This window comes from Eurytemora carolleeae, unplaced genomic scaffold (genome assembly GCF_000591075.1).
Source record: "Eurytemora carolleeae unplaced genomic scaffold, Eaff_2.0 scaffold4, whole genome shotgun sequence".
NCBI lineage: Eukaryota > Metazoa > Arthropoda > Copepoda > Calanoida > Temoridae > Eurytemora > Eurytemora carolleeae.
In genome coordinates, this window is record NW_019396191.1 from 81,596 (window position 1) to 153,684 (window position 72,089).

Here is a 72,089-nt window from a genome sequence, read left to right on the forward strand (position 1 = left end):
TTTTCAAAATTTTACAAAAATAAAAAACTTTTAAACACAAGTTTTTAAAATTTGATCATTCATAAACCTTCCCTGGGGTTAAACGGCGGGTCGATGTTTAAAAAAAAATCAGAAATGGTTAATAACTTTTTTATTAATTAAGCAACAGGGCTAAAATTTACATGATTATATATTTGAAAAGCCCTTGAAATATGGATTAAATAATAATAAGCATTAAGCATTCAATATATAGGTCTAATGTGTTTAATGAGGAGGCCTTGAAAAGTTGAAATAGGAACATGTATCACACTCCCCTATCTCAACTCTAAGGACAAAATCATGGGGGGAGGGACGGAAAACACGCCCCCCCCCCCCCCAGCTTTATTGGACAAAAATAGCCCAATCGAGACAGGGTTAACCAATCCAACCAACCCAACCTAGTCCTACCTACTCCTTGCCTTTATTTGCCTAGAGAAGAAATATAATCCTGTTCAATCCAACCTAGTGTTTGTACAACCTTGAAGAACCATTCCAAGTCCTCTAGTCTTGTTTACAAACATGGAATGCAGTACGAATACAATCGGAAAGTAAACATATAAATAATTTCAATGGTTTAAATTTTACATTTTCGTTTAACTCTCTAGGAGGGGCCGGGTGCTTCTTTAGGTGTACTGTCCAGTTTCTCCAACTGAGCCCGAAAGGAATTGAGTTTTTGCCACAAACTCTGGTTTTTAAATCCCTATATATTAACAACCCAATGTTGTAGACCAAAGATATTTCAAACTATAACTTCTGTTAAATCAAACAATTAAAGATTGAAATATCAAAGGTTTACATAATTTGGTTGTAGATATATAGGTATTAGAAAATTTGGATTTGTTGCAAAGACTCAATTCCTTTAAAAGAGTTTTCAGTGATCTTACCAAACCATATACATTTCCAAGACATGATTGTTTGTTTCTTGATATCAGAAATAAAACAAATGAAATTTGAAACGATTGGATTTTCAAGAATTTCTTTTCCTGTATTTAATCTACTTTAGTCTGCAATAACAAGAGTTTTATTCATTCAGTAAATATATCCCCCCTCCCCCCCTTCCCACCTACTCCCTCCCCTCCCCCCTCACCCTCCAGCACAAGCAGTTAAGGGATAAATATTTTTCTGTGTATTTTAACTCATTCAAAATGTACAAATGGTAAAAAATATAATTGTTTATTTGTTTGAAATAAACTTTTGAAAAAAATGGCGAAGCTATTTGCATAGTTTTTTACAGAGGTGGGGGGGTTATAGTGAAAAATGTAGACCCCTGTAAACAATTTAGGTAATTTCAACTTAACCAACAAACATTTTGTAAAATAAAACTTTAAAATATTATATTTTGTAGTTAATTGAAATCAATAATGGTTGAATAGGTTCGGAGTTTACTCAAGAAATATGATACAGAATAGACAACAAACATTGAGGGAAAATAGACTTTATCTATCTATCTATCTATCTCCCCTGCATAAAGGCACTGATACTACATCATTATATATAATGGGTCTACATATGTATCACAACTTACTTAAAAGGAATTAGAGCTAGAGCTGACTGCCCAATGATTGATAAACCACTCATACCATATATTTTTTCTTATAATTAATAGAAAAAAAAATCTTTTTTATCCGTCGGCATTTTTTCTCGTCATAACATCGAAACTTTTTTTTTTAATTTTCGGAAAAAAGATATTTTAAAACTTCATTTTATCCTTTTCTTAAAAGATATACTTATTAAAAGAAATAAGTTGAATTTTTTATTTGAATTTTTGGGCTTTTTTTGGTATATCAACGAAAGATTTTCTAAATTTCGATAATAACGATAAATTGAACAAATTAATTTGATCTTTTTTTAAAAGATATAATAGAATAATAATAACATACCAATCATACCATATATATTTTTCTTCAAATTAATAGAAATGTTTTTAAAAACTTTTTCGGAGCAAAAATTTGAAAACTTACATTTAATCTTTCTTAAGATTTGATAGTTAATAACATACCACTATTATCACATATTTAAATACACTTGTAATTGAAGCAACAAGAAAAAAATTATGTCCTATGACAATTTTTGTCATCTTACAAAATCAGAATCTACGCTCAATTAATATTTTTTTGAGATCTAACCCAAGACAATATAGAAAAATTAAAATTTATACAAATGTTTTCTTTGGAAATTTAAAAATGTAAAAAAAATATTTAATGTTTAATCTATGGCCATTGAGATTAAACAATTGAAAAAGGGAAAAAAACATATTTGATTTTTGGAACGTAAATTAAATAATGCCAGATTTATTAGAATTCACCCAATTAGGGATATTTTGATATCTAAAATAATTCAAGAGAAGAACTAAATATGATAAAGTGTTCATAGTTTAATATTGTTTATGAGAAGGCATCAATTACTTATCTATCTATCAAACAATTATATATCTTAAACTGTTAATAGATCATATTTTCTTTATATATATATATATATATCAAATAAGCATCTTTAAACTGATGCCTTATACATGTATCTATCTATCTCTCGAACTATATAAATCGAACTATCTATCGAACTATCTATCGAACTATCTATCGAACTATCTATTGAACTATCTATCGAACTATCTATCGAACTATTTATTGAACTATCTATTGAACTATCTATAGAACTATCTATCGAACTATCTATCGAACTATCTATCGAANTAAACACCTGAAAGGAACTGTCACCTATAATATCATCATATAGAGAACACTGTAAACACCTGAAAGGAACTGTCACCTATAATATCATCATATAGAGAACACTGTAAACACCTGAAAGGAACTGTCACCTATAATATCATCATATAGAGAACACTGTAAACACCTGAAAGGAACTGTCACCTATAATATCATCATATAGAGAACACTGTAAACACCTGAAAGGAACTGTCACCTATAATATCATCATATAGAGAACACTGTAAACACCTGAAAGGAACTGTCACCTATAATATCATCATATAGAGAACACTGTAAACACCTGAAAGGAACTGTCACCTATAATATCATCATATAGAGAACACTGTAAACACCTGAAAGGAACTGTCACCTATAATATCATCATATAGAGAACACTGTAAACACCTGAAAGGAACTGTCACCTATAATATCATCATATAGAGAACACTGTAAACACCTGAAAGGAACTGTCACCTATAATATCATCATATAGAGAACACTGTAAACACCTGAAAGGAACTGTCACCTATAATATCATCATATAGAGAACACTGTAAACACCTGAAAGGAACTGTCACCTATAATATCATCATATAGAGAACACTGTAAACACCTGAAAGGAACTGTCACCTATAATATCATCATATAGAGAACACTGTAAACACCTGAAAGGAACTGTCACCTATAATATCATCATATAGAGAACACTGTAAACACCTGAAAGGAACTGTCACCTATAATATCATCATATAGAGAACACTGTAAACACCTGAAAGGAACTGTCACCTATAATATCATCATATAGAGAACACTGTAAACACCTGAAAGGAACTGTCACCTATAATATCATCATATAGAGAACACTGTAAACACCTGAAAGGAACTGTCACCTATAATATCATCATATAGAGAACACTGTAAACACCTGAAAGGAACTGTCACCTATAATATCATCATATAGAGAACACTGTAAACACCTGAAAGGAACTGTCACCTATAATATCATCATATAGAGAACACTGTAAACACCTGAAAGGAACTGTCACCTATAATATCATCATATAGAGAACACTGTAAACACCTGAAAGGAACTGTCACCTATAATATCATCATATAGAGAACACTGTAAACACCTGAAAGGAACTGTCACCTATAATATCATCATATAGAGAACACTGTAAACACCTGAACGAGACTGCCACCGTAATTTCAATTTAAAGGATAACCTCAACTCAGAACCTCTTAGGCGCTTTATTGTATTCTGATTAACTATGAGAAGATATTTTCGTTTTTCTGTCTTAAATGATTTAATATTCTAAATCGCCTTTTTAATACAGTTGTATTTTTAGGGTTTCCTGCGAACGAAAACTTTCCGCGAAAAATGCAAAAAATGTTCTCGAAAATTAATAAAGAGAAAAATTGCGACAACGATGCTAAAAAATACTTTTCGCGATAAGAGTTTTAATTTCGCGGGAAAAAATTCCACATAAACCATAGCTGCAACAATTGATTGCGCAAAATAACTTTGCTCTGAGAGATTAGCATTAGAAATTTTATTTTATTATAATTAATCATTTATCTTCCGTATTTCTTTTCAAAATTTTCTCATTTTTCCCTCCGAAATTTTTACATTAATTCTTGCGAAATTTTGCGAGAGAAGGACAAGGTGATATTTGTTTGACATTATTGGTGGGACTTTGTGACCTTGTAGCTCCTCAACTTATATGAGAAAGCAAATTGGTCACATACTTTGGTTATAAATCATTTTATACTTCTCAAAGCTCTTTTTATTACAGGATATCTGCTTTCTCTAATTTACTTCGATTTGAATTATTAAATGTATTATTTTCCGCTTGACAAAAAAATAATAATGTCGATCTAAAGATAATTATATTTTATTTAAAAACAATTAAACTGCATACCTTCGTTTGTATTACGGCAGCTGTGAATCCTGCAATTTATTTCAATTATTACAAATAAACAATAGTCATTACACAACCAATCATAAAACCTGTGGTTATAGAGAAATCATACATAGATAGATAAATAGATAGATAGATAGGGTGGTTCAGAATCAAGTCAACATTTTTTATTATTACTAGAGTGTTGTTTCATAAATAAATAATATAAATTTTTTTTTCGATAATGTCTAAAAGGGTTGCACTTAAAGTTTTTTTGTCAGTTTTTTGCGAATGTTATCCCCACACATGGTCCACCCTTTAACTTAAACTCAAGTTTGTAATGACCAGACCAAAAGAAAAGATAAGGAAGGCACTATAACATTTTTATTTTAAGATTGCAAAAATCTCTCGGAAAGATTTTAATAGATTACAAAATGACAGATATTTCCTTCTTCAGGTTTAAATAAGGTTTGAATCAAATTTACGTCCTAATTTATCGCTTAAAATAACAATATGCATTTACAAAATTTTTATTCATTCACAGGGAAAAAACTGGAGGGAGGCGACAGTCGTAAAAATGTAATTGATTTCTACAAGTCTAAAAAAGAAAGATAAATTACAAATCTACTTGTTAAAGTCTTAGGCCTTTTTCTGTTCTTACTCTGTTCTGTATTCATGTTTTTCTGGAACTTTGCTATTTTACAATTTTATTTATTTGATTTATATGCCGGCCAAAACTTGGAAAAGATAGAAATGAATTATATTCTTGTAAAAATTGGATTTAATTCAATATATATAAAAGGAGATTTTAACTTGCTGTGTGAAAGTGAATTCGAAGATGTAGATTTAGTGTTGTTAAAAAAAATTTTGATTAAAGGATTTTATTTTGATTCCAAGATTTATATACTGGATAGAATTTCACCAAACAAAACTAAATAAATGATTCACAGAAAGAAGTGATTGTGTCAGACGACTGAAATCCAAATAAATTATCAAGGTCATCGCAAAGCACTGGCTCATTTATAACTTAATTTGTTTTGGTTATTATTTTTTGCTATTTAATATTTAATATTTTGTATTTTGGTTTTTCTCTGATTATATATTCCATATGAAGTACGAGACACGTAAAACCTAGGCAATGGAGTCTTTTTTTAGTATACTGGGTAAAGGGGTTGATGAGCCAGTTGTGAGCCATGAAGATCAAGGAGCTTCCGACATAATGGGATGTGGTGTTCGATCGGATCCTGTCCGCTATTAGGACTGAGTCCTAGAGTCTATGTAATTTTTAGTCATAGTTTTTATTTTACACTAGGTGGCATCAGAGGAAATGGACCAATTATACACGACATCACAGTGTCAAATATAACAAGGAAAACGAAATTTTCTCACTTCAATTGACATGTTTCCCAAGATTGAATAAAAAGTGTAAACAGAAAATAAAGAACACATAAAATTGCAATTATTTTACTGTATAAGATAAGCACTTTATTCTAAAATTATCGTAATTATCACTATTATTAATAATTTTGTCGGACACAAAAACTAAGTTGACACTTGTGACGACAGAATACAGCTGTACTAGAGTGTACAAATTACTATTTGAATGCATCTAATGAAAAATGTGAAAGATAAAGTCGGTTTTAAGTTTAGAAAGTGTTTAAAATCTGTTAATTTCTCCTTTGCTTTTGACACAAGTCACTGAAATAATAAGTTTTCAAATCTAAAACCATGAATATTTAATAAAAAGTGATCAGCAAGAACTTTTAAACGTTGTGAATCAGACATATCAGTTGAATGTCACAGTACCCCCCCCCCCCAAATCTGATTTAAAACTTCGGTTTTTGTCCTGCGACCTGTGACTTTGAATCCCAAATTGACCTATTAAACGGGCTCGTTGCGTTAACAGACTTTAAAAAAAAGAAGTTTTAAATTCTCGTTTTCAAATTAATGGTCAAGAAAAAGCGGTTTGATGGTTTCGTAGTTCAGATACATTTATATGCATGAATGCAATCTAGGGTTATATTGTGGCAATAAAATAAGTTTAATAGTAATACTTAAATTGGCTTTGTAAAAACATATTTGCAAACATTTTCTTGTGGTTCTACAATGTTAAAATGTTTTTAGTACAATTTTAGTATTAAGATTTGTAAGATCTATTACAATCTGGTTTCATATTAAATTTAATTAAGAAAGAGGTTGCGTGATTTCAAACGTATTTATATGAAGTAGAGAACTTATTATTCATTTCTACTAGTCCCAGCACGGCTGTTTTTTTTGCCCGGCCCGCTCTCAGCTTTTGGCATGAGGGTATCGTTTGGTTTCGGCTTGTTTCTTGCTAAACAGCAGTTTATTGTCCTAATAAACATTGGTTTTTAAAACAAGGAGGGTATCAAGGAGAACACTATTTCTTATTGTTTCTGTACGTGGTCGGCCATAAATCTTGACAAATAATATAAAATGGAGTACGTTGAAATTGAAAGTTTAATTCATACACATAGATCCCATACTGCTATTTGTAAGACTAGAATTGACTTTAAAGCGTCGCAATGCCTTTTTATTTGGGTTTATCTCGCTAACTCACTTCATGTTTTTCTAGTCATAGAGATGTCTTTAAAGCTTTTGCTTTTCATATTTCATAATCATATTTTTTATTCAACTACAAAGCACGAGATAATACAAATAAAAAATCACAATTTACTATGTAGTTTGGACCCGCCTAACCAGAGTAGGTTGTTTAAATTGGTTGGCCCACTATAAACGCATGAGAATTGCAGATAAAAACAATGTACATTGTACATTTTAAACATAAGAATGATGATAAATCAGGAAAATGGTAAGGAGGAGGTGAGGGAGTATAAGGGAAAGGGAGGATACTCAGCGTAAGGGTTGGAACAGAGGGTAACATAAGTTATTAGAATCATGTTTATGAACTACAGGGTGAAGAAGATAGTAAAGACTAAGTTTATCCACATGATACACAGTTTTTTTTACAGATTATTTTAGTATTAAATTTTAAAAAATAATTTGCAAAATTCTGAACCATTTTTGGGTTAGAGCTTGCAACCTTTGAAAGGATACTCTGTAGTAAATTTGAATAAAAAATTCGCAAATATTAATGAACAAATATGTTGCATGCTTTTAAGGTGTTTGTTTGGTGGATTATTTTGCACAACTGTTTATAATTAAGATTGCGGATTTTTTTCAACTTTGCTTTCTCCACAAAAGTGACTTGCGCATTTCTACTTCTGGATAAAATATTAGAAATCTCAATATTAAAATATATGAACCTAGAATAACGCCAATATCTTCCACATCATTAATAGAAGAAATGTTTAAGGGTATCAATGGTGCAGACTAAATATATGAATTCTCATAATTAAACCCATTGAAACCTAGAAAACGACAATATCATCCACATTATTATTATGATAAAAGATTTCAAGGGTACCATTATGAATCTAGCGTTACCATCTTTGCATGGACTATGAAGGGTCACTAATCCTATTACGCTTACAGATTAATAATCTATGCTCAGAAATGGATCTTTGATTTATCTCTGTTCTTTTATCTCAAAAGTATAATATTATAAAACGGCAGTACAAAGTGCAAAAAAAAAGATGGTTTTATATAATTTGCAAGAAAAACCGGTTCTTAGCTTTTCCTTGAAACAAGATGGAGTTTCCCGGATTTCTGCAATTTCATCATTTCATAAACCTTGTCATGCATTAGACATGCTCTCGTAACTTCTTAGAAAGAGAATTAATTTTCAAGTTTTCCTTTTAAGATTTCAAATTGAATTTAGATTTTTTTATATAACAGAAAATTGTTTTTGATTATTTTTCTTTTCTCCGTTTCAAAAAATAAAATATAATTTTTTTAAGCTTCATCAGATCTAAAATTTATTTATTTGAAAGGCCTTGAAAATTGGGTGTCATAGCATCGGTCATATGTTAATATGTCTCGAAAGTAAACATTGATATTTTTTGAACTTTTTTAAAACCTTTCTTGTACCGTAACCATTATTAAAGCTAGAGGTATATTTTTTTAATGAGCTGGATTTGCAAGGTTAGTCTAGACTTTACCACACTCCATTAACTCAACTCTAAGTACAAAACCAAAGGATATTTTAGGGGGTCATGGGGGGGGGGTTAACTATTTTTGTCACAATACTCCTCTAAAAATGCATTAGTCTTGTGTTTCATGGTGAGAATGGACAAAATGAAATGAATATATTCTTATAATCTTTTTATTTACAAACATTGTATCAACTGTAGCTAGCATTGATTTATAATGATTTCAATTTATAATTACTTTTCCCGTTCATATATTTATCCTTGAATGGATCCTGTAATCCCGCAATATATTTAGATGTCGTCTTTGTTACCGCGAGTATTTCGGAAGAAAAACATATATTTTAGAGCAAAAGCACAAGAAAGCACAGGGGTTTCGGGATAATCCAAATAAATAAATAGATTCTAACAGCCATATAGAAAAGATTTAGTGGCTCCAGCAGCACCCCAAAACCTTAATGTAGTCAGAGTAGAGTGTTGAAAAATCCTATTTTATGAGATTTGAATGAATTAGCGGGTTTTCGGTCTAAATTCTTAACTAAAACATTACATTTAAACAACTTAGAAACTCCTTTTAAAAATAAATGCTTAAGCGGCCAAGCTTTATTTGACAAAAATAAGAGTGTTATGTAATAAAATCATTTTGGCTGACCCCTCCCTAATACCCCACTGTAGGGGGGGGGGACACAAGAAATCTATATTAGACAAAAAATAGCCCAATCTGGATAGGGCCGGTTAGAAATTCAGTTATTTATTTGTACCTGAAGGAATTGAGTCTTTGCCACAAACTCTGATTTTCTAATTTCTCTATCTTTGGAACCCAATGTGGTGAACCTTTGATATTTCAAATTTATATTATTTGACCTAATAGAGGTTATAGTTTGAAATGTCAAAGGTCTACGACATTGGGTTGCAAAAATATAGGGAAGAGAAAATCAGAGTTTGTGACAAAAACTCAATTCTTAAGTTTTCTAATAATTCAGATTTTATCTTTTTTAGACTTTGTTATTATTGGCTTTATTTTTTTCAGTTTGTTCTTTAAACCAAATCCTAAATTTTTTTGACATCTTATGATTTTATTCGTAGTTTTGTTCTTATGCTGTCTCTGACTTGAAATACGAGTCTAGGGTTTATACTTTAGGGTTTCAAGTTATCGGATATATTTGTTCAAACTCATAGAAAAAAAGGGGGGAGGTATCCGGGACAGGGGGGTGGGTAAGGGCAGGGGGGTAAAGGGGGCTGAGGGATTGGGGTAAAAGGGAGCCAATAGGAGGTTGTAAATTTGAAAGGGGGCAAGAGGTTAGGGTTAATTAAATAAGTGTACAAGTGAGTTAAGAAGATAGTAAATAAGCGAGTTATTAAAAAGTGTGTAAGTGAGAAAAAAAATATATTAGTTAGTTGATTGTAATATTTAAATTAGTGAATAAAAACAGGGAAAAAATAAGTGAATAAGACAGTTAGTAAAAATCAAGATCAAAAGTGAGTGAATAAGAGAGTTGGAGTACGTAATTAAGTGAACAAGAGAGAAAGTAAGTAAATAAGAAAGCTAGTAAGTAAATAAGCGAGCTGGTGAGTGAATAAAAATATTTGTAAGTAAGTGAATACGAGAGAAAGAAAGTAAATAAGAGAGAAAGTACGTAAATATGGGAGAAAGTACGTAAATAAAAGAGAAAATACGTAAATAAGGGATAAATTAAGTATATAAAAGAGAAAGTACGTAAATAAGGGAGAAAGTAAGTAAATAAAAGAGAAAGTAAGTAAATAAAAGAGAAAGTACGTAAACAAGAGAGAAAGTAAGTAAATAAGAGAGAAATTACGTAAATATGGGAGAAAGTAAGTAAATAAGAAAGAAACTAAGTAAATAAGAGAGAAAGTAAGTATATAAAAGAGAAAGTACGTAAATAAAAGAGAAAGTACGTAAATAAGGGAGAAAGTAAGTGAATAAGAAAGAAACTAAGTAAATAAGAGAGAAAGTAAGTAAATAAGAGAGAAATTAAGTAAATAAAGGAGAAAGTACGTAAATAAGGGAGAAAGTAAGTAAATAAGAAAGAAAGTAAGTAAATAAGAGAGAAATTAAGTAACTATGGGAGAAAGTAAGTAAATAAAAGAGAAAGTAAGTAAATAAGAGAGAAAGTAAGTAAATAAGAGCTAAACTAAGTAAATAAAAGAAAAAGTACGTAAATAAGGGAGAAAGTAAGTAAATAAGAAAGAAAGTAAGTAAATAAAAGAGAAAGTAAGTAAATAAGAGAGAAAGAAAGTAGATAACAGAGAAAAGTAGGAAAAAAGAAAGAAATTAAGTAACTAAGAGAGAAATTAAGTAAATTAGAGAGAAAGTAAGTAAACAAGAGAGAAAGTAAGTAAATAAGAGAGAAAGTAAGTAAACAAGAGAGAAAGTATGTAAATAAGAGAGAAAGTAAGTAAATAAGAGAGAAAGTAAGTAAATAAGAGAGAAAGTAAGTAAATAAGAGAGAAATTAAGTAAATAAGAGAGAAATTAAGTGAATAAGAGAGAAATTAAGTAAATAAGAGAGAAATTAAGTAAATAAGAGAGATTGAAGAAGTCTTTAAATATCAATTGCGCACTTTAAGTAGCTTTGAGAACACAAATTATCTGTAAAATCAATTTTATTTGGAAGAATAGAATTTTTAAAATTAAAATTAAAAAAGCAGGTTTTTTTCTTCAACTTATTTATTTATCAACGGATTGTTTTGATTTTAACGTTTTTGAATTTTGTGTTTCAAGACAAAACTTTTTTTTCGTCATTTTGTAATATCTTGCATATTTCAAATTAAACTGCCAAATTTACTGAATTGCCTGAATTGCTCTTCACATGACTTAAATACTAATTATAAATTGACTTACTTAATATTATTAATTGGATATGAATTATTGACTGATTTTTTCTTCATTTTTGTAAGCTAAAGAATAGTTTAAAACGTCCTAGGTTCTTTTCTTTGACACGTGAATGCTCTAAATCTAGATTATAACGTCCTAGCTGCTTTTCAATGGCCATTGTAATATTGTCTTGTTAAAAATGTCCTAAATTCTATGCTCTTGAACGTGAGTGTGCTATTGTCTAGTTTAAAACGTCCAAGATTCTTTGCTCTGGCACGTGAGTTTGCAATTGTCTAGTTTAAAACGTCCTAGATTCTTTGCTCTGGCACGTGAGTGTGCTTGTGTCTAGTTTAAAACGTCCTAGATTCTTTTCTCTGGCACGTGAGTGTGCTATTGTCTAGTTTAAAACGTCCTAATTTCTCCAAAAATCTACATTTAAGGGTTTTTCATTATGATGTGTCTTGTCAGATCTTTTCCTTTCAAACAAACTTTAAATTAACCCTATACTATAATAGGATAGCTGATTATACATGGGGGGTTGGATTAACCCTATTGTAGGGTCAGAGGATGATAGGGGGGAGTAGTTTGTGGTTTGGTTTAGTAAGGGTATGGTATGGGGCGGGGTAGGGTGGTTTGGAAACTAGAGGGGGGGCAGGGGGGAAGGAAGAGTTAAATGAGAAAATGTATAATTATGAGTGTTGTGTATATGGATGCAGGGTACACTGTATAATTATCTATATTTATCTATCTATCATTATATAACTAGTTTCTATCTATATATCCATTTATATGGAGCTATCTATCTACATAAACATAATTATACATAACAAGGATCTGTATATATCCATGTGTACATATAGATACATACTAAATAATCATTCATTTTAGAAAAATAAATATAGAATACTATATTCAAGTAAATAATATACAAGAATGTACAAAGAATTAACAACATGTGTGGGCACTGTAAACTTCGGGTTCTATTCAACTACCGGGACGAATTTTAAGTTGCTGAAGCAAGCTGTACAGTATACATACAGAGCAAATAAGGCAAAACGGGACGGACAGATGAAATAATAAGAAATAAAATTTCATACTTTGAAAACACATTAATTTCACAAGATGGAGATTATTCATTTGGGGTACTGGCCCGTCTAGTCGGCTATGTTTTATACTGTACAACTTGCCCAAGCTTTCTTTACGTCAGTACTTAAATAACCGGAGTTTAAATGACATAGACATACCAAATATATCTAAGTAATAAAACAAAACATTCCTATATATATATATGTTGCGTATAGCCGGCCAAATGGCTGGACCGGTTGGGCTGAAATTTGTTGTGGACACTCAAGTATGAAGTTGTAACTATGAAAAGACTGTTATTCAAGTTTAAAGTGCAGATAGTGAAATATCGACTTCCAATATCAAGATCAGAGAGAAATATTATAATCTTAATATATCATGTCCATTCTTTTTAACAATAATTCAAGAAATTATCATTTTATTAATTCATTTTAATCTTTAGGAACATTTCTCTGTAATTAAACTAAGTAAATAATAAGGAAAAATATTTTCACCTAAAATCAAAAAGAATTTTTAATATGAAAAGTTAGAAGCTTGACATAATTTCATTTATAGAGATTGATATAATCCAGGGAACTGCAGACATAATTTCATTTATAGAGATGGATATAATCCAAGGAACTGTAGACATAATTTCATTTATAGAGATGGATATAATCCAGGGAACTATAAACATAATTTCATTTATAGAGATGGATATAATCCAAGGAACTGTAGCAATAATTTTATTTATTTAAAACGTTTTAAATCTTTCAAATGAATCCTAAACAATTTTTCTACAAAACTGCAATCTCAGTTCAACCATACATTGCCGGTCACTCTCCCTATAAGTGTATTTATTTATACACTTAATAATATATATATAATAATAAAACTTCAAACCATGTTTTAAAAACTTAATTTCTTATAATATATTTCTTTTTTAATTATATGTAAAGTTCAAAAACTGAAATATATATATATATATATAAAAAGTTGTAATCCATATTTGTCTGTCTGTTTGAAAGTCCGATCATAACTCAGGAACCCCTAACCGATTTGCCTCAAATGTTGATTGGGGAACTTGGGAAGGCCCCGGCCACTGGAATGTTCTTAGTTTGGTTTTGACTTTTAAGATTCTTAGTTGAGTGGAATGGACTTTAATAGAAAAATTTATAAATATATATGAAATGTATTGTATATATATAACTATTTACCGAGCTAACTATCTATCTATCTATCTTACTACAGAGCTATCTATCTATCTATCTATCTTACTACAGAGCTATCTATCTATCTGTCAAAAAGAGAAGATCACAATGATTTATTATTGGTTTTTTCAGAACATTGCTAACACTTTGCTACCATAGATATAATATCCATCTATCTTTACATCTATATATTTATCTATCTATCTATCTATACCTCTCATCTATCCATCTATCTGTCATTTATGTCTGTATTATTTAGATTGAACATGTAGAGATAAAAGTGTATATCTCCATATATCTATCTATATATTTACTTTGCTTGTCTGTCTGTCTGTTTGTGTCCAATAAACGTCAAAAACGGCTGAACCGATCAGGCCCAAATTTTGTGTGGGACCTCACATGACCCAAAAATTTTGAAAAACTATAAGAATGTTGAACAAATATGAAATCCGAGGACTTTTCTTCCTTGCTTAGTTGTCTTTTAAAGGGAGTGTATACTTTGTTTAAAGGGAGTGTATACTTTGTTTAAAGGGACTGTATACGCTGTTTAAAGGGAGTGTAAACTTTGTTTAAAGGGACTGTATACGCTGTTTAAAGGGAGTGTATACTTTGTTTAAAGGGACTGTATACGCTGTTTAAAGGGAGTGTAAACTTTGTTTAAAGGGACTGTATACGCTGTTTAAAGGGAGTGTAAACTTTGTTTAAAGGGACTGTATACGCTGTTTAAAGGGAGTGTAAACTTTGTTTAAAGGGACTGTATACGCTGTTTAAAGGGAGTGTAAACTTTGTTTAAAGGGACTGTATACGCTGTTTAAAGGGAGTGTAAACTTTGTTTAAAGGGACTGTATACGCTGTTTAAAGGGAGTGTAAACTTTGTTTAAAGGGACTGTATACGCTGTTTAAAGGGAGTGTAAACTTTGTTTAAAGGGACTGTATACGCTGTTTAAAGGGAGTGTATACTTTGTTTAAAGGGACTGTATACGCTGTTTAAAGGGAGTGTATACTTTGTTTAAAGGGACTGTATACGCTGTTTAAAGGGAGTGTATACGTTGTTTAAAGGGAGAGTATACGTTGTTTAAAGGGACTGTATACATTGTGTAAAGGGGCTGTTTACGTTGTTTAAAGGGACTGTTTATGCTGTGTAAGAGACTGTATATGCTGTTTAAAGGGACTGTATACATTGTGTAAAGGGACTGAATATGCTGTTTAAAGGGTCTGTATACGTTGTTTAAAGGGACTGAATACGTTGTGTAAAGGGACTGTATATGCTATTTAAAGGGACTGTTTACGCTGTGTAAAGGGACTGTATATGCTGTGTAAAGAGACTGTATACGTTGTGTAAAGGGACTGTATATGCTGTTTAAAGGGACTGTATACGTTGTTTAAAGGGACTGAATACGTTGTGTAAAGGGACTGTATATGCTGTTTAAAGGGACTGTTTACGCTGTGTAAAGGGACTGTATATGCTCTATAAAGGGACTGTATACGTTGTGTAAAGGGACTGTTTACGTTGTGTAAAGGGACTGTATATGCTGTTTAAAGGGACTGTATACTTTGTTTAAAGGGACTGTTTACGCTGTGTAAAGGGACTGTATATGCTGTTTAAAGGGACTGTATACGTTGTTTAAATGAACTGTATACGTTGTTAAAAGGGAGTGTATACGTTGTTTAAAGGGACCGTATACCTTGTTTAAAGGGAGTGTATACGTTGTTTAAATGAGCTTTATACGGTGTGTAAAGGGACTGTATGCGTTGTTTAAAGGGACTGTTTACGTTGTGTAAAGGGACTGTATACGTTAATTAAAGGGACTGTATACGTTGATTAAAGGAACTGTATACGTTGATCAAAGGGAGTGTATACATTGTTTAAAGAGACTGTTTACGCTGCGTAAAGGGACTGTATACGTTGTTTAAAGGGAGTGTATACGTTGTTTAAAGTGAGTGTATACGCTGTTTAAAGAGACTGAATACGTTGTTAAAAGGGAGTGTACACGTTGTTTAAATGGAGTGTATACGTTCTTTAAAGGGACTGTATACGTTGTTTAAAGGGACTGAATACGTTGTTAAAAGGGAGTGTATGCGTTGTTTAAAGAGACTGAATACGTTGTTAAAAGGGAGTGTATACGTTGTTTAAAGGGCCTGTATACCTTGTTTAAAGGGATTGCATACAATGATAAAAGTAGAAAGTAGAATGTTCTATTCACAACCCAACTTTAACCTCCCCCCTCTCACCCTCCCCCCTTATTTCCCCCACCTTCCCCCCCCCCTCCCACCCTCCTAAAATATTTAAGTCCTCTGAACCCGGTAATTACTAAACCATCTGCACTTGTGGTGAATTAATTAATTAATTATAGAGTTAATTAATTAATTTCTTCTTCAATTAATTACAAAGATTAGAGTACTTGAACAGTTCTATGTCTTAAAATGATCTAAAAACCATTGAAAACGAACAAATTGTGTCTTTTTAATGCAATTAATCGTTATTTTTCAATAATTCTAGTTGAAAAATAGAAATTTGCTGCAGGCGCTGTCTAATTCAATTTTCTGAGGTTTTTCCCCACCTCCCACTCTCTATCCCTCCCTCCCTCCCTCCCTCCGACCCTCCCCTCGTTAATACAGAATATTGCACGTCATGTATATGTGTTGTGTTCACGGTAGGGTGAAGAGAAGTCCTATTTAAACCCCTGGGACCAATATAGATACTCCCGGGGATTTTTATTCCCTTCCTACTTTTCTAATTCCCCCCCCCCATTCTTCATAACTGCTGACCCTCCATGACTCAATTGTGTTGATGCAATGCTACATTTGGTAATTAGCTGTAGATTAATTTACCATCATACTTCGTACAGAAAATATTCTTGAATTCTATTACACGATGAGGATATTTTAGTTTTTATTAGAAGGGATAAATCTTAATTCTGGTTTCTCTCAAGTACGTAACAGAATATCATTTGTTCAGGTTTACTAAGATGCTCTTTTAGTAATAGAATATCATTGGTTCAGGTTTACTAAGATGCTCTAGAAATTGAATATCATTGGTTCAGGTTTACTAAGATGCTCTAATAGTAATAGAAAATCATTGGTTCAGGTTTACTAAGATGCTCTAGTAATAGAATATCATCGGTTCAGGTTTACTAAGCTGCTCTAGTAATAAAATATCATTGGTTAAGTTTTACTAAGATACTCTAGTAATAGAACATCATTGGTTCAGGTTTTCTAAGATGCTCCAGTAATAGAATATCATTGCTTCAGGTTTACTAAGATGCTCTTATAGTAATAGAATATCATTAGTTCAGGTTTACTAAGATGCTCTTTTAGTAANAAATTGGTTCAGGTTTCCTAAGATGCTCTAGTAATATAATATCATTGGTTCAGGTTTACTAAGATGCTCTAGAAATAGAATATCATTGGTTCAGGTTTACTGAGATGCTCTAGTAATAGAATATCAGTGGTTCAGGTTTACTAAGATGCTCTAGTAATAGTATATTATTGGTTCAGGTTTACTAAGATTTACTAGTAATAGAATATCTTTGGTTCAGGTTTACTAAGATACTCTAGTAATAGAACATCATTGGTTCAGGTTTTCTAAGATGCTCTAGTAATAGAATATCATTGGTTTAGGTTTACTAAGATGCTCTTGTAATAGAATATAATTTGTTCAGGTTTACTAAGATGCTCTTTTAGTAATAAAATATCATTGGTTCAGGTTTACTAAGATACTCTAGTAATAGAATATCATTGGTTCAGGTTTACTAAGATACTCCAGTATAATAGAATATCATTGGTTGAGGTTTACTAAGATACTCTAGCGGTATAATATCAGTAGTCAGGTTTACAAAGATGCTCTAGTAATAGAATATCATTGGTTCAGGTTTATTAAGATGCTCTAGTAATAGAATATCATTGGTTCAGGTTTACTAAGATTCTAGTAATAGAATATCAGTGGTTCAGGTTTACTAAGATGCTCTAGTAATAGTATATCATTGGTTCAGGTTTACTAAGATACTCTAGTAATAGAATATCATTGGTTCAGGTTTATTAAGATGCTCTAGTATTAGAATATCATTGGTTCAGGTTTACTAAAATACTCCAGTACAATAGAATATCATTGGTTCAGGTTTGCTAAGATACTTTAGTATAAGAATATCATTGGTTCAAGTTTAACTGTAAGATTTATCTGTGTTTAAGTAAAAAGAGTTCTGTGTGAGAGAGACATAATGTTTTACACACATTTTAGTAATTTATCTTGGGCAGGGAGTGGATTGCAGCATGTATACAGAAAACTCCTAAAATAAAGACAAAATAAATACTGAAAGGGATTGGTTTCGTTGTTTTGACTGTGTTAAGGAGAAAGGATGATGGATACTTTTATATCTTAGAATTGAGATAAGATATTCATGTGCATAACTTACATTGAAACACGGCATTATAGGTATTTATCTAGCTTTATTATGCCCTATTTGCAAAATGCAAGATTTTTGTGCCGAATTTCCTTACATCCAAAAACAACAACAAAAAATGTTTAAAAGTTGTCTAAGGAATTTATAAAGAAAATGAAAATAACTATTTGCTATTCTTATATCTTTCTATCTATTTATAAACATTGAACCCCCAGTGGAACAAAGTGTGGGAATTATAAAAGGTTTGTCTAAAGTAGCAATTCTACAAATTAGACTAATTTTCTCAAGCACACTTATCCTTTCTTCTCTTTTGTTCATTCTTATTTAAACATCTTTTATCCTTCAGAAGAGTTCACTAAAGGATTGTAAGCGTAATTTCAAGTTGCATTTCCAATTCACAGTGATACCCTTAATAGCTTTGTGAATGTAGAATCCAAGAACAAAATTGTTATCAGTTTTCGATAGAAGGATACAGTTAAAACTGCTTAGGATCCTCAAGATTTTGGCTTACTGGATCCGGATCCGCAAAAATATCCGGATCCAAGGGGTAAAATATCAACCAAAAACTGCAAAATAAAATTTTTACTCCTAAAACCCAAATCTGAATTTTTGAAAAAAAAATTTGAATGGTTCATTAAGTTTTAGGATAAAAATTAGCGAAATTTTTCAAATTTTTTGTTAACCAGATCAGTAAATCTTAAAGAAGTGACCTGAATCCGGATCCGGATCCATTTTTTTCCAGTGCGGATCCAGGATCCGGATCCGTATCAAAATTAAATGGATCCTAAGCACTGATTAAAAAAATAAAAAAGTATTTAAACAGTATTAAAAAGCTAACAGAAGAGAAAATAAAATTAAGGTTGGAGCGTTTATTCATTAATACTTAAAACACAAAAAACAAGACAAAAAATATGAAAAATTGAGAGAATTGCGTAGACCTGAATTGCGTAGACCTGAATTGCGTAGACCTAAATTGCGTAGACCTGAATTGCGTAGACCTGAATTGCGTAGACCTGAATTGCGTAGACCTGAATTGCGTAGACCTGAATTGCGTAGACCTGAATTGCGTAGACCTTAATTGCATAGACCTGAATTGCGTAGACCTAAATTATTGATTAAAAATATTGGACCCTAATTTAGAACTCCACTTAATCTGTTAATTTCTGGATTTCCCCTTATTACCAATGTTTTAATTTGGACAAAATGTCCTGACGGGATAAAGGAATTCAGTCTTTCCCACAAACTCTAAATTTCTTATCCCTATAGTTTTACACCCCAATGTGGTAGAACTTAATCAAATAATCTTAGTTTGAAATATCAAAGCCCAAAGGTATAGGCTATCAGGCTGCAAATATATAGGGATTAGACAATTTGAGCTTGTGTTAAGTACTTAATTTTCAACACTCAGTGTTAGTGGTGTTAATTACTTGTTTAGAACTATTTCCCCCCTGTACTTGCAAATTGCAAATTGCATGCAAATTGCAAATCTCTATGATGACGTATTTTTTGTTTATTTGAATTTTTTCTTTGAATTTTAATTGCTATGTCTGGCTTATATACATCAATATAAACACAGATTAAAACTGTCAATGTTATCAACATATTAAACATAATTTAAGAATTTTTAAAAGTAAACATTAAAATCTGTTAAAACATGCAGAACAGGCATTATTTAAAGGGGTTGATCAGTTTTCATGAATTTTGATCAAAAAATATATCCAAATTGATATTTTACTTTTTTGTAGCCTTAGAAAGGTTCATTTTAGAACAATGCGTCACTTGTTTTCGTGATAGCTTTGAACCCTGTAAAACGAACTTTAGCTTGAATTGTCTTTGTAAATATATTTTTTGTACATTCCTTATCAGAAAGACCTTGAATTAATTTACAATTAATCAGACGACTTTACAATCTAACTTTACAAATATGATTCACAAAAGACGTCAGATTAACTGTCAAATAATTCCGGGTATGAATGATTATGACTGTATATGTATTGGTGGATTTCTAATTTTAAGAAGGTGTTCATAAAGCTAATAGACCCTTTAGTAGAAATTAAATTTAATATTTAATATTTTAAAGAACATAAAATGTGCGATATTTTTTTTATAAATAAAGTGTAACTGATATCTGTAAATAATCCAATTATACCGTATTAGATATCATCCGAAATTTAAATTATACTCATAGTCAATTCTGCTGCAAACTAGACAGATAGTCAATTCTGCTGCAAACTAGACAGATAGTCAATTCTGCTGCAAACTAGACAGATAGTCAATTATGCTGTAAACTAGACAGATAGTCAATTCTGCTGCAAACTAGACAGATAGTCAATTCTGCTGCAAACTAGATAGATAGTCAATTCTGCTGCAAACTAGACAGAAAGTAAATTCTGCTGCAAACTAGACAGATAGCCAATTCTGCTGCAAACTAGACAGATAGTCTATTCTGCTGCAAACTAGACAGATAGTCAGTTCTGCTGCGTACTAGACAGATAGTAAATTCTGCTGCAAACTAGACAGATAGTCAATTCTGCTGCAAACTTGACAGATAGTCTATTCTGCTACATACTAGACAGATAGTCAATTCTGCTGCAAACTAGACAGATAGTTAATTCTGCTGCAAGCTAGATAGATAGTCAGTTCTGCTACAAACTAGACAGATAGCCAATTCTGCTGGAAACTAGACAGATAGTCAATTCTGCTGCAAACTAGACAGATAGTCAATTCTGCTGCAAACTAGACAGATAGTCAATTCTGCAGCAAACTATACAGATAGTCAATTCTGCTGCAAACTAGACAGATTGTCAATTCTACTGCAAACTAGACAGATAGTCAGTTATGCTGCAAACTAGACAGGTAGTCAATTCTGCTGCATACTAGACAGATAGTCAATTCTGCTGCAAACTAGACAGATAGTCAATTCTGCTGCAAACTAGATAGATAGTCAGTTCTGCTGCAAACTAGACAGATAGCCAATTCTGCTGGAAACTAGACAGATAGTCAATTCTGCTGCAAACTAGACAGATAGTCAATTCTGCTGCAAACTAGATAGATAGTCAGTTCTGCTGCAGGAGAAGCTGTTAAATATTTTCAACCCAACATCGTGAACCTTATTTCAAATTATGCATTCTGTTTGCTCAAATAATCCAAGTTTGATGAGGTTGCAAAGATATAGAGATTACAATGTTCTAGTTATGTGGCAAAGTCTTAATACCTTTAATACTTAATACTTAATACCAGCACTGACAAGAAGGTTAAGTCGGGTGCAAACCCGTGCTAATGGTAGATGTTAAAGTCTACTACAGTCAAGGAGAATACGTACACATTGCTACCTTTGCTGAATTAATATTAATTTATAAGTTCAATAAATCCATTCCTGAAAATGTTTTGATTATTTGATTATTTGAGTGCTAATTAAGTATCATACTTGTAAATGCACAAGGGATATATATTCAGTTGGGATTTTAACATGAATAGTTTCAAAACAAATACCGATCAAATAATTTTATTGAACATAATATTTTTAATTGGCTCATATTAAATTTTCTTTTCTAATTCATTTTTACCAAAACCATTATACAGTATTATTTTCTATTTTGTGTTTAAAAATAAAGACTATAACTATAACTACATATAGATTTCTACATATTGAATAAAATTACTTGTGACTTTGTGACCTCATGGCTCGTCTAGCTTTGATTTTACTCTAAACTATAAAAGAAGTATCCGGTTACAAAATTTAGGATCCAAATTTATCCAGTTACAAAATCTAGGATCAAAATGTATCCAGTTACAAAATCTAAAATCAAAATTTATCCGGTTACAAAAACTAGGATCAAAATTTATCCGGTTACTAAATCTAGGATCAAAATTTATCTGGTTACAAAAACTAGGATCAAAATTTATCCGGTTGAAAAATCTAGGAAAAAAATTTATCAGGTTACAAATCTAGGATCAAAATTTTTCAGGTTACAAAATCTAGGATCAAAATTTATCTGGTTACAAATCTAGGATCAATATTTATCCGGTTACAAAAACTAGGATCAAATTTATCCGGTTACAATATCTAGGATCAAAATTTATCCGGTTACAAAACCTAGGATTAAAATTTATCCGGTTACAAAATCTAGGATCAAAATTTATCCGGTTACAAAAACTAGGATCAAATTTATCCGGTTACAAAACCTAGGATCAAAATTCATCCGGTCACAAAATCTAGGATCAAAATTTGTTTATTCTTCTCAATAAATGTTTAATTTGATGAAAAAAGGGTGAGGAAGAAAGGGTGACTTGGGGGGGTGGATGGGGAGAGATGGGGGTCTGATAAATATAAAGACAGTTTAGCAGTTTCATAATTTTCACCAGTCGCGTTGATTATCGATCACACCTTGTTGATCTCACAAAATCATGTAAATTCAGAATTAAGGAATCTATTCATCATTCATATTTTTACAAAACATTTTTAAACCCCCAATTGCATTTTTTCAACCCAGGAATCAATTTAAAATTTATAGACTTTGAAAAATAGCAGTTTATTAATGCCAGTTATACATTTTTCAGTAAAATACACAATTTTTCAAGCTTTTGGCCTCAGAACATTTTCTTTGTAACTTCCATAACTCAATCCTAAAAAAAATAACAGCATATTAATAATTTACAAAAAATACCTACTGAAATTAAACCTCTAATTATTCTTAGAATCTCAGGGGGGAAAATCAAACTGAAAGCTTTTTAAAAAGTTTTTTTTAATGTTATCAAATGTTTTTAATGTTATCAAATGTTTTTAATGTTATCAAATGTTTTTTTTAATGTTATCAAATGTTTTTAATGTTATCAAATGTTTTTAATGTTATCAAATGTTTATAAAGGGAGCATCAAAAAGTGTACGTATGCTGCTGCCAGTTAAGATCACCTTCTTGCCTAAATCTTTTCATGTTGGGAATCTAGTGTTAGGTACTTTAAGGCTTCCGTCTGCAACTGGGGCCGAGAGCTGAGGCTAGAATGGGCCACGGCCGAGGGTTGTTGCTAAGATACATTTGGGAAATTGCCCATTTGGGAAGTTGCTACTTGGGAAAATAACCTTGGGAAATTGCCGCTTGGGAAAATGTCTTTGGGAAAGTAGCTAAGAACGGGGCACTATAGTTTCAGTTGAGTGGATATTTCCATATACTGAAACCGCCAATTGAAGGATTTATAAATCTGATTGGATAATGAGCTAGATAGAAAGATAGATGTTACCGCAATTCTATTGGTTCAGAATAGACAACAAACACATGACTAAACCCTGATTGGATCAAGCGCTACTAGACTCGGCATACAGGAGTGGGGTTTTACCTCTTGGATTATATGCTGTAACTACGAACCATTGTCCATTCTAAACAACAGTCATTGTATTTTAAATCAAAAAATAAACTAATCACCCCACTCTCCTTGCATGATTACTTTCAACGTTTTTGACTTTATTACTTTTTAAGAAATTTAATTAAAGGTAAAAATAAATTTTGAGTTTTTTAAAAATATTTTTTAAAAATATTATCAAAAGTCTATGACATATATTTGGTTGCAAAAGTGTAGGGGGAATAAACAACCTGAGATTGTGACAAAGACTAAATATTTTTATCCTATTTAGTTGTTTTGTATTAAATTATTTATATTCATGTTTTAAAATACAATGATTTTTTCCTTTTGCGTTACACCAACACCTAGCTCAGTAGTTTTCTTCCAAATGATCTGAGCAAACTGACCTAAATATCAGATCACGTCAATCTAAAGGAAATTTCACTTTAGACTAAAATCATTTATTTGTCATATCTCCTCTTATTGAAGAGTTATTGAGAAGGATAAAATGTTTTGAATTTTTATATGTAACCGCTTAAATTTGCTCTTTTCAAATTTGTGCATCAGATCAAAACTTGTAATTCGAACCAGTAATATTGCATAAATTGACATTCTACTTCTACAGAGATAACCAGAAAACTCTGATAATGAAGACGACTTTCAGACTTAAGATATGACTTTAAATGGTCCAATTAGCATGGTATGCAGCAATTGTACAGTTTAAACAGACCCATTTAACTTAATTAGTGATTTAATAACTTTTTAGTAAGGCTATTTGCTTTTTAACATCATTTAAGTATTGCTATAAAGCCGTCTTCCTATTTCATAGTTTTCTGGTTATCACTGTAGACTAATTGTCAGCTTTGCAATTTTATGTTTTAAGTTTCAAAAAAGCCTTTCTATTACTAATAAAGTCCAAAAATTCATAGTTTTATTTTTACCTATTTTCTTTTTTTCATCTTTTGATACTTCTTTTGGCTCGCCTCCAAAAAAGTTTTTATAATATTGTATTCCATTGTACCAACTCTAAAAAGACAAAAATTAATCTTTGCACTGTGAACGGTAATCTAAATATGCTTTTCTAGAAAGTTTGTTTGTATCAAATAAATTTTGATTTTTGAACAACAACCACAAAAAATATAGATAATTCTGAGAATTTTTTTTGTTATTCTTTCAGAATTTAATAAGAGTGTTTGCCGTAGATAGAGCAACAATTAAAAGTTAAAATCAAAGATGGACGCGAAGCACCCTGTTAGTTATTTATGTACAGGGTGTCCCACATCATATTAGATCGTCAATCGGTCTAAATTACGATTTTCGGGACTAATCAGAAAATTTAAGAAGAATGAATCATCATTTTGAAAAATTGATTTTAAGGCTAATAAGAATCTTCTTGCGAAAAATACAAGGGTTTTCGGGTATTTTAAGTTTATTTTGGCGTTACATGGAGATAATCTAATATGATATGGGACGCTCTGTACATTAATGTGAGTATTACCTCCACAACTTGTTTAGCTGACAGTGGTCCCTCTCCTTTATACACATTTTCTCCATAAAAAGTACCACTGCAAAAAAAAACGTACTTTTTGAAAGTTTTTTTCTTACCAGCGCCTCGCCATGTAAAGTTAGGGTCTAATTTCTTTTTGAATAACTAGGAATAATTGGACTATTGACATGTTTCATACTATAACCCTCAACTTTAAGAGCAATATAATAGGGGGAGATGGGACCATACCCCCCCCCACCTTTATAAAATAAAAATTGCCCAAACAGGATAGGGTTAAGGTTACCTAGGTCTGAGGTTGGATACTTCTCCTACAGAAAAATGAGCACGTAGCATCATCTGAAAATTAAAACTTAATTTTATTTTCATTAAATAGACGAATTTCATGTGCTCGATCTACTACAGAACCCCCTTTAAACTGCTATCTTATAATCAATAAGGTCAAAGAAATAGTCGTTTTTCTAGCGTGTATAACAAATTCTCTCAATTTCCGATCATTGTTCCTGTAACAATAAATCCGCAAGTCACATGTATAGAGAAACTGCAACCGAAAATAATCAATAAGTATAAATTAGTTATTTTTAGTTCAGACAACAGTTTCATTATAGTTTCAGTAGAAGTAAATATTTTCATTTACTGTTAGCGCCGATTGAAGGATTCATAACTTTAATTGGATAATGAGATAGATAGAAAGATAGATGCTACCGCTATACTATTTCTATTGGTTCAGAATAGACAACAAACACATGACTGAACCTTGATTGTATCAGGCGCTAATGGACTCGGCATACAGGAGTGGTTTAAAGGGTATACCGTTGTGTTTCACACATGCCCCTCTATCAATGGAGATTATTAAAGTATGTTTATCGGTCCCATTGATGTTGAAATTAACTGTTTACCGTCTCCGTAAGTTTAAGTGGTGGAACTCCATGTAGTTTCCTGTACTTGTTATGCTCATCTAAAACCTCCTGGGCAAATTTCATCTAAAAAAAATTCGATCAGCTTTCTGAAATTTGAAAACTTGTACTTGCCTTTGTACATTGATTTAATGAAATAATATTCAAATGTAATAATCCCCATACCTTTGCAACCTGATGGTATAAACCTTTGATATTTTAGACTTAGAATGTTTTATCTAACAAAATTTATGGTTCAAAATATTCAAGGTCTACGACTTTGAGCTGAAAAGATATAAGGATTAGAAAATCAGAGTTTGTGGCAATGACTCAATTCCTTTGAATGTTTTAAGAAATTTATGAAATGTCTTACATTAAGACCCATGGCTCTTTTCACTCGTCTACATGAAAAACATAAATTACAGTGATAACTAGAAAACTCTGGAATAGGAAGACGACTTTTAAGCTTAATTTATGACTTTAGATAGTCCAATGGGAAACAGAAATTATTCATTGTAAACAGACCCATTTCACTTGATTTGTGATTTAATAAGTGCCTAGTAAAATTATTTGCTTTATAACAACATCAAGTACATTTCCATATATTGTCGTCTTCCTATTTCCATATATTGTTGTCTTCCTATTTCCATATATAGTCGTCTTCCTATTTCGATATATATATGTAGTCGTCTTCCTATTTACGAGTTTTCTGGTTATGACTGTATATAGATTTTAAAGATATAATATAGTATTACAAATTAAAAAATACTAAAGAATTCACACAGCCTAGTCAAAAAATAACTTAATTAGAACCTGTGATTTAAAAGTTTTCGCTCGAGTCTTAATTCCTAAAGGAGTTAGTACCAATGCACCTTAAATCTGAAAGCTCAAGACAATAAGTCTCAAGGACAGCTGAGATCTGAGTGCTAATTTATTCAACCATGGGCTCTAGAAGCTTGTTGTTCAAACTTTATTCTAAATAATCAACTAATTGTCATTGTAATTTCAAATGACACCATAGTTTCAGTAGAAGTAAATATTTCCATGTACTGCTATAGCGCCAATATAGGGATTTATCTCTAATTGGATAATGAGCTAGATAGAAAGATAGACATTACCCTCCATGCAATTTCTATTGGTTCAGAATATACACCAAACACATGGCTGAACCCTGATTGGATCAGGCGCTAATGGACTCGGCATACTAGAGTGATGACCACCAATTAAACCTTTTTGTATGGTGGACCGTGGTAGCCAGAACTTCGGGAAACCCATTTTTGGCTCTCTGTAAAAAGTTATATTTGATTTTATTTAATTTTGAATTATGTTCAAAAAAAAGTTTGCAGAATTACCCTGTAAACCTTAATTTATGATAATCTTGGGAATCCAGCTTTGTCTAGAAACAACACTTCCTCTTTAAACATTTAAACATCCCTAAATTTAGAAATGTGCCCACCATGAGCTATGATTATTCTCGTGGTTCTCCCGAGTATTAATTCAAAATTTAAAGCAAATCGGTCAAGGGGTTCTTGATTTATGATAGGATTTAAACACTAATAGACGGACACACAGAAAAACAGAGATTACTACTTTATAAATGTATAAAAGTACTAGAGAAAATATTTTAGTTTTTTATCTTTAAAAACAAAGTAAAAGAAAGGAGTTCTGTCAATTGCCTTCTTTTTCTCTTGTACATAAATTTGGAAAAGTACAAGACACCACAATTAAAAATTATCAATTTTCAGGAGGATTTTAAAAGATTTTCCCCAGACGTAGATTTAGAAGCGATATTTTTCGGTTCATTTTTGCCATAAATTTTCACCTTGGAGAACAAATTTGCATGTTTGATAAAAGGAAACTTCTGCAGATTAAAGTTTTAAAATGTTGGAACCTTCTCATATTGTTGTTAAACCTGTTAAAAGTCTAAATACATAAAACTTTTCTGTAAAACGAATCTGACTCTTGCCCATCCCTATTTGCAACAGACTCAAATTTCCTAATCCCTTCATATTTGCAACCTGATGGTTTCATAGTTTGAAATATCTAAGGTTTATGGCATTGAGTTGCAAAGATATGGGAATCAGAAAATCTGAGTTTGTGGCAAAAAAGTTAGAAAATACTTACAAAATAGAATCAATACTTTCAGCTGAATCTGAAGAGGAGTTGGATTCTAAAGTATTAGAGCTCTCGACTCCAAGAATCATTAAACCAAGGATAACAACTGCGATCATCTAAAAAAATTAAAAATAGAAATCAATATTTTTTCAAAATTAAATTAAATCAATTATAAAACTTTTACGTTTTAAATGTTAATGATTTTAAAATTATTTATTAATATTAATTATTATTATTATTCTTTACTATTAATATAATACCTTGTCTTACCGGAAAGATTGGAACTGAATTTTAAAACAAATTTTCTAAAATCCAAAAAAAAACATCTGGAGTCATAAAACTTTTGATCTTTATCAATAAATGTCATTAATAAAATTTTATTTCAGAACTGTTTTATTGATTAAAAAAGATGTATCATTTAAACATAAACATCTAAATTATAGGAATAGCAGTAGCACATCTAAGTGCCACAAAAAAATACCAAAGCATGGTGATCAGGACATAGCTATCCAGCTCCTGTCCTAGTTGGCTGATCAGGACATAGCTATCCAGCTCCTGTCCTAGTTGGCTGTGATGTATACAGAGCTCCTGTCCTAGTTGGCTGTGATGTATACAGAGCTCCTGTCCAGGTTGGCTGTGATGTATAGAGTGCTCCTGTCCTAGTTGGCTGTGATGTATACAGTTAACATTGTCGAATAATTCACCCTTTTAGTTCACTTGGTATCATTGAGTACACAGGGTTTGCCGTATTGAATTCTGTATTGAGTAAAATTTAGGAATTTTTAAATCTTTTCAAATGAATATTATTTTTGCTTTGCTTAATTTTTTCTATTTATTTATATTGCGACAGTAGTAAGAATTACTGTTTGTCATTTTTTTTTAATTAACTGAGTCCCCTCCGCTGGAGCGTAGGCCACCGGAGGGAAATTGTTTTCAGTGGAGGGAATGCACAATTGTGACTTAATACTATAAATTACTCTACAGGAGGGATAATTATTAACACTCAGGACACTAATTACTCCTCAATTGTGCTTTCCCTCCGCTGAAAAAATTTCCCTCTCGTGGCCTCCGCTCCAGCGGAGGGGACCCAATATGCTGCTGCAAACTTCAATCTCTCCCATTTCACACACTATTTTTTCTGAAATCTATTAGTTACAATCAGATAATGATATTCAGGCAGGGAAAAATTAAAATAAGAATAAAATAGTAGATTCTGCAGATTATCATCGATTTCACTAGTTCTAAAGGTAGAAGGGTCTGAATGTACGTTTAGACTTCTGGGGGGAGGAGTATAATAGAAACATGCCCCAACGGGTGCTGAGCCCCCCCCCCCCCATGGACAAATTACTGAACACGCCCCTGTTATTGATTCACAATACATGTTTATTTGTTTTATTCACAGACTACACAGTACAGACTGCTCATACACTCTACCTGGAAAGGCTGAGCAGGCCTATAGTGTCCCGGCACGTCATGCTACGGTTTCATGTAATGTTTTTTGACTGACATCTCACGGCCATTTGTTGCATTCAGGGGTTGAGTTTTACAACTTTTAAAGAAATACTCCAATTTTAAACATAAAACATAACGTGTATGAATATTGTCTATTTTTTAATATTTTGCATTTCCTTTTCAAAGGATCCTTAAATATCCCTGAATACAGATGTCTCCTGATTGGCTGTGTACAGTACTTGTAGTGTACACAATAGAACATGCTGTGGAAAATATTGCATATAGGTGTTAATCGATCTCTGTAACTCTCTTATCTCTGGTTTTAGTTATGTATCCCGAAAAATGTCTATGCTCAGAATTTCTTCTAAAATCTTGGGGCTTACATCTTCCAATCATAAGATTCCTCTCAGATTGTTCCGCAAATCTACCGACATCGGCCACACTAAACCTCAGTAAGGAGTTGAGTCTTTGCCACAAATTCAAACTTTATAACAACTATACCTGTGCAACCTGATGGTGTAAACTCTTGATATTTCAAATTTAGATTATTTGATCTGACAGAATTTTTAGTTGGAAATATCTAAGGTCTACGACACTGGGTTGCAAAGATATAGGAATTTAAAAATCAAAGCTTGTTGCAAAGAATCATTTTCTTTTTAAATATTTAACTCAATTTTCTCAGGATTATATGTTGACTTCATAACTTTTGAATACCAGACATTAATACCAAAAATGGCCATCCTAGAGTTTCTCGAAAATGAATTAATGAAGAAAATTAACAATTTAACCTGTTAAACATTGGATTCCTTAAAAATGTTGTTCATTTCCCCCCCTTCAGCCATTTAAGAGTGAATGTTATATTTCTAGAAATAGTATACGTTTCTAGAAAAAAAAATAACCACTATATAACACATTAATTTCACTAGAAGGGGATCATTCATTTGGTGTACAGTCCCGTTTTGCCTCATGTAGTCTGTATTTGTACTGTACTGCTTGCCCTTGCTAGTTTAAATAGTTTAAATTCGGCCCAGTACATGAATTCAACTGGAATGTACCGTGAATATAGAAACCAGTTGCCACAAAAAATAACTAAGTCAGTATAGAGGACGTGAGTCAGACTCTAATAAAACGCATAAATAACTTCCAGTATATATATTTCTTATAACTTATTACTAGAGGGTTCAGAACTAGAGTCAATATCGATATCGCACGTGTAGACTGTAGAGATGATATCAGTACTTATGCCCCGTATCCGTTCTATCTCATTCTGTTAAATCTTGTGGAACTAGTTTAACGCGGCCAGGCATCGTCTTCCACATCAGTTTATTTATGATTTCATATTCATATTTTTTACATTTTTTAGATTTCTCATTTGATTGTGATGACTTTTATTTGAAATAAACTTTTAATAAATTTACAACTTTTTGCAAGGTGTAAAAATCACCAAAAATAAAATTGATTTATGATTTAACAAAAAAAGACTTTTATTACTTTTGCCGTAAAAATATTTTATTCTAGAAATAAAAAAATTCATGATATTTTGTCCATATAAGAAAATTAGTTTCAGATTTTTATAAAGAGTGTTGCTAGAAAGCAAGGTAGTGTAACTTATTTAAATTTTCTAAAAATGTTTTTTGATAAATATAAATATAATAATTTTTTCCACTGGGGGCGCCTGGGACAGTAAGTATAAAAGCCTCGTTTTCAAACTTACTTAAATCTAAAAAATGTGGTAGAGAAAATAGAGTCAATAGCAAAATTTTCAAAAAAAAACATTTCAATTTTAATTCTTTTAAATTGGCATTGGTGGAAGTAATATTTGAAAATTCATTGCAGAAGAAAAAAAATCAAGCTTTTATTTTGGCATCCTGGTGTTGAGGTTTAAACATTTTTCAGAACATTTTATAACCTTTTTTGGAACATGGTATTATGAAATTGAGATTTTCAGAAATTTTTAAATTTTTATTTTAAAAGTATGTAATGTAAGGATTTAAAAGGATTTAAAAATGTTCAGGATATTGAATAAAAGTACAACCCTCTTTGAAGAAATGGCAATTTTAAAAAAACGTCTATTTGATGAGCGTTTTCGTTACGTTTATTTATCTCACTTTTTAAGTTTAATGAACGTCTTGAAAAAACGTTCAATAAGCATACACAATTATCTTAAACCTGATCTTTTTGTTTATTTTTTATGACATACATAAAAAACAATTCTTAGCTATTTGTATGTCCTTGAAATCTTCATTAAATGATTCTTGGATAAAGTATCTTTTGTTAACGAACTTTATATACTTAAAAACGAACAAAATTCTGTATTAAAGATGGTGTTGGTCAGAAAACTAACAATTTAGAATTGTTTATGATCGTTGCATGGCACTTTCTTTCAGATGTTTAAAGAACGATTTTTCAATTTTTCAATCGTTCACGAACGGTTAATTTTTTTTGGAAAACCAACGATTTTACTGAATTGATTACACTGAGCCACAGATTTTAATGTGCGAACATGATTCACTGTATCACGTTCAGTTAAAAAGACATCAAAATAGAAGGAAAATATACGATTCAGCTTAAAAACCTTTTCAAATCTTTATTAAACGACTAAAAAAATGGGTCGTTCAGGAACGTTTAACTAACGAATAAAAAAACTAACCCTAGCATCTCTTCCTCATTTTTCCATTAATAATAATGTTTTAGATGATGTTAGTTTTTATGCTTGGGTTTCTGATTCTTGGAGTTCAAAGCTATGGTCCTATGAGCCAACTCCTTAACCTAACATCTGAGTAAGAATCAACAATATCAATCAATCAATGAGAACATAATTTTAACGCCAAATTTAATATTTAGTTCCAATGATGATATGTACATTTCAAGGTTGCCAATGGAGGGTCAATCTCTTTTGTAAGTATAATCTTTATACAGATACAGTTTTACATTCAATATTGTTAACATAAAAATAATTTGTTTTCATCTGCAGGCGAGTTAGAAGAGGAAGTGTGGACGTAAGATCTTACTTTTATTTTAAAATATAACACTGTATTTCCTTAGGCCTAAGCCTAACTTAATATTCTTGTGGGATGACGTATTCGTCCATAAAGAAGTACAACGTATGTTTACATACAGTACACAAAACTGCATGTAGTACGTTGCTTACATTCTTATTAAAGGAATGGAATTTCAGTTACAAGGTAGAAGCGTCATTTGACAGTATATCGTAAACTTTATTGTAAACATACTGTCTAATGAACCTATACCTTAGTAATGTTTTTTTAAATCAAAAATACTTAAAAGGAAGCTCGGTTTTGGCTTGTGGAAATACAGTGGTATTATATAAACTTGAATTGTACCGGTACAAGGATATCTAGTTTTTACCGTACCGGCCCGTTTAGTATGTATGCCCAGTATGTGTTACAACAATTTTTGTCTGACTAAGTACAGATTATTTATCAATGTTTTTCTTTTTAAAAATTTATTATTTTCAGTTTTCTTGCCTTTCTAAACGACTTGCATTCTTTTAAAACAATTAAAGAAATATCATTTATATATAAATTTGGCTTGTCTGTCTGTTTGTTTGGGTGTCTGTCTGTTTGTTTGTATCCAATAAACGTCATAACGGCTAAACCGATCGTGCCCAAATTTTTTGTGGGACATCACGTGACCACAGGGAAGGTTTATGAATGATAAAAATAAAAAAATGTGTTTTAAAGGTTTTTAATTTTGTAAAAAATTTAAATAATTGAAAATCCGCGATTTTTTTTTTAAAAAATCCGCAACATTTTTTTCTTCTTTGTTTTAAAATGTAAACAAAAAGAACATGTTCACAATTTAAATGGAAGATGGGCGCAAAGCGCCTTAAAAGTCTAGTAATGATATACATTTCAAGCTTAAAAAATTGATTATTGATCAGATCACTATAGTTTTAGTAGAGGTAAATATTTGAATTTACTGATATCGCCTATTGAAGGATTCATATCTTTTATTTGATCTTGAGATATATAGAAAGATATACTGAACCCTGATTGGATCAGGCGTTAATGGACTCGGCATACAGGAGTGAGAAAATGGTTTTAAGGATACCGTCACTTGAATTTACAATGACAGAATTTTTCATGTTCTAGTAAATGCCAAATTTTATAAAAAATAATCAATGAAAAATAATTAATTTCAGATGAGGTTTGCCAAGGAGGTTCTAGATGAACACAACAAGTACAGAAGAATGCATGGAGTTCCACCCCTTACACTAAGTACATCGGTAAAATTTCATAAGTCTATCAAACTAATTAAGAAGTTAAAGGGAGTGTTCGCGAAAAAATGAAAGGGGGTATAGGCTTACGGCGAAAAATAAGTGCTTTTGATCGCTGCTAATCTTACTTTTATCTGTTGGGTCTAAAAGGAGAAAATTGTTACAGACGACTTATACTGAAGAACGTAGCGTCCATACAAAATTCAGAAAGTTGCAATAGACGACTCGTATCGTAAAATAATCAATTTAATTTCAAATAATCATTCAGATATTACAAACTATAGTCATCGATTATTTTTCGACGCATTTTTAACCCCGAACACTCCCTTTAAAAAAATGTTAACGTAATTTCAAGAGGGTGGCATGTGTTTAGTTCTCAACGCCGGTATCCTGAAAAGCTTTTTCTAATCAAATATGAATTAAATATTCAAGTTTTGTTTTTGAAACCTGATTAATTCCAATTTCTCAACAAAAGTGACTTTCGCATTTCTTGCATCAGAAATAATGGAGAAATTATTAGAATTTATTACTTACCAGTTCCACGTTTTTGATCAGATAAATGTTTTAAGGGTACCGTTGTAAATCGGGCAAGTAATCTTTAAATGGAGGGTTAAATAAACTAAGACTTCACTTACACCCACTTTTAGACAATTTTAAAACGTCAATTTTATTAGATGTGCAATAAAGCTCAAAACTATGCGGATAAACTGACTAGTATTGGATGGCTAAAACATAGGTAACTTTTAACATAAAACATGCAGTAGAAAGTGATTATATCAATACAATGAAGACGACTTTCGCTTTTATATCCAGCTGTTAAACGGAAAAGATACACATAAACATAGAATTCAAGAAAAACTGCCTATCAAAAAGTTTCTCTTTTAATGCCTGTAAACTTGTAATTCGAAAAAAGATTTGTTAACAATCCAAACATCAAGCAAAATTCGTCTTCATTGTATTGATATAATCGCCTACCACTGTTTGAAAATCTGAAGTGGCCCGTAGATTTGTAAATAATTATAGCAAATCACCTGATATTAACATTGGTCAAAAATTTACATATGTCAATTATTTGTAAAAGAAATGATGTTGATTTAATCTTAAAAATCGTATTTTTTAAAAGGTATTTTTTAATTTTTTTATTTTTAGTGGGCCTGGAGAAAATTTGTCTCAACGAGGGGTATCCCCATCTGGGAAAGAAATTGTGTCGGTAAACATAAGAAATTATTTTAGAGATTTCGTTTACTAGTTTATATTAGGAATTGAGTCTTTGCCACAAACTTTGCCACCCAATGTCGTCTTCCTGAATATTTCTTGCTAATGACCTGTGTTAAATCAAATCATCTAAGTTTGAAATATCAAAGGTTTACACTATAGTCCCAAAAAAAGAATAAATTTGAGTTTGTGGCAAATACCAAATTCCTTCAAAAAAAATCCGGTTACAACTATTAACCCTATTTAGCCACTTTTATATTTATACATGTATTAAAAATAAAATTTAAATGATTTTATAAAGCAGCTTAATATTATAATGTTTTTTTATCTATGTTTTAATCTATTTATTTTGTTTAGGCCTGGTATAATGAGATAAGTTCTTATAAAAACTATTTTGGAAAGGAACCCCCAAGTGGACTATTACTATCATATGGTAAAAAACATTTTAAGACTTAGACTATAATAAAGTGTAGATCTTTTATATTTTAACTTAGCTTTTTTCCTCTGGCAAGGTTTATATTGAAGTTTGTGGAAAGACTAAATTCCTTTATCATCAAAACAATTATTTCTAAAAATGTATAGCAAAAATGTCAGTGCCATTTGATTAAAAACATTCTATTTCTGTTTAGGTCACTTCACTCAAGTAGTTTGGAAGGGATCTAGAGAACTTGGTGTCGGTTTAGCTAAAAAGGAAAATAAAATTGCATTTTTTAAAAGAAACCTTCATATTGAGTAATGGGTTATTTATGTATGATCTAAAGGTTCAGCTACATTTTGCCTAGTCACAATTTGCCTAGTCACATATTGCCTAGTCACAACTTGCCTAGTTCACTTTTGCCTTGGTAACTTTTTGCCTAGTAACATTTTTCCTGGGGTAACATTTTGCCTAGGTAACGCAAGACCATGTTTTTTGCCTATTGTTTTTTTTAAACAAAGAAATTGAGTCTTTGCCACAAACTCTGATTCTCTAACTATTATATCTTTGCAACCAAATGTTGTAGACCTTTGATATTTCAAACTATTAATTCTGCTAGAGCTTTTAATCTAAGTTAAAAATATTAAAGATGTACACCATCAGGTTTGATTTGAGTTTGTTGCAAAGACTCAAATCCTTTTGTCAACAATTTAACATTTTTTTAAAGCTTATCCAGTTAAATTTTAATGAATTAAATGTTATAGGACAATTGGATTGTATCTTCTCCTCCAATTTTAACCTTCCTATAACTCTACAAAAGATAAAATATGGTTACATATCAGATATATATATATATATTTAATTACAGTTTACACCATGGAGTATACATAGGTATACCTACAGGTTATATCTTTATTTATCATTATTTATCTTATTTCTCAATCACAGCCTTTTCTGTAGATATCCAGTAGATATCCTCGTTGTTAGGGTTGCAGTGCAAGATCACCGCCATTTCTTGGTCTCTGCCCTCTACCCATTGAAAACATAGGAGAAGTTATTTTTATCCATGCAGTTGGGCTTATCCCGCATGGTAAGCCCTGCAGTTATCATGGGAGCCATTTTCAATGTGTCTCTCCTTCTGATTGGTTTATAGAAAATTGAATTATTTTCCAAAATTTGCGAATTTTTGCCAAAAAGTTGCGGATTTTTGAAAAAAAAATCTCGGATTGTTGAAAATTTTTTTGTGAAAAAATTATTGACTAGGCAAAAAATTCGCTCTTTTGTTACTCTAGGAAAAATGTTACCCTAGGCAAAATGTTATTAGGCAAAATGTTACCTGGGCAAACTGTTACCTAGGCAAAATGTGACTAGGCAAGTTATAACTAGGCAAAATGTGACTAAGCAAAATGTAGCTGAGCCGATCTAAACAATCATTCTAATTACAATAATTGCTTTTGAAGTCGAGGTAAACTTTATATAAAATGATCAAAGAAACATAAAATGATCAGAGAAACATAAAATGATCAGGGAAACATAAAATGATCAGGGAAACATAAAATGATCAAAGAAACATAAAATGATCAGGAAAACATAAAATGATCAAAGAAACATAAAATGATCAGAGAAACATAAAAAGATCAAAGAAACATAAAATGATCAGGGAAACATAAAATGATCAGAGAAACATAAAATGATCAAAGAAACATAAATGATCAAAGAAACATAAAATGATCAGAGAAACATAAAATGATCAGGGAAACATAAAATGATCAGGGAAACATAAAATGATCAGGGAAACATAAAATGATCAGAGAAACATAAAATGATCAGAGAAACATAAAATGATCAGGGAAACATAAAATGCTATTTACAGCTTTTAGCTGAAGAACACCTGGGCTATAAAAAGTATAAAGTGGATTTCACTATAATGGGGTTGTACGTTATGTACGGTATGTACGTTATGCACGTTATGTACGTTATGTATGTACCTCATGTGAGTTATGTACGTTACTAGCCTTAGATGGCGCTTAGCGCCCGTCTTCTAAATTAATTGTGAACATGTTCTCTTTGCGTACATCGTAAAACAAAACAAAAATAATTCGCGGATTTTCACAAAAAATTTCGTGGATTTTCAAAATTTTCAAAAATTTAATGAAGATCAAATTTTGATGGAGACAAATATTTGAAATTTTGATCATTCATAAACCTTCCCTGGGGTCCCTAGATGTCCCACAAAAAATTTGGGCCCGATCGGTTCAGCCGTTTTGACGTTTATTGGATACAAACAGACAAACAAACAAACAAACAGACAGACAAGCCAAATTTATATATAGATGTACGCTATGTACGTTATGTACGTTATGCACGTTATGTATGTACGTTATGAAATGTAAAAATAAAAAATGTAATTTAAAAGAATGGAAAATCGTATGTGGTCGCTCAATATAATCCCCCAGGTGAATAATAATAATTATAAATTGAATTAAAACTGCTTTTATTTTCATGCCAATAACATAAACTTAATTTTAATATAAAAATTGTTGTATATCAAAGAATATCAAAACAAATAACCCTTTGTTTGATGATATATTTCACAGAAGGTTACCATTGTCTTGCTTTTGTTAAAGGAACTAAGTGTTTGTCACAAAGTCTGATGTTTTAATCCCTATATCTCTGCAATCCGATGTGATTAGATATTTCAAACTATGAATTCTGTGAGGTCAAATATTCTAAGTTTCAAATATCAAAGGTTTATGCCATAAGGTTACAATGATAGGGATTAGAAAATTTATTTTGTGGCAAAAACTCCATTTTTTTCAATAAAATAGAAATGTATTGATATTCATTTTCATTTTGAAACAAATGCCCCGTAATTTGTTTTGAATTAAAAAATAACTATTAATGTTTAGGAAACATGAGGACAGACTATGCAAATAATGTTCCAAGGGCAAAAGCCTAATTACACGTGATGGATTGATTAGAGATTTGAAAACACTTAATTGGAATAAATAAAATATTACTTTCAATCATATTTTTCTATTTCTTTAAACCATGAAATGCTTTATCCCTCCACATAGTTGTTTCGCCTTTTTTTAATGCTATGGGTAGGTTTCAGCCCGCACAGTACGGTAAAAAGGTCGGTCCGTTTAAAAATAAAATCTAAAATAGCCCAGAACTTTTTTTGTTCATATCTAAAAACTAAATTTTTAACGCCATTAAAAATGAATGTGTCACAAAAAGTTTTCTTTTTAACATTTTTCCGACTGTTTTTTGACATTTTTTCCCAACCTCCCCTAGCACCCAAACTTTAAAAATTAGCGGTCAAATTTGTTCAATGCGACAAATTATAATTTTAATAATTTGTTTACGTCTTGTCATGAAACGATTATATTTCATATTTTTATTCAACTACAAAGCATAAAATATTTCAAATAAGCAATCGCAATGCAGTCTGGACCCGCCTGACCAGGGTAGGTTGTTTTGATAGTTCAGGGGGAACTATATTGCAGGAGCTTTCTAGATTTTGTGTGAAACCTCGATTCCTTTTTAGTGAATTGTCCCTTTAAGGTTGTAAATAAACGAAGATTAAAGAAGTAACCAATTTCTTTAAATTTTCACGAACGCTCCCTTTCAGTTGCAATACCCATTATCTTACATACACTGGACTTGATGAAATGCAAATCAATAAATAGTCGGGTTGGTTTGCTGAATATAAACATTTAACAAGCTATACTTAGACACAAGATACATAGGGTTTCCCAATAAACATGAGAATACAAGATAGGAAATGTCATAGATAAACATTTCATAGATAAACATTTCATAGATAAAACAGTTCATAGATAGGACATTTCATTGATAAAACATTTCATAGACAGGGCATTTCAAAGACAGGACTTTTCATAGAAAGGACATTGCATTGACAGGGCATTTCATAGATAGCCTAGGCTATTTCATAGATTGGACTTTTCATGGATAGAACATTTCATAGAAAAGACTTTTCATAGACAGGACATTGCATAGACAAGACATTTCATAGACAGGACATTTCATAGACAGGACATTGCATAGATAGGACAATGCATAGACAGGACATTTCATAAAAAAGGATATTTCATAGATAGGACATTTCATAGACAGGACATTTCATAGATAGGACATTGCATAGACAGGACATTTCATAGATAGGACATTTCATAGATAGGACATTTCATAGACAGGACATTTCATAGGACATTTCATAGATAGGACATTTCATAGATAGGACATTTCATAGACAGGACATTTCATTGACAGGACATTTCATGAGCACTGTTCTATTCTCGACCTCCTTTTAAAATTAATGAACCTTCCCTTTTTTGAATAAAGTTTTGAAGGTTTCATACCTTCAGTATATCTCAGGTGTTTGAATATTTCATTGACTTCAATTCCAGTAATTTATTATTTAAGAATATGTCAGAATATACTTTAAACTTGTAGCATTCAATTCAAGAATTCAACCACACACATTCTTCCCTATCGAACACATTTTCATTATAGCGAGATAATTTTACGTTTAAAGGGAGTGTTCGCGAAAAATGAAAGGGGGTATAGGCTTGCGGTGAAAAATAAGCGCTTTTGATTGCTACTAATATTACTTCTATCTGTCTATAAGGAGAAAATTGTTAAAAACGACTCATGCTGAAGAACGTAGTGTCCATACAAATTTAGTAAGATGCAACATTCAACTCGGATCGTAAACAAATCAATTTAATTCCAAACAAATCATTCAGATATTACAAACAATAGTCATCGATTATTTTTCGACGCATTCGTAAATAGTTGATGTTTCATAATATTTTGTATTTTTCATGATCTGAGAGCTACTTCTGAAAACATTTATTCCTGTTTCGAGGATATTTGATATTTGAGGATAATTTCATATTTTCCGGGAATGGTCAAAAATCCAGCGCCAGTGAAAATTATTTTTTTTTAAAATCAAAAATATTATGAAATATTAACTATATACGAATGCGTCGAAAAAAATCGATGGCTATTGTTTGTAATATCTGAATGATTTGTTTGGAATTAAATTGATTTGTTTACGATCCGAGTTGAATGTTGCATCTTTCTGAATTTGTATGGACGCTGCGTCCTTCTATGTGAGTCGTTTTTAACAATTTTCTCCTTAAATAGACGCAAAAGGTAGAAGTAAGATTAGTAGCGATCAAAAGCGCTTATTTTTCGCCGTAAACCTATACCCCTTTTCATTTTTAGTGACCACTCCCTTTAACTATTTTTTACAAACCTTATTTTATTCGGAGTATCGAACAATTTGAACACAAATATTTCTAACATTTCAAACAAAATGTTCGTCATTTTAAACTGCTTTTGGTAAGTTCGAAATTGCGGGAAAAAAGTTAGGATTTCTGCAAAAGTTTCAATTATTGCATGAGTAAGATTATAAGTTTTTGAATGGCATTTTATGCCTGTGGGTGAATTTAATGAATTTGAGTTTTGTCGCTGAACTATCATCTTCCGGTTCAAATTTGAACCACCGAATCAAAACAAAAGTGTAGGGAATAATTTGAATCGGTGATATAAAGAAATTGAGGTTTTGCAACAAACTCTGATTTTCTAATTCCCGTATCTTTGCACCCCAATATCGTAGACCTTAGATATTCCAAACAATAAATTCTGTTTGATCAAATTATTATAGTTTGAAATATCATACAGTGGTAAGCGATAATATCAATACAATAAAGACGACTTTTCATCTAATTTTAATTGTTCACAACCTTTTTTTGAATTAAAAGTTTACAAGTAATCAAAGAGAAGCTTTTTTAATTGAAAGCATCTCTTTTAATTATATGTTTAAGTGTATCAATGCTGTTAATGAGCTTGATCTAAATAAAAATTGAAATCAAAAGTCGTCTTCATTGTATTGATAAAATCGCCTACCACCGTAGATGTACTTAATGATATTTCATGTACATTGTACATACTTAGCAGATGTATGGTTTACATGCTTTTTACAACTCTCCAATGTTTTCTATCTTAAAGAAACTGTAACGTAATTTCAAGTGATCCTCCATTCAAAGATGGCAATGCCAACTTCACAACTGAACCCCTGAAACAGTGATCAGATCAAAAATGTGGAAGATATTGTCGTTTTTCTGACTTGGAAAAGAGTTTACTTCTGCGAGATTCAAGAAGCAGTCACTTTCGCAGAGAAGCCACAACTATAAATAAACAGTTTAAAGAAACAAAAACATGGATATCTAATGTATAATTTATCAGAAAAAGTTTTTTATGGTACCGTTGTAAATCTGGCATTGTCATCTTTGTATGGAGGGTCACTTGAAATTCCCTTCTAAACATTCAAAAAATAAAATGTAAATATTACAAAAAAGTAGATATATTGTGTCTCCAAAACCACGTTTTAAAATTCACGATATCTCTCTTTAAGATTCAATACGTTTTATTAAGTACTTGTAATGTTTTGAACTATAGAAATATAAGATGAAAAACTCTCCTATAAAACCTTTGTTTACTTTTTTCACATTAGAAAATTCTTGAATATAAAAAATTATAATATTTATAAAAAATCTTACAAACAAAAGAACATTTTATTGTTTAAACACGCTGTTTACATACATTTTTACAATTTATTACACCCTGTATAATAAACTGTATCTAGTTTATTCCTGTACACCCTGTGCGTACACTAAACTGCAGTGTGTAGTGCATATACTTCCCCCTACTCAACCCTTGTACAAATACGAAGAATAATTAGTGTAGTCATTTATCTTTCATAATCATTCAGATACAGAGATATACGGATACATGGAGATTCAGATACAGGGGTACACGGATACATGGAGATTCAGATACAGGAATATACGGATACATGGAGATTAGGATACAGGCTAAACGGAAACATGGAGATTTCCAGGAGTTTCCGAGAGATTCCGATACAGAGAAATATACGGATACAAGGAGCTTTCAGTGAGATTCAGATACAGAAAAATAAACAGATACATGGAGATTTCAGTAAGATTCCGATAAAGAGAAATTATACGGACACAGGGAGATTTTAGAGGGATTCAAATACAGAGAAATATACGGATAAATGGAGATTTCAGGAAGATTTTGATACAGAAAAATATACGGATACATGGAGATTTCAGGAAGATTTTGATACAGAGAAATATACGGATACAGGGAGATTTCAGGAAGATTTCGATACAGAGAAATATACGGATACATGGAGAATTCAGGGAGATTCCGATACAGGGAAATAAACAGATACAGGGAGATTCCGATACAGAGAAATATACAGATACATGGAGAATCCAATGCAAGGAATTCTGAAACGGGGAGATTGGGATACAGAGAAGATCCGATACAAGGAGATTCTTAAACAGGGAGATTGTGATACCTGGGAGATTAGGATACAGGGAAGTTCTAATAGAGGTGCAAAACAGAGAGATTTTGATACCATGAGATTTTGAAACTGAAAGATACTGATACAGCCAAACAGAAAGATTCTGATGCAGGGAGATTACAATTCAAATATATTCTGATATAGGAAGATTCTTATGCAGGGAGATTACAATTCAGGTATAATCTGATATAGGAAGATTCTGATGCAGGGAGATTACAATTCAGGAATATTCTGATATAGAGAAATTCTGATGCAGGGAGATTACGATTCAGGAATATTCTGATATAGGACGATTCTGTTGCAGGGGGATTATGATTCAGGAATATTCTGATATAGGTAAATTCTGATACAGGGAGATTACGATTCAGGAATATTCTGATATAGGGAAATTCTGATGCAGGGAGATTACGGTTCAGGAATATTATGATATAGGGAAATTCTAATACAATAAGATTCAGAAATAGTAAAAATAGTTTGGATGGATACAGGGAGTGTTGAAAGAATACAGGGGGTGTTGAAAGAATACAGGGAGTGTTGAAAGAATACAGGGAGTGTTGAAAGAATACAGGGAGTGTTATAAGGATACAAGAAGTGTTATAAGGATACAAGGAATGTTAGAAGGATACAAGGAGTGTTAGAAGGATACAAGAAGTGTTGGAGTAATACAGGGGAATGTTGGAAGGATATTTATTTCATATTTCATATTTAATATTTTTATTCAACTACAAAGCAAGAGATAATACAAATAATAAATCACAATTTACTATGTAGTTTGGACCCGCCTAACCAGAGTTGGTTGTTTTGATTGGTTGGCCCATTATAAGCGAATAAGAATTGGAAATAAATAAATGGATGTACACTGTACAGTGAACATTTTAAACAAAACAATGATGATAAATCATGAATAAGGTAAGGAGGGGGTGAAAAAGTATAAAGGAAAGGGTGGGTACTCAGCGGGATGGTTGTAACAGAGGGTAACGTACAATATTAGAATCATGTTCATGAATTACAGGGTGAAGAAGATAGCAAAGACTAAGTTTATCGACATGAAAAACAGTTATATTTTTACAGATATAATTTGCATAACTATCTAAATAGTTTTTGAAGATTTTTCTTTTAAAAAGTTTTGCAGATTTAGTTTCTTTAGTTTAGTTTCAGCTCTAATTCAAGCGAATTCCATAATTTTGGAAATAAAGCGGAAGGAAAATATTCTAGTGTTTTAAAAAGAACCCGCTCAAGTTTATTTGATTTTGTTCTATTTGGTTCAGCTAAAGAATTAAACATATGATGGAAGGAAGTTGGAAGGTTTTCATAAAAGTATTTATGCATAAAAGATAGAACACCTAGTTTAAATGTATCATCAAGATTTAGAGGTTCTAATCTGAAGAATATTGGATCTGAATGTGCTTTAAATGAATTAATATTTACTGCTCTAATTGCCCTTTTTTGCAAAGACTTGATTTTCTGTAGTTTAGCATTTTTTACGCCCCCCCATGTTATAATTCCATACTAAATATGTGGCCTTACAAGTGCATTATAGACTAGTAGACGAATGTTTAACGGTAAAATGTTTTTAATCTGATTCAGAGCAAAAATTGAGCTAGCAATCTTATTGGAAACATGGTTAATTTGATAGTCCCAATTTAAAAATTCATCAATTTTGATTCCAACAAATTTGAAATATTTATTTGTACAGTCAGTTCCTATTCTTTCTAGTATCTCATTTCCAATTTTTAATTTGCTGTTCTCAGGATCAAAATGCATATTTTTATTCCTAAATATCATAAACTTTGTTTTGGAAACATGCAGCTGCCTTTTTTAGTTCAAAGTTCGCATCAATTACTAAAGTTTCGATATGTGGAGATGATTTTAGAAAACTAGTGTCGTCGGCAAATAGATTAGTAAAAAAAGACGTTGCTAATGGCAAATCGTTTATGTATATGAGAAACAGTAGTGGCCCAAGAACACTTCCCTGGGGAACACCACATACAACTGTTTTTTCTTTAGAAAAAATACCATTTATACATCTATATTGAGTCCTATTGCATAGGTAGTTTTGAAACCAGGTGTTAGCTACATTTTTGAAACCGTAGTATTCAAGTTTTTTTAAAAGAACAACAGTGGAAAGACATAGAGTGTTGGAAAGACATAGAGTGTTGGAAAGATATATGATAGAGTTTTGGAAAGATGCATGGAGTGTTGGAAAGATATATGATAGAGTTTTGGAAAGACATAGAGTGTTGGAAAGATGCATGGAGTGTTGGAAAGATGCATGGAGTGTTGGAAAGATGCATGGAGTGTTGGAAAGATGCATGGAGTGTTGGAAAGACACTTAAAGTGTTGGAAAGGTACATAAAGTGTTTGAAAGACACAATAGATTATTGAAAATATACATAAAGTGTTAAAAGAGAAAACTAGTACGAGGATTGCAAATAGGATCGGAGGGTAAAAACTAAAAATAGGGTCGGAGGAATACAAGAGGGATATATTTTTAATAAACTTAAATAATAGGTGCGATGAAATAGGCGGAAGGATGGATGATGAATAAATGGATAAATAATTTATGCGTATGTTAAAGTATGTTAAAGTATGCTAAATATGTTGAAATATGTTAAAAAGCCTTTTCTTCATAAATCTTGAGATTTAACACTTTCAACAGTTTTAAACTGATGGAAGCACTAAACTCCAGGTTTTTGCAAGGGTGTGTGTTTTATGTTTGTCAGGGGGGAAAGGGGGGAAGATAGAAGGGAGTGGAGAGGGGGGTTACATTTGGTTCATACAAGGTCAAGATATACAAACAAACTGGAGAAATATGGGGAAATACGCCGTATAAATCGACAAGCAGAGCAGAGTAATAAGGGGGGTAGAGGGTGAGAGCTAGAGAGAGAATATAATTTGTATCAAGAAAAATTTAAATATTTGTTGTCATTGGAAAATCTTGCAAGCTGGAATTTAATTAGAAATATGGGGATATACGCTTTCAAATCGACATACAGGACTTGGGAAAAAATTCAAGAAAAAAAAAATCGCTGTCTTCCAGTGCAAAATCTTGCAAACTGGCATTTCATTAGAGAATTCAGTGTTCGTTACGAATGCATTTTTGTGCAGTAAAGAAGCGAAATCTTCTTCAGTTCAGAGTAATGCAATTTTTATGCACAAAATGTTAATACAAATCTTTATGACAGATTAAAAGAAAAACAAATTATTTTATTTCTTATATTACAGTGATAACCAGTAAAATCTGGAATAAGAAGTCAACTTTCATACTTAAGTCATGACTTTCGATAGTCTAATGACCATGAGGCGCCCCAAGTGTGCAGTGTAAACAGGCCCATTTCACTTTAAAATTGCTTTTATAACTTCAGTATTGCTTAAATGTCGTCTTCCTATTCCACAATTATCTGGTTATAACTGTTTTTATATAATTTGTTTCTCTACAAAGGAATGAAATAAACAAAAAGAAAAGATTCTTAATATTGAAATCTCAATAGAAATATACATGCAGCAATATTAGTAATAAAAAACAACGTTTATTACAATCTTCATCTAAACTATTCTTATACTTTGCTTGTCTGTTTGTCTGTCCGTTTGTGTCCAATAAATGTCAAAACGACTGAATCGATCCGGCCAAGATTTTGTGTGGGACCTCACATGACCCCAGGGAAGGTTTATGGATCATCAAAATCGAAGACAAAATTCCCAAAAATTATATCTGGATTTTTTTGTTTTGAAAATGCGCCAATTCGAAAAGAAAAATCCGCCAAAATTTGAAAATGAGCTTAGATGACCAACTTTCAGAGCAACATACAGTTAACAGCTAAAATATTTTACAGGAACGGGCGCGCGAAGCGTCCTGAAAACCTAGTTTATTAGAAATACTTTGAGTGGGATGGGGGAGGTGAAAGGGGTGGAAAAATGTTATTTGATAGGGAAACGGAACAGGATAAAAGTGGGTTAATTGACCCCCTCTTATGTCACCTTAAAATGATGAAAATTAAATATACATATGTATATGTAAATGTATATATAAATATACATATGTATATGTATATGTAAATGTATATTGTATGGTATATGTAAATATAACTATATATCTAAACATTTTACAACGCACTGGGGACATCTTTAGGAAATTATCTTTATTTAGTTCTAGATTGATTCCCTTATATTTGGTTAGACGCAGGGCAGAAAACCCAAGAGAGAGGACCGTAGGACAGTGCCAAAAATTGGCGGGGAAAATGAAGGAAGCAAAAATGTGAACCTGCAGACTTGCAGGTGGACAAAGGAGGATGAATTTTTTTTAACCATGACACGTACCATTTGATTTTTTTAAAATGCTTTAAACAAATAAATTACATTAAATACGTCTACTTCATGTCAATATCATTCCATCCCTGAGGATCATATTTTTTTTAATCTTTGTAAAGAAACAATCTCAAGAACTGACGAGGGTCAACCCAGACCGAAATATATTTTCAATAAATGTGGAACTAACATCTACTTTTTTACTCTACAGAGGTTTGGTCCATCACCATCGCCGAATTTTAAATATAACATGTCAATGTAGATGTTTCACTACGTTGCCATCTTAATCATTCAACCTTGTTATTAAGGGTTAAGTATGAGGTGAGGAGGAGGGGGTGGTGGGAGTGTTCAGGGGGGTGGAAAAGGGAGGGGGTAGAAGTGTTCAGGGGGGGTTGTATGCAACATGAATTAGAAAGTAACTAAGACTAATCAATGAACATCTTAATCACTAGTAACACGCAGATTTTCAGCATATAGATACTTGGTGGTAAAGTAGTATGGGGGTGCTTTGATTTTAAAGTTGCCAAGTGAAGTGTTCCAACAACATCCTGAAGAACAACAACATCCTGAACAACAACAACATTCTGAACAACAACATCCTGAAAGACAGCAACATCCTGAATATCAACAACATCATGATTCCTAAACAACAACAACATCTTGAACGACACCAACATTCTGAACAATAACAACATTCTGAACAATAACATTTTGAAAAACAACATCCTGAACATCAACAACATCCTGAAAAACAACATCCTAAACAACAACATCCTGAACATCAACAACATCCTAAACATCAACATCCTAAAAAACAACAGCATTCTGAAAAACAACAATATCCTGGACATCAACAACATCCTGGATATCAACAGCATCCTGAACAACAACATCAACCTAAACAATAGCAACATCCTTGACATCAACACCCTGAACAACAACAGCCTCCTGAACAACAACAACACCCTGAACAAAAACAACATTCTGAACAACAACATCATCCTGAACATCAACAGCCTCCTGAACAACAACAATATCCTGAACAACAACATTATCCTGAACAAAAACATACTGATTATTAACAACATCCTGAACAACAACATCCTGAACATCAACAGCCCCCTAAACAACAACAACATCCTGAAAATTCTGATCTCTAATAGTTCTCCTTAAATCTATTAAATTGAAATGTGTTGTTATCATTATTAAAATTAGGTGGAAAAAAATAATCAAAACAGCCAAGAGCTATTTTCCACCTAATTGCTTTATACTTGTACTGTTAATATAAGCATCAATTTGTAATTGTAAACTCGTTCTGCACACATATACATGTATTTTAGCAATAAACTTTATCTATCTAACAAAACAATATTGTAAATGACTAAAGTGGCAAAGCCTGAAGGATGGAATTTGTACATTTTCTTATAACATTTTTTATCAATAGAGGTTTTGAGACTTATTATTTAGCCATTATATTAATTTTTCATAAATGAAAGTTGTTATGACTATTAAGCAATTATATTCATTAAGTTTAATTATGAGAGGTTTTGAGACTATTTAGCAATTATATTCATTTAGTTTATTAATGAGAGGTTTTGAGACTATTTAGCAATTATATTCATTTAGTTTAATTATGAGAGGTTTTGAGACTATTTAGCAATTATATTCATATAGTTTATTTATGAGAGGTTTTGAGACTATTTAGCAATTATATTCATTTAGTCTATTTATGAGAGGTTTTGAGACTATTTAGCAATTATATTCATTTAGTTTATTAATGAGAGGTTTTGAGACTATTTAGCAATATTATTCATTTAGTCTAGTTTGACAGGACAGGAGAGAGCAGGACAGGACAGGACAAGACAGGACAGGACAGGACAGGACAGGACAAGACAGGACAGGAAAGGAGATGACAAGACAAGACAGGACTGACAGGACAAGACAGGACAGGACCGGACAGGACAGGATAGGATTGGTCAGGACAGGACAGGAAATAACAGGAAAGGACAGAACAGGACAAGACTGACAGGACAGCAAAGGACAGGACAGGACAGGAAAGGACAGAACAGGAAAAGACTGACAGGACAAGACTGACAGGACAAAACTGACAGAATGGGATAGGACAGGACAGGACAGGACAGGAAAGGACAGTGAAGGACAGGAAAGGACAAGTTTTTATGAATGCCCTGCAATATTTGTATAAACATATATTTAAAAGTAATTGAGTTAAGCATAATGGATAATTTAGACTATTATGGATTTTACCGAGCTTAATTAGATTTGATTTAATCCAACACAATCATTTATGGACAACTACATAAATTAGATTTATGGACAACTACATAAATTAGATTTATGGACAACTACATAAATCCATGGAAAGAATTACAAAAAAAGTTCAAATGTGTGTTTCCATTTAATTATAAAATTTATAAATTTATAGATTTACAATTTGTATTCAAGGATATTCGAAGAAAACTAGATTTTATGAAACACTGTAATTGTTTTACTTATTTGTCTCGAGGTTTCGAGGTTTCTTTATTCGATAGGAGTTTAAATCGTATGTACTGTACATTATTTTGCTACATTACCATTTAAAACGCGAGTCCGTAAAAATAATTATTGTATTTTTGGTCAGTATTGTACATACAAAAAGAAAAGGCCAAATCCAAAAAGTGTGAATATTCTGAACAGTCAAGTGACAAAAATTTCAAGATTCGTTTTAAGTTTGGAAATTTAAGATTTCATTCATAATGAGCTTACTTACTTACTTTTATATATGAAAATCACAAAAATCTACCCTCTCTCCCCCCTCAAATAAATACCCCAACTGTCCCTTTGAGAGGCTTAATCCAATTGTTTTTTTCTTCAGTTTGAATTAATGAGCAGAAAAGTTGAAAGAAAGGAAATATTCCTGGATCCTGGACCAAGATAGAGAAATCTTTTTAATTCACCTTTTTAAAATGAATGAAAAGTGGATCTGTTCTTTAATTTTAGTAGAAAGTATTAATACTAATTATAAATTTATGAACAAGACTTACAAATTTCAGCTTGTAAATAATTCATCAAAATTAAAAAGTAAAACTAGTTTTTAATTTATAAATGAATTTGAATAATTGTTACAGTGAGACTTGTAAACCAGTGAAATAGGAAGATAAGATTCTTATTTGATGTATAGTAGCAACATGTTTTACCAGTAGTAGCTTCATTATAAGGGGGAAGGGGTAGGAAGGGGGACATGGTTGGAAAGAGATGAGAGAATGGGGGAGGGAATGTGGTGTGGTGGGAAGGACATAAGATGGGGGAAGGGGAAGGAAAGTGGTGTGGTGGGAAGGGTATTGGATGGGTAGGGAGGAAATGTAGTGTGGTGAAATGTCCACAAATTAAAGGATAAGAGAGAAGAGATGTGAGGGTTGGGAGTATAAGGCTACACAACCAGCTTTATGTGAATATAATCCTTAAGTAAATGGTTTCTAGTTCTACCAAAATATCTTTATAAGTATAAGGGGGAGTACAGAAGTGGGAACAGAAAATAAAAAGGGAGGGGAAAAGTGGAAAGAAGGAGAAGAGAAAGTAGAAGGAGGGGGTTAGAAAGGGGAAGTGGGAGGGATAAGGAGGAGTAAAGGGATTTGGAAACAAGGGTGGGGGAGGAAGATGGATTGAAGGGGGAAATTAAATGGCGAGAAAGTGCTTAAATATAATATCTTTAGACGGATAATTAAAGGTAGTGAACGGCAATGTATGATAGTTGATCTGAGAATGTAGTATTGTGGAGATATTTTTTAGGAATCATTTGAAACCTATGAGACATTTTACAGTACATATTTGTTCAGCAAGAGCGCAAATTCAATCTTTAAAATCCTCATAGAATATTAATCTTTTAGGGATGAATTTGAGAATCGGTCTTTAAAAAATTATTCAATAACGACGACAAAAAATGTAGTAAAATGTTTACAGTAAACTAGTTAGTTGTTTAGGAACAGGTTGAGAAAATAAAAATTAACTATCATCATCGAAAATAAGTCTTATTCAGTTATATTGGTCTCTGTAATCTCTCATTGTTCACACACATTTTCTGTAGATTTGAAGAATTTGAAGAAATCTGCGAACAAATTCATTAAGAATAAGAAATTCAATATAATGATGAAAAAGGAATATTTGATTCTAGCATTAATTTATTGAGAAAATTTCAATTGAGAAATATGTTCCTAAACATTTAACTAGTTTACTAGGTGGACATTTTTTACATTTTTGTCATCATTTTTCAATGACTAAAAAAATGATACTCGAAACGGTATTAACCCAAATGAATGATGTTGAACGTCAACTTTGCCCTCAAACTCAGTAATTATACATCTTTATAACGTTTTATATGTCTCAAAAGATTTCTAAAAAATTTCTCCACAATTCTACATTCTCACTTCAACTACCATACATTGTCGGTCACAAGGTAATTAAAGAAAGAAATGAAATTTAAGAAATTAAATCAGTTTTATGATTTATCTGAACGAAAATTTTAGAAGTCGAATTTTTGCGCCATACACCATAGGTTTGAAGGGTGCTCTTGTATATACAATTGTTTATGATACACTTCGATAGAAAAGCCCTAGAAAAATACGATGAAAATCCCTTTAACATTATACTTGATGTTTACAATTGAGCTGTGATTTTACTTTTCTTATCTCCCCGGTCCTCTTTCTCGTATAATCTATCCAGTACGTGCGNCCCCCATTTTCAATCTCCGTTTTGTTTTGTCCCTAGATAACTTAAAAGAGCCGGATATTGGCTTATTTTTCCCCAGAGGGGGGAATCGCCCCATTTTCTCCCAAAGAGGAGGAATCGCCCATTATTCTCCGACTGCTCAACTTACATATCCACAGATAATATAGATGGAACAAAAGGAGGCAGTCGTAAGCTGTTACCTAAACTTTTAAGGACCCTCCACATTATTGATAAGAATTTACTCGAAAAAAGTGCAAAACCGCCATTTTGTTGTACTGTTTCCATGCTGCAGGTGTACTTCAAACATTTGTGCAATATGATCTTTTGGGCCCTGGAACATCTTTGTATGGAAACAAGTTTTCGTAAATCATTTCATTTTCCCAAAATCAATTTTCTGACAACCTGTCATGCATTCCCATGAGTTCATCTCAGCAAAGGCTTATTTAAGAATTAATTTGATGTTTTTTTTACAGTGATAACCAGAAAACTCTGGAATAGGAAGAAGACTTTTAGACGCCGATTATGACTGAATATAGTCCAACGAACATAAGGCACAGCAATTGTGCAGTGTAAACAGACCCATTTCACTTAATAATTGATTTTTTAACTTACTAGTAAAGCTAATAGCTTTGTAACAACATCAAATGCACTTCAAGTAATTCCTAATATCGTCTTTCTATCCTACCGTTTTCTGGTTATCACTGTAGTAAAAATATATTTCTTAATTTGAGGTTATATAATTAAACAGCAAAACCAATATTTTTCAAATACTCAAGATACCAAAACATCAAAATTGAAGATAAGGAAGGTAAATGGTTAACCCTTTATTTTCAATTTGATAACTAAATACAGTTGGACCCATACAACTGTGAAACAGAAGAACGACATTTAAAGAATGTAATTTATGCTTGCAAAGTTGAAAGTCTTGTTAGAAAGTGAAACGGCTCAGAGATATCTAAGGGGGAGGCGGAAAGAGGGGGGGGGGGGGAATCCTAAAAAATTGGGGGAAGCTTCGATATGAAGATTCTTAAATTCTATTTTAAGAATGGATTTAAACACATTTCTCTTTTTAATAAAAAATTGTTAAGTGATAACAAGATGGTAATTTTGTTTAAGCTTGGAATTTTTTATGTGGGGTTGGGGGGAATTTTTAAAGCTCTGACAAGGAGGGGAGGGAGTAAAAAGATGTTATTTACCTAACCCCCCCCCCCTCCTCGCTTAATCCTAGAACAGTCCTTGCTAAAATCTAGAATCCTAGAATCTAATTGTTTTGCTTTTTGGCACAGTCGGTATTCTGCATTGATATACGAAAATCATCGAAATATAAAAAAATTAGTTGGAAAATGGAAACTCTTATTACCGGAATATTATTGTAAGCAGAAGCTTACATGTAAATATGCCTGTAGTCTATGTGAACAGTAGAGCGGATAATAAACCGTCTCGTGTAAATATGACATTAGTCTATGTGAACAGTAGGACGGATAATAAACCGTCTCGTGTAAATATCCCTGTAGTCTATGTGAACAGTAGAGCGGATAATAAACCGTCTCGTGTAAATATCCCTGTAGTCTATGTAAACAGTAGGACGGATTCACGGATAATAAACCGTCTCGTGTAAATATCCCTGTAGTCTATGTGAACAGTAGAGCGGATAATAAACCGTCTCGTGTAAATATCCCTGTAGTCTATGTAAACAGTAGGACGGATTCACGGATAATAAACCGCCTCGTATTAATATCCCTGTAGTCTATGTGAACGGTAGGGCGGATAATAAACCGCCTGGTGTATAGTCTTATTCAAGATATTTTGTCTGTTAGAAATCTCCTCCAGATATAGCATACAACATATGGAAAATCCAAATAAAAATGACTATCTTTATTAACTATGAACCTATTATACTTGTACCGGTAAACATCTATTCAATGCTTGTATAATAAGTAAAACATACATAATATAAATCTTGACTTGTGATTGTAAAGTTCTCTTATTTCGACATTAGAAATTTAATTTGAATTATTAATATTTTTTATTCACAATTTGTGAGGCTTAGACATTTGTTTCAGCTGTTTAATAGTTCTTTACTATAGTAAGCAAAAATAAAGGCATACATATATGTATGCCTATATTTACTTTTTAACAGCGTATAAACCCTATTTCTACGACCCCCTAAGGTTTTCTTGACATTTGGACTTTTTTATTTTTCAAAAAAATCAAAACTTCGGCTACCAACTGCCTGCGTACCGCCTTTTGACAAACATTACCGACATATGATTTCTCCAACCAAGGGACGTTAAGTTACCTCCCTTGGGACATTTAATCCAAGCTGAACTAGGATTTTGAAAATTTCAAAATCACTGGGACAAATGTTTTTCAAAATTGTATAATCTGATTTGTTTTGCGTAATCACTTTCCAAAAATGTAAAAAAATGTGTTGAATTAGTAATTGGGAATTAAGAATTGGAGAATTAAGATACAGGGTGTCCCACGAAACATGACAGTTGGTAAATAGATTAAAAAGTCTTCTTCCATAAGTTAAGTTGTTTGATATCAAAGAGAATAATTAAAAATATAATATGGCATTCATAAAATAGTAAATTTTAGTCAGAACTTCAGAAGCTAGGTATGTCAGTACACATAAATTTCACTATAAAGGGGTTTGTTAATTATGCGTACTGTTGTCCCGTTCTGCCTTATATTTTCTGTATGTACGCTGTACAGCTTGCTTTAGCAGGTTCAAAGTCGGCCTGAAATGTATTTTTAGTGAGCAGGAAACATGCATTTAAAGTCTTACCTGCAGATTTCGGATTTCGGAAAGATATTGAATTATTTATATTGCATTTGAAGAAGAGAGTATCAATTTATACAGAGTTTGTATACTTATTTAGTTTTATTACTATTAGCTTTTTAAGCAAATATGCATTTAAATCTGGTAACATAAAAAATTGGACAGAAATAATTAAAGTTTGATTAAATTTGGAAAATAACTTTTATATTAAAATTGGCAAATAATTCGGTCGACTTTTTCGTGATTAAAATAACACATAAAATGGTATTCTAAGAGTTGATGGCAAAGTCTGTTAGTTATACATCCGCTATGTCCGTAGTTTAAAAGTGTGATCTGGGGCAACATAATGTCTAGTTAAATGGATATTTCTAACATTTATTTAATAAAAACGAAAGTTTTGAAATATTTTCCCAAGAATGGGTTAAAATTGGTTGGTTTAGAAATTAACAAAGGACTTAATGATGAATATTTGAGGGTACTTCATGGGAGTGATGTAGAGCTTCATGTTGGTGGAGCAGATCAACAGGAACTGGAACAACAGGGCTTATCCAACCTAGTAGGCAGAGATCGCGGTTTTATCATGACGCGATTGAGCTATTATGTTGTCTCTGGGATGCATGATAAACTGGGAACCCTTCGGGTAAGCACGTCTGTTGCTAGCTGAGTATCTGCGTCATCATCATAAAGGAGTCAAGAGGCTCCCTGTGTCGGAGCTGTTACTAGCTCAACTCTCCTAACCTGACGGAGGGCTGGGCTGTGAAGAGGGTGAAGGGGGAACGGAGGAGCGAGGGTTACATGTGATGTGCTTCATGGCGGAAATGGATCGTGTGTATACACACGTCTAGAGAATAGGAATGAAAGATCTATTAAAAATGTCGTCTTCCTTATCAGCATATTTATCATATTCTACAATCCGATAATCCTCTTTAGGGCTGAAATCTAAAATAATATTAAACATGGAAAAAATAATCACAAAAACCTCTTGAAAAGACAAATCAAGATATATGTATAAATATATGTATGGACTGGAGTGAGATTCTGAAATATATTAAAATGTTTAATTTGAAGCTGAAAATTGTTAAAAATAAAAACTACCTATACCTGTGTTAAATGCATGTTGTTGACCATGAAAGATATGTTTATTTTTCGAAAAAGTTAAAACATTCCAATAATGACAACACGCCGTGAATGGTAAGGTATTTATAAATAAATCTTGGTTGGCTTGTACAATTGTACAATTGTACCTGGATTAGGATCCAAAAAGTCTCCAGGCTGTGGCAGCGAATCGTGTATTTTGTTTTCCAAGCCAAGAAGAGAATTCACGAAGAGTCTTAAGACGGAAAATTAACTCATCGTACAAGGCGAATGAAAGGCGGAGAGTCCGTCAGAGACTGAGCTTCAGCTTTCCATGATTCATTAGTATCATTTTTATTTGTTCATTTTTTACTTGTAAAAACATTTTTTCCAATACTTTGTAGATTTACTCACATCAGTTTTAAGGCTTTAGATTTCCTTTATTTCATACCACTTTTTCATGGTAACAATAAATTTGACACTGCAGTTTTAAATCAATTTCTCGAGACAGGAACATCAAATAGAACTCTTATGGGTCTCGATCTTCCTTATAAATGTTGATAAATTGGTCTTCTTTGTGATCTTTTTCTAGATGTTGATAAGGGTCTTCATGTTGATTTGAAGATAGTCGTATAGTACTTATAATGTCGTCTTTGCTGACATGATTTTTCTTTTCCATAAAAAAGTTTAGGGTTAAAAAGTACAGGAACAGTGCAATGATAACTCCTCTGAAAACAAGTTTTCTTCTCATTGTACATCAATACAAAAATGAAAAATAATAAATATACAGTTCTTGAAAATTTTTAAAGATTAAACTCAGAATTTATTTGAAAGAGTCAAAAATCCTACATTCTACAGTTTACAGTGGCTATTAAAAGAGAGGGGGGGGGGAGACAGACATCCCGTGGAAAATTTTGGGCGCAATTTACTACTGTGATATAATCACGGGCAGCCGTAGTACATTTGAATTCCCGAGCCGGGTCAACCTTTCCGGTCCCAGTGTGTACTGCACCTAACTCTATGGACAGGACTAGTCGGTGAAACAATGTTGACGCGGTCAGACTTTATGCTTCATATAGATTGAATTTACTTTTACTAAGGGGACAGAGGAGCGTGTAATACATTGCACTCTACACTCCACATTCCACACTCTATACGCTCTTTACAGTCTTCAGTCCACACTCTTTACTTTCAGGTTTAACTAAAGTAAATTGCATTTAAAATTTAAACCTTTTATGATTTTAATAATAACTCTTTTTCTTGAAGAGCTTTTGAGAAGAAAAAAATGTTTTGAATTTAAAGTTGAATAACTGGGCTTTTCTGCTAGCTTATAATCAAAGCTAGAAGAGTTACGAGGTTGCAACCTCGTAGCAGTATCATGTCACAAATATTTTACCTTCTCCTTCTGTCTAGCTTGTGCTCTACATTCTACCCTCTATTCTTTATACTTAACCCCCTGTATCTTTACTGATCAATTAAAAACTTACTGATCAATTAGAAACTTACTGATCAATTAAAAACTTACTGATCAATTAAAAACTTACAGATCAATTAAAAACTTACAGATCAATTAGAAACTTACTAATCAATTAAAAGCTTACTGATCTATTTAAAACTTACTGATCAATTAGAAACTTACTGATCAATTAAAAACTTACTGATCAATCAAAAACTTACTGATCAATTAGAAACGTATTGATCAATTAGAAACTTAATGATCAATTGGAAACTTACTGATCAATTGAAAAGAATTAAGAGAATAAAAAGCTTGTTACATTTATTGATGAATGTCAAAATATAGATATATAAATCTATTTAAGCAGTGATCTACAGTGAAACCCTTAATAAAGAATACATCGGAAGAATTTATCAAATGTCGTCTTGACAATTTTTCAATAAGTGTTATACTATATTACGTAAATTTCAGTATTTGCGAAAATAAATAAATAGCCATGAATATGCGGAAACAGTTTTAAAGAGTTCCATATAATCATTTAATTAAAAAACTAAATATCTGCAACATTCCATTATTAGAAAGTGAAGAATACGACATTTGATGAATTCTTTCGATGTATTCGTTATTAAGGGTTTCACTGTATGATAAAATACAGGGTGTCCCATGAAGCATGACAGTTGGTGAATAGTTTTAAATGTCTTCTTCCACAATTTGTTAAGTTGTTTTATACCAAAGAGAATAATAAAAAATGTTATATGACCTAGTCATATTATAGTAATATTAATTTCAAAGTAAAATATACATGAGAGAAAAATTGTTTTAACGAAATAAACTGCAATAAAGTTTATGGAAGAAGACATTCAGAACATTCACCAACTAATACTAAATATCAACATTAAGTATTAAATTTCCAAAACTAAGGATTAAATTTTCATAATTATTTTCACAAGTAGCAGATGTAATAATAAAATAAAACTTAAAAATAAGATTTTGGTTTCTTGCAATTATCCGTATTGACACCGATAGCTAACGAGATCGCGCCTGGGGTCGTGGTGTTGATAGTTCCCCGGATTGTAACCGTGTGGATCGTGTCCTGTTCGAATTGGATCGTGGACTGGTTGAACCTGGACTGTTATGGGACGAACTTTGAAGAGTACGGCATTTACTGCACTCCGACAACGAGCACACGAGATACCCTTGAATTCCAGTGACAGGGTATTCAGCTCAAAGATAATTACATTTCTTAACTTTACAAGGAAAATAAAATTCTTCAAATTCCTTATAATTTATTATCAAAGTCAAGTTTATTCCCAAGATTTAAATCTAAAATACAATTTCAAGAATCTTAATTCTCTACTTATCTCAAGTACAAGGTGTCCCGCGAAACATGACATTAGCAAGACGAATTGAAAGTCGTCTTTCAACTTTGAAGTTATTGGTGACATTCAGTCTTCAACCTTCTTTTACATGTATGATTCCTGAAACAATAACCAAAAAATTCGCCTAGTCCTGCCGTTTCCAAAATGTGGTCTGCATTTTTTGTGCATTCAATATTACCGGAGATATTAGAATTTCGTTCAGATTTAATTTTTATTAAATAAAACCAAAATTGTCCAAATCTGAAGGAAATTCATCATATCTCCGGAAATATTGAAAGCACAAAAAAGGCAGACCACAATTTGGAAATGCCAAGACAAGGGGTATTTTGTGATTATTAGTTCTAGAATTTTCCTCCTAAAAAAAAGTTTAAGAAAAAATGCTGCAAATTATTTTAAAGTTCTAAGACGACCTTCAAAAACGTCTAGCTATTGTCATGTTTTGTGGGACACCCTGTATTTAACGAATACGGTCCTTTATTTTAAATCAATAATTTCTATTTATTAATTAATAATTCATTATTTACAGTGAAACCCTTAATAATGAATACATCGAAAGAATTCATCAAATGTCTGATAATGGCACATTGCAGGTATTTAGTTTTTTAATTTAAAACTGTTCCCGCATATTCATGGCTATTTATTCATTTTCGCAAATACTGAAATTTACGTAATATACAGGGTGTCCCAAAAAACATGGGAATTCAGTGACGAATTCGATATCGTCTTTGTTATGAATTAGCATTGTAATACCTAATTTCAAAAGCCATAATATTATTATGTCTGCTAGAGTTTATTTAATGAAAAGGGTAAAAGACTGAAAATATGTGTCTATAATGTCTCCGCAAGATGAACAGTGAATATAGACAAGTTTACTCTGTTTGTATACTGTAATTTTCTTGTTTTACTAAGTACAACCGGTTGCAGTCAAAACATAAACAAACAAAATGTAAACATAGCAGACGAAACTCTTACAGATTACGCTTTCTCAGTAGGTATCACTATACTAAATCAAAGAATTATTCATAAAGACGATATCGAATTCGTCACTGAATTCCCATGTATTTTGGGACACCCTGTAGTATAAAACTCATTGAAAAATTGTCTAGACGACATTTGATAAATTCCTCCGATGTATTCGTTATTAAGGGTTTCACTGTATTAAATTTGAAAAAAAGAGGGAAAGAAGAATGTTTTAACCCTATTACCCGCCGGTCGTCCTCAAGACTTCACTAGGATTGATACAAAATCGCGTTCAAACGGTGAGCTCCATTACATATTACATACTCTAACCTTTCTCCGATATTCGCTGATTTATTTTCACATACCATCGGTCAACCTTTCCATGTAAAAAATAAGGCTGAAAATAATTTCTTTGCTTACTTACCAAGAACAAAATAAGCCAGATCTTACTCAATAAATCAATTTCAATTTTATTTATTCATCCAGCCTCAAGTCTTAAATTAGCTAATACGACATTTGAAGAAATATGCCATTACATTTTAGAGTAGCTATAAATGATTGAAAAATTGAAATAATCGATTTGTTAACAAAAATGATGCCCATTTCTAAATTCAACTGTTTAAATACGCTTGTAAGGGATGTCTACTCTATAATTAACCAAATGAAAATGAACGTCGTCTTCAATTTTTGAGATAATTTGCTGCATTTATTTGTCAAGCTAATTTTTGAAGTAAAATTCTAGAGATAGTAATCACAAAATACCTCTAGTCCTGATATTTCCAAAATGTGGTCAGTCTTATTTGTGCTTTCGATTTCGACAGATTTCGTTCAGATTTCGACAATTTAGGTTTTATTTAACAAACTTCTTAATATCTCTAGTAATATTGACAGCAACAAAAAGGCAGACCTCATTTTGGAAATACCAGAACTAGAATTATTTTGTGGTTATTGTTATACACGTTAAAGTAGGCTGAAGACTAAATGTCACAAATGAATTCCAAGATAAAAGACGACTTTCAAGTCGTCTTGCTACTGTCATGTTCGTGGGACACCCGAGCTGTAGAATAAATTAGGATCAAATGGCACGAATAGTTAGGAGTATATAAGCAAGGAGTTTATCGTAGGAACTATACAATTGCACGATTTATAAACTCTTTATCCTAACATTGTATTTTTAAAACACAATTTGTCATATCAAATGGTCATGCTTAATGATACATTCTATATATTATGTACGTTTTAGCTGATATACCTTATCCAACAAGACTATAATATTTGTTTCAATACCAAAAAAAGTCTCTACTAAGACCCACTTCCAATCAGTGCATTATTTTGCTTTTTGGAAATCTTGTGACATAAAAGAAGCAGATATTTCTTATTTTGCCAAACAGCAATAAATATTTTGTTTCGCAACCAAATGGTCTCGATCCGTTGATGAAACGTCCCTGGAGTTTTCTGGTCTGGTAATGGAATGCCCCTGGAGTAGAGATGAGTTCTGTAAAATTTGCAGTACTCTACCTGAAGGAACCAGTTTTAGTTAATTGTTTATAGGCTAAGGCCTATAAGGAAGATGTTCAACAACTTCAGAGATTCCTAGAAATGATAAATTTTTATCGCCATTTTATGCCCAACATTGCTAAAACTCAAAAACCTTTAACATCTGCCCTGATGGTTCACCTAAATTGTTTGTCTGGTTAGAATCTATGTCTACAGCTCTCTCTGCAGGGAAAGATGCACTTATCTCTGCTACACACTTGAATCACCCAAACCCTTCTGCTCAACTTTCCTAAGCTGTGGATGCATAAGATACTCATGGTGGAGCAGTGCTTCAACAACTACAAAATGGATGTTGGGCTCCACTTTCATTCTTTTTAAAGCAACTTGATTTTGCAATTAAAATATTCTGCTTTTGATATTGAGTTGCTTGCTCATCTTTCCATCTGCAATTTCCAATATTTGTTCTAGGACCAGTGCCCACTTTGTGTCCTGTACGGGGTTATCGTAGGTAAGGTACAGAAGCTAGAATAACCAGAATTGTATGACTTCCTTACCCTATTCCAGTACCCATGCTGCAGACGTTTAGGAATCCACCACTCAACACAACTGCCTATCATCCTCAGGACAATGGAATGGTTAAGATATACTATAGACAGCTTTAAGATGCTCTATGCTCTCCTAAACTGGTTATAATTGGTTTCATCACCTTCCTAAGGTTTTATTAGGTATCTGCTCCATCCAACAGGAAGATTCCGCAATTACCTCTGCAGAATTGTTACATGAAACTCGGCTAACGCTCCCAGGACAGTTTTAAGAGTATGGAGTATGGAGTAAAAGTTTTCAACAAGAAACATTCCCTGCTTCCACCTCATTATCATAAAACAGTTCCTCCACCTGTTCTCAGAACAAGGTTGATATGCTATTTGTATGAAGAGATGGTCATTGGTCATGTACATACCTCCTCTCTTTCCATTATATGAAAGTCCTTACTGAGTATTGGAAAGATCAGACAAATATTTCCGCCTTAAAATAGTTAACAACATACATACAGATTCTATTGATAGACTCAAACCCTTCCATGCTGGGAGGGTTGTGAAACCAGCACAGCCACCTTTAAGAGGTAGACCTCCCAAGAAACCAACTGCTCTAATATCCTCTCTACATCTACACTCAACACTGATCAGACCTGATTGAGACTTGTGGGGAACTCCTGTAGAGGATAGGTTTTCTCTTTAAATCAATACTAATAATCCTCAAAATTGTAATTGTAAATTTAAGAAAAAAGAGGACCCTTTAGAAATCCACAAGCTCTTCAACCTGCAAACTGAGTGACAAGTCCTCCTACAGAGTAGATTAATCTTTTCTAATATACAATGAATAAATATCAAATCTGGTTGAACTACTTACTTCTAAAATGTCATATTAAACAAATACTAACAACCAGGGGCGTATTCAGGAATTTGTCCAGGGGGAATTAAATTTTTTTATCTTTCGAGGGGGGGGGGGCTCAGCACCCATTGGGGCCTGAAAACCCCCTGAAATCAATAGATTTCACTGGTCCAGGGGGGGCTTAGCCCCCATAGCCTCCCCTGATTACGCCCCTGCTAACAACATCTTTAGCTTGATTAGCTTTTTAAACCTAAAGCTAATCTATAAAAACATTAAATTAACTAAATTTTAAAACACATTTTTCAAAAAATAGTTTTGTAGAGATTTCAGAGAAGACAAAACTGAATCAATTAATTCAGTGGGCCTCTACCATTTTCCATGTAATTCTTTCTTTTCTTCCATTTTCCTTGTAATTCTTTCTTTTCTTCGATTTTCCTTGTAATTCTTTCTTTTCTTCAATTTTCCTTTTAATTCTTTCTTTTCTTCCATTTTCCATGTAATTCTCTCTTTTCTTCAATTTTCCTTGTAATTCTTTCTTTTCTTCCATTTTCCTTGTAATTCTTTCTTTTCTTTCATTTTCCTTGTAATTCTTTCTTTTCTTCAATTTTCCTTGTAATTCTCTCTTTTCTTCAATTTTCCTTGTAATTCTCTCTTTTCTTCAATTTTCCTTGAAATCATTTTTTACTTAAACTTTCCTTGTAATCCTCTCTTTTTTTCATTTTCCTTGTAATTCTTTCTTTTCTTACATTTTCCTTGTAATCCTCTCTTTTCTTCTGTTTTCCTTGTAATCCTCTCTCTTCTTTTTTCCTTGTAATCCATTTTTTCTTCCATTTCCTTGTAATCCTTTCTTTTCTTCCATTTTTCTTGTAATCCTCTCTTTCCTTCCATTTTCCTTGTAATCCTCTCTTTTCTTACACTTTCCTTGTAATCCTCTCTTTTCTTCTGTTTTCCTTGTAATCCCCTTTTTTCTTCCATTTTCTTTGTAATCCTCTCTTTTCTTCCACTTTCCTTGTAATTCTTTCTTTTCTTCCATTTTCCATGTAATTCTTTCTTTTCTTCCATTTTCCTTGTAATCCTCTCTTTTCTTCCATTTTCCTTGTAATTCTCTCTTTTCTTACATTTTCCTTGTAATCCTCTCTTTTCTTCTGTTTTCCTTGTAATCCCCTTTTTTCTTCCATTTTTCTTGTAATGCTCTCTATTCTTCCTTTTTCCTTGTAATCCTCTGTTTTCTTCCATTTTCCTTGTAATCCTCTCTTTTCTTCCATTTTCCTTGTAATCCTCTCTTTTCCTCTTTTTTCCTTGTAATCTTCACTTTTCTTCCATTTTCCTTGTAATCCTCTCTATTCTTCCATTTTCCTTGTAACCTCTTTTTTCCATTTTCCTTTTAATTCTCTCTTTTCTTCTGTTTTCTTTGTAATCCTCTCTTTAGTTCCATTTTCCTTGTAATGCTCTCTATTCTTCCATTTTCCTTGTNTGGAGGCAAAACTCGTTTCGGCCCCCCCCTATTTTTGCGCCACTGCTTAAGTAATCCTAAGTTTTCTTTTCATGAAAATAATAAATTTATTTTAAGATTGCATTTTCTGTATCTCTTATTGTTCTTTCCTCCAAAACTATTCGATGATCGGTTTAAAAACAAAATTTGTCAGTAATCCCCATACAAATGTTTTAACCTGCAATCCAAAGATCTGTTTTCCCTGTTCCGAAACTCCAGTCTGCCTGATGTTCTGAGGATTACCAGTTTGTGATCTCTCATGTTCCGAAGTTTGCCAGTTCTGCCGGGGTTTGCCCGTTCCAACACAAATCTTATTAGTTACAGTTGGGCCCTGACTCATGCACGAGTCGTAGTCGGGGAGCGGAGCATAGTGAATTTAAATCTGATCAATTGAATCGATCAGGATGATCAATCATGTGATTCAACATCTAAAAATTAATAATTTGTAAAGTGAAACGTATTAAAGAAACATATAAAAGTTATAAAACCCTAGAACAGGTAGACATTTTAATAATCATCTTTTTTAATTTTTAGATCATTAAAAACTTAAATTGAGTAAGTAACCGAAGAACAAATTTAAATGATTATAAAGGAAATGGAATTATAATCTTTGCTGCATTTCAAAACATGGGGGGGNAATTGTTCTCTAGGAAATTGCCCAGATGTCGAATAGATAGATAGATAGATGTCGAATAGATAGATAGATAGATGTCGAATAGATAGATAGATAGATGTCGAATAGATAGATAGATAGATGTCGAATAGATATATAGATAGATGTCGAATAGATAGACAGATAGATGTCTAATAGATAGTAGATAGATATATGTCGAATAGATAGATAGAAAGATGTCGAATAGAAAGATAGATAGATAGATGTCGATGCCGAATAGATAGATAGATAGACGTCAAAAAAGATAGATATATACACGTCACAAGTGTCAAATATTACAAGAATAAAGAAATTTTCTCACATTAGTTGACATGCTTTCCAAGATTAAATACAAGAATCTATTTGGATAGATGTGGAATAGATAGATAGATAGATGTCGAACAGATAGATAGATAGATGTTGAATAGGTAGATAGATAGATGATGGATAAAGGAACGTTGAATAGATAGATATCTGAGATATTGAACATTGGCAAACGATAAATGTTCAGAAACCTTACAGATATTATCCAGTTCCAAACCATAGACAATATAGAGACTTCTTATACCTGATATTATCCAAACCATAGACAATATAGCGACTTCTCAAGTTGATATTATCCAGACCATAGACAATATAGAGACTCCCTATAGTTGATATTATCCAGACCATAGAGACTTTTTATAGTTATTATTTTCATTCCATAGACAATACATAGACTTCTTATAGTTTATATTATCTAGTCCATAGAAAAAATAAATACTTTTTATAGTTCTTGTATTCCACCCCATTGACAATATAGAGACTTCTTATAGATGATATTATCCAGACCAAAGACAATATTATAGAGACTTCTTATAGTTGTTATTATCCAGACCATAGATAATATAGAGACGTCTTATAGTTGATATTATTCAGAACATAGAGAATATAGAGACTTATTATTGTTGATATTATCCAAACCATAGACAATGTAGTGACTTCCTACAGATAAATATTGGATAGATAGATAGACACAAATATCAGATTGATAGACACAAATATCAGATAGATAGACACAAATATCAGATAGATAGACACAAATATCAGATAGATAGATATACATGGATATCATATCGATAGATAGATAGACGTGATTATCAGATAGAAAAACATAGATATCAGAAAGCTAGATATGCATGGATAAAACATAGATAGACATAAATATCAGATAGATAAATAGATTGGTTGACATGGATATTAGATAGATTCACATTGATATCATATAGATAGATGACATGGATATCAGAAAGATAGATAGACATGGATGTCAGATAGATAGAAAGGCATAGTTATCAGTTATAGGTAAACATCAGGTATATAAATATATAGAAATAGATATCAGAAAGATAGATGGAAAGACGTGGATATCAGATAGATAGACATAGATACCATATCTATATATCTGATATCTATTTATCTTTATGGTATCTATGTCTAGCTATCTGATATATATATATATATATATATATACAGCCATAGATATCAGATAGATAAATAGATATACATGCAGATATCAGATAGATATATATACTGACATGGATATCAGAAATATAGACAGATAGAAATAAATATCTGATAGATAGATGGATATATATCTGTTTCATTGAACATCGATAAACGATATTAGAAGATCTCGGTTAACCCAATATATAATACTAGAAAGACGGATAATGAATTTTACAAAAACAAGAATGCTAAACATTAGAATTTTATTTTTATGATCATTCATCGCAATTCCTCTAAATTCAGGGTTTTTAAGAAAAGCTTTTTGTTACATTTGTTTCGGATAGAAAAAACTTTTTAGATTTTTTTAATGTAAATTAGATAACTCCCTTCCTAGATATTCAAGTGTGATTTGTATATATTGTCATTACATTGTTATTATACCAAGAGATATGATAAATTTGTGCATAAGGCAAATGTAAAGCTACTAAGAGATACTCGGTAAAATAAAAAATTCTTGGAGTACTTAAATTTACCAAGAGATACTAATCTTTGTAAATGAGAACTCAAATACTATTTTCGTTCTTTATGAAAATATGTTGGCACATAATTGAATAACTCATAAAATAATCGCCAGAGAATTATTTTAGTATCTCTTTTAGGGCGCTTCGCATCCATCTTCTATTTCAACTTTTAATTTTAATTGTGGCTGTATCTGTGAGCATCTTCTCTTTGTGCAATTTAAAACAAAAACAGAAAAGTTAGATAATACTTTTTCGCGCATTTTCAAAATTTTAAATATAAACTTTTGTGTTTTTGAGCATTCATAACCTTCCCTTGGGTCATGTAAGGTACTAAACACAAGTTTGGTCCGATCGGTTCAGCCGTTTTGAAGTTAATTGGAAGCAAACGGACAGACAGAAAAAACAAAGTATATAGATACTCTAAGAATTACTTAAACCAATATAGACAAAGTTCAGACGAGCCGAGAGAGAATGTTAGGGGAGGGTCGGGAGGGGGATGGGGTAGGGGGTGGGGAGGGTCATGGCGCCACTCAGACGAATCCCTAGCGTCCCTAGCACCTAACAGTCTACACTATTTACACAATATTTTTTTTTCTTCAAAAAGTCAATATTTTCTTTTTTGGACATATTTACATAGGAATTTAAAAAATGGAGTAACTGCATTTTGCAAATGACTTATTTTGCTATTTCACATAGCTATAATCAAAATTCTTGTTTTCTGCAGTTTTAATTGTATAAATTTAATATTTTTTATATTTTTCGTAATTTTATAAATTATTTAAAAATCCATTGAATTTCAGGCAAATCATTCAGGTATTACAAACAATAGTCATCAATTATTTTTCGACGCATTAGTATATAGTTAATATTCAATATTTTTGATTTTGTTTTTTAAATAATATTTCACTGGTTCTGGATTTTTGAACATTCCTGGAAAATATGACAATGTCGTCTTCATTATCAAAAATCCTCGAAACAGGAACAAATGTTTCCAAGGTAACTAACTATCAGATCATAAAAAATTAAAAATATGAAATATCAATTATAAACGAATATGTCGAAAAATTATCGATGATTATTGGTTGCAATATCTGAATGATTTGTTTGAAATTAAATTGATTCTTTTCCGAACCGAGTTGAGTCTTGCAATTTTTTGAATTTGTATGAACGCGCGCGCTACGTACTTCAGTATAAGTCGTTTTTAACAATTTTCTCCTTATAGACGCAACAGATAGAAGTAAGATTAGTAGCAATCAAAAGCACTTATTTTTTGCTGTATGCCTCCCCTTTCATTTTTCGCGAACACTCTCTTTAAGAAACATTCACTATTCCCTGCAACTGTAAACTATTTGCTTTATTTTCCCAATTATTAAATAAACCATTAAAAGACTATATTCAAGACAGAAGACTTATATTTACAAATAGCTGAAGTGCCCTGCGTTGCCCGTTGAAAAAAAAAAATTTGAAAAAAATGTTGAAAAAAAAATTTCAGCCCAACCGGTCCAGGCTTTAGGCAACATATATATATACGAACGTCTTGTTTTATTATATAGGTTGTCTATCACATTTGTTTCAGGTCGTCTTTTACGACTCATCATTCGTGATAACCCTGTAACTTATTTTAAAGCTATTGAGAAGAAATAAATATTTTAATTCCTAAATGTATCTATCTAAAATCTTGAAAAAAAGCACCATAAAGGGGAGTTGCACAAGTAGGTACAATTTTGCACCAGGCGCCGCAAATCACACTTTTATTTGACTCACCCTGTATCTAACCAATTAAATTTTCTTCTCTCATACTTGTGCTTAAAATCAAGAAAAGGTAATTTTATCACCTAAAATGATACTGTTATTGTTAACAATTTGTCTTTCAACTAATTTTCAACCATAAATTTTTTTCAAAAATAGATTATGCACATTTGCGATTTTTGGTTTATTACTTTTTGATTTTGATTAATAAAGTCTTATGCTTCCGTTCAATTTCATCCTTTCCTTACATTCTCATTCTATACAATACTAATCTACAATGCTAAAGGATTATCAGATAGAAAAACATAGATATCAGAAAGCTAGATATGCATGGATAAAACATAGATAGACATAAATATCAGATAGATAAATAGATTGGTTTAACTTTGTAAATTAAAGGGCGGGGGAGAAAGGAGAGGGAGATGATTAAAAATAGAGGGGTGAGGTGAAGAGGTATAAACACTAAATATCCTTATTTTAGAATTTGGAACATATTAATAAAAACAGACAGCTACTTTTTAAAGAAAAAAAGACTCATGATTAAATCTTTTTCCCTGGAAGTTCTTTAAATGTTTCATCTCCAAGAACCTTAATATTTTCGTGTTTAACATTAAAACCAAGAAATATAAAATTCTAGTATTTCCAGAAATGTATCTGAAAAAGTTTCTATCTTTCAATATTTCTATTTATCCTAGGAATCCCCTCCCTCCCCCTACCCCTACCAGCCAAACCCCTCTCCACTCTTTCCCCATTTGCACCCCACCCCCTTTCCAAAGAGGCCCCGGTTTCCGTTAGCGCGACAGGGGTATCCTAGGATTAGTTCACAAATATCATTTTTATTTTTTTTATGGTTTTTTTCCTTCGACAATTCTAAAGATTTTGTTAACAAACCAATTTTAAAATAAAAGTACATTGAATTATTTACTTTATAATTTAGGAATAAATATTTTTTATATTTGTGAACGGAGCTCTGGCCGAGCGGGCAACCCCCGAATCTCTTTTCTCTCTCTCTCTCTCTCGTTCTCCGCACTCTCTCTTCAAGTCTTCAGTTTCTGTTTCTTATCATATATCAACCTATCTATCTATCGATCCTAGTCAGGCCACACCGGGACCGGCAAGGCCAACGGCAGAGACCTTAAAAATAGTCAAGCTCTGCGTCGTTACTAAGCACTTAAAACATTTATTTAATTTTTGACTTTTTAAACATTTAATTGAGGGGAGAAAAAAATGCGCAAAATTAATTATGAAATTGTCCGAAGTTTAGCGGATTTTCTGGATTGTATTGGTAGAGGGTTAGCCTGGGCTCTCCCAGCCTTCAACTGGAACAGGGCCATTCATACAAAATTGGATATTTTCAAGGGCCATCTATTCGAATTACCATCGAAGATTTATAAGGTACCTTATTCAAAAAATTTTTAAACTGCAAAAATTACATGTTTAAAATGAATTAAGTTTGGCCAAATAGCTTCAGCTTTTTGCAAATCAGTTTTCCAAGAATTTGAAGAATTCTCAGACTCAGAGCACAGCAACTAGGTTTAGTTCTGAGTTTAATGAAATATTATATTCCCCCTAAATTAACTGAAAGATTTTGAGAATTTTGCATAATTCTTATTTTATGGATAGATAGGATTAAAACAATTATTGAAATTTTACAGATTTTTGAATGTTAAAGAGAAAGTAGATGTACTTTCACGTGACCCTTTTTAAAGAGTTACATGACCGATTCACAGTGGTTCCCATTAAACCTTTGTATGAGACAAAATGATAGCGTTATTCTTGTTTTTTCTTTTTAAAATTACTGTTTTTAATTTTGACTGTATAAAGGTAGACTTGCGAATTTATTCAGCAAAGACGGGGTAAGCAAATTAAGCAAATTGTCAGCTTTTTTTAAGGTAGTAAAACATGATATTTATTGGCACTGTCCTGAATCTGACATATAGCGCTTAAATTGAGGTTAGCTTGAAAGTATAACGTCGAGAGTTCCTTTAAGCTGAGACATTAATAGGCCTTTAGTCCCCCACCCTTTAGAACCCACGCATCCAAGTAGAGAAATATTTAAATTAATAGGCCTTTAGTCCCCCACCCTTTAGAACCCACGCATCCAAGTAGAGAAATATTTAAATTCATGTTTTAAATGATTCACTGAAGACTATCTGCAGTGCCCGGCGTTGCCCGTGAAAAAAATTAAGGAATTATGAACAAAAAAAATTTATACTATGTTACCCCCTAGGATACCCACGGGTTTCCTCAAAAATGTCTTGCCGTTTGGCCAGCTATAGCTAACATATATTATATATATGAGCAAAGAGCTTTATAATATGTAGATTTATCTTTAAATATATTTCTTTTCTATTCTGTTTCTGTTTTTTAACCACGTTGTCATTTTCAACCGTGGTATACGATAAACAACTCTAGCCTTGGGCTTGAACAAGTGTTTTGTGCATTAACATATTCATAAATATTAACATTTTTTTATTTGAAAATTTTAGAGTAATAGAGTTCCCCTTCTTAAAAATCACCATCCCCCCCTCACATTTATCAAGAAAATACTTTTTGGGGAGAGGTATACAACATTTATATATTTTCTATAATCATACTTAAATCTTTATTGTCTATTCTGTCTGTTTGTGTCCAATGAACGTCAAAACGGCTGAACCGATCTGGTCTTTTTTTTGTGGGACCTCTTTAAGTTACGTAAACAGTCCCTTTAAATTCGTAATTTAACTACGCAGCAGTTATCTAAAAGTACAAAGTTGAAATATTTAAAAATGATTTAAATACTATTTTGTCAAGATGAATTCTTAGTTAGAAACACGTGTGGAAAAGGCTAAAGAGAAAAAAATGGCTATTTATAGAAAATTGGGGGAATGGACTGAAATTATTTAATTATTTACCTCCTGAATTTAACCCCTTTTTTACGACGTTATAGTTGTTAAAATATTTGGTTTCCGTCTATATAGCATTTTTGTTAAAAATATGAAATCATGGAATTTAGACATAAAAACAGTGTTTTTTTATCGTGACTAACTTTTGGGGTTTCGCAATTATTTTATTAGAACGGGGGGGGGGGGGAGGTTGAGTCTTATTCCTAGATTGAGCCAAGATAATTAATAATTGATTTATCAAGATTAGCTACTACGCATTTATTAAAAGTACACACATGACACAAGCCATCCTAGTGTCACACATATATTTTGTATTAAAGTGACACATGTGATTGTTTTTAAATCACATTATATAAATGTTTTTATCTCATAATGTTGTATTGGCAAAAAATATATTATGAATCTTAACAAATATATTTTTAATATATAAATTGTAAAATGGAAGAATGAACAATATAGGTTTATTGAGATTTAAGTTAATTGATCTTTAAATATATTTTGTTGTTAGTTTTTAGAAAACTGTTATATAAAAATATAAAAAAAGATTTCTCAAATCTACAGTTCACTTTGGGATCAAAAATTAATATTATTCAATTCGATATCTATATATGTATACACAATACTTTGCTTGTCGGTTTGTTTAATAATATCCAATTAACACCAAAACGGCCGAACCGATCGGGCCCAACACTTTTAAGACTACTCACCAGGGAACATCAAATTTGAAAAAAACTTTTAAAAAACCTTGAAAAATATTTTTTTTAAATCCGCCAATTCAGACAGATAAATCCACTATAAATTTTAAAATTTCAAATTATAAAAAAGGCCGACTTTCAGAGCAACGGTTAAAGCCTAGTTTGGTAATGTACAGATGCAAAAAAATGTGAAAATTGGGTCTATGGTTTTTAAAGATTTTTTTAATGTTTC

At 31.8% G+C, this 72,089-nt stretch overlaps 3 protein-coding genes across 3 annotated transcripts in view; 2 read left to right on the plus strand and 1 right to left on the minus strand.

Annotated features, from left to right (window-relative positions):
• Window positions 1-22,714: 22,714 nt before the first annotated feature.
• Window positions 22,715-28,410, minus strand: LOC111697734 (Golgi-associated plant pathogenesis-related protein 1). The gene is made up of 10 exons (XM_023467833.1): window positions 28,321-28,410; window positions 28,070-28,176; window positions 26,319-26,346; window positions 25,949-26,032; window positions 25,336-25,388; window positions 25,044-25,110; window positions 24,487-24,571; window positions 23,891-23,952; window positions 23,543-23,582; window positions 22,715-22,834 (listed from the first exon to the last, which is right to left on the minus strand). Exons 2-10 carry the CDS (start codon window positions 28,174-28,176, stop codon window positions 22,785-22,787), a joined length of 576 nt encoding a protein of 191 aa, XP_023323601.1. The 5' UTR covers window positions 28,321-28,410; the 3' UTR covers window positions 22,715-22,784.
• A 2,623-nt stretch (window positions 28,411-31,033) lies between these two features.
• Window positions 31,034-38,411, plus strand: LOC111697735 (Golgi-associated plant pathogenesis-related protein 1). The gene is made up of 11 exons (XM_023467834.1): window positions 31,034-31,110; window positions 32,207-32,292; window positions 32,357-32,410; window positions 32,487-32,511; window positions 33,678-33,761; window positions 34,427-34,488; window positions 34,902-34,962; window positions 35,325-35,400; window positions 35,597-35,658; window positions 37,799-37,838; window positions 38,292-38,411. Exons 2-11 carry the CDS (start codon window positions 32,207-32,209, stop codon window positions 38,339-38,341), a joined length of 600 nt encoding a protein of 199 aa, XP_023323602.1. The 5' UTR covers window positions 31,034-31,110; the 3' UTR covers window positions 38,342-38,411.
• A 25,761-nt stretch (window positions 38,412-64,172) lies between these two features.
• LOC111697715 (uncharacterized) overlaps window positions 64,173-72,089 on the plus strand; it is a 37,656-nt gene continuing 29,739 nt past the window's right edge. The window contains exon 1 of the mRNA XM_023467808.1: window positions 64,173-64,365. The gene's annotated coding sequence lies outside the window, so the exon portion shown is untranslated. The remainder of the gene's footprint in view (window positions 64,366-72,089) is intronic.

Excerpts from the sequence above, each read along its gene's own strand:
- LOC111697734 (XM_023467833.1), bottom strand. The coding sequence starts at position 28,176 with ATGATCGCAGTTGTTATCCTTGGTTTAATGATTCTTGGAGTCGAGAGC. Across the intron at positions 25,389-25,948 it reads CACTTAAACTTACGGAGACG|ATGATGCTACGTGCTCATTT; the intron begins GTAAACAGTTAA and ends TTTAATTTTCAG. Across the intron at positions 23,953-24,486 it reads AGATGAAAAAAAGAAAATAG|GTCAGTTTGCTCAGATCATT; the intron begins GTAAAAATAAAA and ends TCTGATATTTAG.
- LOC111697735 (XM_023467834.1), top strand. The coding sequence starts at position 32,207 with ATGATGTTAGTTTTTATGCTTGGGTTTCTGATTCTTGGAGTTCAAAGC. Across the intron at positions 32,512-33,677 it reads TTAGAAGAGGAAGTGTGGAC|ATGAGGTTTGCCAAGGAGGT; the intron begins GTAAGATCTTAC and ends AATTAATTTCAG. Across the intron at positions 34,963-35,324 it reads CTGGGAAAGAAATTGTGTCG|GCCTGGTATAATGAGATAAG; the intron begins GTAAACATAAGA and ends TATTTTGTTTAG.